Source organism: Loxodonta africana, chromosome 4, assembly GCF_030014295.1.
Source record: "Loxodonta africana isolate mLoxAfr1 chromosome 4, mLoxAfr1.hap2, whole genome shotgun sequence".
NCBI lineage: Eukaryota > Metazoa > Chordata > Mammalia > Proboscidea > Elephantidae > Loxodonta > Loxodonta africana.
Window position 1 is genome coordinate 41590090 of NC_087345.1, and position 72089 is coordinate 41662178.

The window sequence follows — 72089 nt, forward strand, 5'->3', positions numbered from 1 at the left end:
TTGTCCACCCAAAAATCTAGGAAGGTTTTTGGGTGGCGCAAAAGGTTAAGTGCTTGGCTACTAACTGAAAGAGTAGTGGTTTGAACCCACCCAGAGGTATCTTGGAAGTAAGACCTGACAATCTGCTTCCAAAAAGGTCACAGTCTTGAAAATCTTATGGAGCAGTTCTACTCTGCACATATGGGGTCACCATGAGTCAGAATCAACTCAATGGCAACCAACACAGCACTGGCCTAATATCCAAAAAATATGCTTAATATTTCCCCTTTTTTATTGCTACCCCCTATGAAAGACCATCATCTGTCACCTGGGCTATGCAATATTTTGAGTGATTTCCTTTCTTCCACTCTCCCCTCCCTCTACCCTACTTCTTCATCCTGAAGATGGAGTTCCCTTATAAAACATATGTTGGGACATATCACTTCCGGCTTAAACCGTTTAAATATCTCTCATTGTATTTCAAAACAGCACAATCTATAAGGCTGTACATAATCACTCCCTTGCCAGCTCTCTGCACTTAACTCTCGTCACTAATATGCCAACCTTGTCCCATCTCAGGACAATTTTACTTGCTCCTCCCTCTGCCTGGTACACTTTCAGATCTGTGGTCAAATGTCACTTCCCTGGCTGCCATTTATAAAATATATACTCCCATCACTTTTTCTTTCTTTATTCTGTTTTATTTTATTTTTCATAGCACTGTTATTTTCTGAAATGATCTTACTGTTTATTATCTTTCTTTTCCCAAATACATGCATAAGCTCCTTATCTCTCTTGTCATTGTTCTATGCCCAGAACATAGGATTATTCTCAAGACATAGTTGGGCATGTAATATTTATTGAATGGATGAATAATTAAATAAAGGTAGGAATGATTGGATAGAGACTATTTGATTAATCTTTATAGTCACTCTTACCACTAACTACTCAGAAGTTTGAAATTATTGTTAAAACTGAATTTCTTCCTTACTATTTGCTTTCATTTACTTCCTAGTCCTTAGCTGAGGGTGATGAGGAAAAAAATACAGTTAATTGGGATGTTTTGTTACTTGGGTTCTGCCAGAGGAACCTAAGGGAGTAACTTGGAAACTAGAAGGGAAAAAACAAGTTGAAGTGACATAATACTAGGGCATTTGGTATAATTTCATCACTACTTGTAAATATCCACAAATATCCACATTATGAAACAGGCGTATGCTAGTAGTATTTCTGACACAAACAACTCATTTTTTTTTTGTTTGTTTTTTAATACTTTTTTTTTTAATTTTTATAACACTTTAAGTGAAAATTTACAAATCAAGTCAGTCTCTCACACAAAAACTTATAGGCACCTTGCTACATACTCCCAAATACTCTCCCCCTAATAAGACAGCCCACTCCCTCCCTCCACTCTCTTTTTTCCTGTCTGTTCCAACAGCTTCTAACCTCCTCCACCCTCCCATCTCCCCTCCAGGGAGGAAATGACAACATAGTCTCAAGTGTCCACCTAATCCAAGAAGCTCACTCCTCACCAGCATCCCTCTCCAACCCATTGTCCAGTCCAATCCCTGTCTGAAGAGTTGGCTTTGGGAATGGTTCCTGTCCTGGGCCAACAGGAGGTCTGGGGGCCGTGACCAATGGGGTCCTTCTAGTCTCTGTCAGACCATTAAGTCTGGTCTTTTTACGAGAATTTGGGGTCTGCATCCTACTGATCTACTGCTCCCTCAGGGGTTCTCTGTTGTGTTCCCTGTCAGGGCAGTCATTGGTTGCAGCCAGGCACCATCTAGTTCTCCTGGTCTCAGGCTGATGTAGCCTCTGTTTATGCGGCCCTTTCTGTTTCTTGGGCTTGTAACTGCCTTGTGTCCTTGGTGTTCTTCATTCTCCTTTGATCCAGATAGGTTGAGACAAATTGATGCACCTTAGATGACTGCTTGCTAGCGTTTAAGACCCCAGACACCACTCTCCAAAGTGGAATGCGGAATGTTTTCTTAATAGATTTTATTATGCCAATTGACTTAGATGTCCCCTGAAACCATGGTCCCCAGACCCCTGTCCCCGCTATGCTGGCCTTCAAAGCATTCAGTTTATTCAGGAAACATCTTTCTTTTTGGTTTAGTCCAGTTGTGCTGACCTCTCCTGTATTGTGTGTTGCCTTTCCCTTCACCTAAAGTAGTTCTTGTCTACTATGGGGGGATTTAGTGAATATTCCTCTCCCACCCTCCCTCCCCCCTCTCATAACCATCAAAAAATATTTTCTTCTCTGTTTAAACTATTTCTCCAGTTCTTATAATAGTGGTCTTATACAATATTTGTCCTTTTGCAAGTAATTTCACTCAGCATAATGCCTCCCAGATCCCTCCATGTTATGGAATGTTTCACAGATTCATCACTGTTCTTTATCAGTGCGTAGTATTCCATTGTGTGACTATACTATAATTTATTTATCCATTCATCCGTTGATGGGCACCTTGGTTGCTTTCATCTTTTTGCTATTGTAAACAGTGCTGCAATGAACATGGGTGTGCATATATCTGTTTGTGTAAAGGCTCTTATTTCTCTAGGATATATTCCAAGAAGTGGGATTGCTGGATTGTATGGTACTTCTATTTCTAGCTTTTTAAGGAAGCACCAAATCTATTTCCAAAGTGGTTGTACCATTTTACATTCCCACCAGCAGAGTAGAAGTGTTCCAATCTCTCCACAACCTCTCCAACATTTACAACTCATTCTTTTTAACATGATTAGTTCTATTTGGACCTTGAGTGTTCAAAGAATACTCTATTAAAAAGAAGGATAGGGAGGGAAAGAGAGAATGAGAAAGCAGAAGAAGGAGGAGGAGGACAAAGAGGAGAGGAAGGGAGGAAGAAAGGAGAAGAAGAAGAAGAGAGGGAGAGAAACGATTCCACTACAACAGCTGAATGAAATTAGAAAACCAAATAAAATTCTCTGGTTTGGGTTCTGGACCCAAAAAACTACAGTTGTGGTAAAACACCACATAAAAATTCAACAAGCAAAATGAGGGTGAGTCACATCTGCAGTTACTGGGTTCTGCGGATTTTGGTGAGTTTGGCAGATGCCTTAGGGAATGGTCCTCAGGAACTGTGAAGTATCATTACCGGTAAAATGGAAAAAAAAAAAAGATTTAATGAAGTTGGAAAACAATCACCTCAAAGATTTCTTTTTGTAAACAGAGCCAGGACTTGCTTTAAGTTTGCTTGTGTTTACACTAGACATACTGTCTGAAAAGTCTTCTTTGGTCATCAGACCGTACATCTGTTTAAAACCAGTATTTTTCTAGTGTGCGATAATGATTTATGAGTTAACCATATTATTTTCTTAAAATAAACATTAGCATAAAATGAGGGGTGGACTGATTGACAAAATATAGTATTTATCACATTTTATGAAAACATGATAGCATTTGTATAATATATACTTTTAATTTATTATTTTATCTTTTCTCAAATTTGACATTTCATAAAATGGCAATTGTTAAAGTACAAAAGTTAAAAAGTTTTCAAGATTTTACCTACAATGCCCAAATAAGAAGTTTAACAAGCGAATTCTTGAGTAACATGTCTGATAAGGGTATGAAACCCAAAATGTACACAGAACTACTGCAACTTGCAACTCAATCAAAAAATGGCAGAAGACTTGAAAAGATATGTCACCAAAAAGATATACAAATCTCCAACAAGCACATGAAAAAATGTTCAATATCATTACCAAAAACTAAACGCATTGGTGTTGATTCCAACTCACAGTGATCCCATAACCAAAAAACCAAACCTGTTGCAGTCAAGCTGATTTCAACTCAGCGACCTTGTAGGATAGAGTAGAACTGCCCCCAGAGGATTTCCAAGGAGCAGCTGGTGAATTCGAACTGCTGACCTTTTGGTTAGCTGCTGAGGTCTTAACAACTGTGCCACCAGGGCTCCATAGTGACCCCACAGGGAAGAGTAAAACTGCCCCATATGGTTTCCAAGGAGTGGCTGGTGGATTTGAACTGCCAACCTTTTGGTTAGCAGCTGAGCTGTTAATCACTGTGCCAGCAGGGCTTCTCAACATCTTTGGTCGTTAGTGAAAGGCAAATCAAAACCACAATGAGCTATCACTTCATCCCTGCTAAAATGACTATGATAGAAAAAAAAAAAAGGTAAACAATAAGTGCTGTGCTTATAAAAAGTGTTAAAATGGCAATATTTTGTTATATGTATTTACAATAATAAAAATGTGACAGACAAAAGATAATTTATAAATGATGAATTAGATCACAGTTATAAAAAGAACCTATAAAATAATGACTCACACATCTACGTTTATGAATTATTCACTGGCAGGACCCTAGTGAGACAGCGATTTTGATATTGTTTGGCAAAATTATGATGCTAAAATTGAAAGAAATCTTTAGTTCAAGAAAATTATTGCTTGAATAATTTTACTTTATTTCATTTTTATTCATTATTAGGTGTTTATGCCAATCTAAGTGCATGTTTTATATCATTTCAAATATAATATATGAACTTTTTATATTGCACTGTTACAGATTTCCATTTCATGAATAGAAATGTTTCCACTTTAGTATATAATATTGCTATAATTTTGATCTTGTTATATTTCATTATATGAATTTACCATGTAAATTACTTATCCATTCTTTTCTATATGGTTAAATTCCTTCCACGCTTCTATTATAATATTGAAATAAATATAATACTGATCAGAAATCACTTAAGATTTTGAATTACTGGATCAAAGGGCATAGCCATTTTAGTATATATTGCCAATTAAAAAATGCTTCTTTAATTACCATCATTAAAAATAAAGTACATATATTTAAATTTGTTACTTTAACAGGTCTAAAATGGTACCTCAATTTAACTGACGTTTTCTATTTGATTATTTTTGTTGTTGTTTTGAAGCCCTGGTGCTGCAGTGGTTAAGAGCTTGGCTGCTAACCAAAATGTCAGCTGTTCGAATACACCAGCCACTCCTTGGAAACCCTATGGGACAGTTCTACTCTGTTCTATAGGGTTGCTCTGAGTCAGAATTGGACATCATTAAAAATGAAGTACATATACTTAAATTGATTATTTTAACATATTTAAAATGATACCTCAATTTAACTGACATTTTCTGTTTACTATTTTTTTTATTATTATTTTTGTTGTTTACCTTGCTGCACTTTGTTAATTTTTTTATAATGGTAAAAATTACGAAGTCCAAAGATATTAAACGACTGCCCAGAAAAAAAAGCAACTAGTTAGTAATAAAACAAATACTATAACCTCTCCTCTATTCCTGTATTTTTCTCATCATTCACATACAACTTTAGCATTGATAGTATATATTAAGTTCGCAAAGAGAGACTATTAAATCTGTGAGATTCAAAACACGAATATTTTGAAACTCAAACTGGTTGAGAAGTAGAAGTCGTAAGAGGCTACTGCAGTGCCATAGCACCATACTTACCATGCTTGCCGGATATGGCTTAAGAAGTGGGAAATTCTGATATTCCTTTACCTCTCCCAAAATACCTGGCATAACACCTGAACTGTCACAATTATGGTTTAATTTTCATAATATTTTCAAGAAATTCTGAATAAAATTAAAATAAAATTAAAAACTCTCTGGTCTATGAAATATATTGAGTATTACTAGATTAACCATACTCTTTACTATGTGATCATTCATTCCACAAGAATTTGAACTTCTACCCTGTGATGGCTGCTGAACAGTACTATAGTGAAAACAAAATGAAACAAACAAAAAAGCACACACCTACAGACAGTAAGCAAAGGAAAAAATAAAAGGCACATTGTGATAGGTCATACGTCAGTAACCAAAGAGTAATTAGACTAGTAGACAAGACAGCATGTTAACAGCAAAGCCCAAGGGATTATGTTTGTGGTAGGAGAATCTGGGTCGAGTTGGCGACAGTGGAAAGTGTTGGTGAGAGAACAAATACGCAAAGGGATTTGGAAAATATGAGAGACAATAATTCTTATTTCGAGAGAGGTAGAGCAAAAAGCTCATGGGATTTGAAGCCCAAAGTCCTGTTTCTGAGGCCTGATTTTTTTAACCTCCAACACAAGTTTCACAATTTATATATCATTGGATTTTAATAACGACCAGTGAAATAATATACTGAAATACCCCCCCAAAAAGCTTGCTGTCCATTTGATTCTGACTCAGAGCCACCCAATAGGACAGAGTAGAACTGCCCCTACAGGGTTTCCAAAGAGTGGCTGGTGGATTCAAATGGCCAGTCTTTTGGTTAGCAGCCAAGCTCTTAACGGCTGAGCCACCAGGGCTCCATATAATACTGGAAATCACCAAATACATGTTAATGATCCTTATCATCAAGAATGACAAACTGATGAATTTCTCTAGGTATCATTATCACAAAACAATCTTTTAAGAAATAAGCCTAATAAACTACTCTTGGAGCCCTGCATAAACAATGAGTCCTATTTAAAGAGACCAGATTAGGCCCAGTGCTTTGGAGTCACAGTCTTCAAACATCAAGTAATGTCTTGGACATCTTCCATTATCTCATTCAGAAAGATTTGTGCGTTGATGGGAGAAGGAGACCTTTGAAGTTCATTTACATTCAACTCTCCCCCACTTTCCCAGTGTTACTTTTTTTTTTTCCTTCATTTTAATATATTCCTGGGAAGAAAGTGATATTTATAACTGGTGAAGGGAAGAGCAGGGTACAATGTAAACCATATGCTAACTGCATTTAAGGAATACTTTATTTTTTTACGAATCTCCTCTAAAATACACAACAATATTTTTTAGGCCTAAGTGAATGTAAGCAAGAATCATAAAATTGAGTAAGAAAATGATATGTTCTCTGCCTTTATTTACTTCCTTGTTACAGTCGGTCCCCATCTGTGTGGAGATATGTAACATAATGTAATAAACACATGTATATTCACAGAACAATGAGAAGTGTTTGTATCTTTCCCGGGTGATCACAGAACCATTATGGAGGAATACAGCTGGGAAGTAGGGAGGGAAAGGGAGGGCAGTATTAAGAAGGACACTGATAATATTCATGACCAAAATGATAGTTTAGAAATTTCGTTGTGATGAATGATCTAAACCCTTGAAATGTGTTTCTCTGTTTAGATACTTGTCTTTTTCTTTTTTCCAAAGTGGCAAATAGAGATTATGAAATCATTTAAGGATTCCACTCTGAGGCGTGATCACACCTTCCTTTCACTGGTTCCCTAGTCTAGTCTACAACATCACTTCTGGAAAGAAAAATCCACATACCACAGGCAAATTCACACTATACTTTTTTAGGTTATTCTGAAGTCTATTCCCAGAAAGGACATTAACCAGACCCAGGATAAACTAATTATAGTATAATAATTATAATAACTGAATTACTCTACTGAAGATCACATCTAGACTCACCTTCTTAACTTGATATTAAAAACTTTAAAACAGAAAATCAAGTTCTCGAATGTTAGAATATGTCTTAGTCATCTGTTGTTGTTGTTGTTAGGTGCCATCGCATCTGCTTGTACTTCTTCTGCCCAGTCCTGTGCCATCCTCACAATTGTTGTTATGCTCGAGTTCATTGTTGCAGCCACTGTGTCAATCCATCTCATTGAGGGTCTTCCTCTTTTTCGTTGATGTCCTTCTGCAGGGACTGATCCTTCCTGACAACAGGTCCGAAGTATGTGAGACACAGTCTTGCCTTCCTTGCTTCCAAGGAGCATTTTCTTTGTACTTCTTCCAAGACAGATTTGTGTGTTCTTTTGGCAGTCCATGGTATATTCAATATTCTTCTCCAACACCACAATTCAAAGGCGTCAATTCTTCTTCTGTCTTCCTTACTCATTGTCCAGCTTTCACATGCATATGATGTGATTGAAAATACCATGGCTTGGGTCAGGTACACCTTAGTCTTCAAGGTGACATCTTTGCTCTTCAACACCTTAAAGAGGTCTTTTGCAGCAGATTTACCCAATGCAATGCATCTCTTGATTTCTTGACTGCTGCTTCCATAGCTGTTGATTGTGGATCCAAGTAAAATGAAATCCTTGACAACTTCAATCTTTTCTCCATTTATCACGATGTTGCTCATTGGTCCAGTTGTGAGGATTTTTGTTTTCTTTATGTTGAGGTGCAATCCATACTGAAGGATGTGGTCTTTGATCTTCATCAGTAGGTGCTTCAAGTCCTTTTTACTTTCAGCAAGCAAGGATGTGTCATCTGTATAACTCAGGTTGTTAATGAGTCTTCCTCCAATCCTGATGCCCTGTTCTTCTTCATATAGTCCAGCTTCTCGTATTATTTGCTCAGCATACAGATTGAATAGGTATGGTGAAAGAATACAACCCTTATGCACACCTTTCCTGATTTTAAACCAATTAGTCATCTAGTGCTGCTATAACAGAAATACCACAAGTGGATGGCTTGAACAAAGAGAAGTTTATTCTCTCACAGTCCAGTAAGCTAGAAGTCCAAGTTTAGGGCGCCAGCTCCAGGGGAAGGCTTTTTCTCTCTGTCAGCTCTGGAGGAAGGTCCTCGTGATGCATCAGTCTTCCCTTGGTCTGGAGGCAAGGAAGCTCAGGTCCAACAGATACGCTCTGCTCTCTGCACTGCTTTCTTGGTGGTATGTGGTCCCATGTCTCTCTGCTCGTTTCTCTCTTTTATATCTCAAAAGAGATTGGCTTAAGACACTACCTAATCTCGTAGGCCTAATCAGTATAATTTCTGCTAAACCATTTTATTACATCATAGTGATAGGACTTACAGCACATAGAGAAATCACATCAGAAGATAAAATGGTAGACAATAATACAATCATACAAAGGAATCATGACCTAGCCTAGTTGACAGGTAATTTTGGGGGGGACACAATTCAATCCATGACAGAGTATAAATCAGGAGACACTATAAAGTGTGCCTATAACTGGCTTTAAACAAGTTATTAACAAACATATTAGAAGTCATAGATCTAAAGAGCAGAGTATCTTCTAAATCAAACATCTTCAGAGATTTTATTTAAATGAAACTCTAATTCCTCAAAAGGTATGGAGAACTGTTGTAGGTAGAATAAGGACCTTTCAAAGATGTCCACATTCTAACTACCAGAACCTGTGAATATGCTGCCTTACATGGCAAAGGTTGTTGTAGTTGTTAGGTGCCATCGAGTCAGTTCTGACTCATAGCAACCCTATTCACAACAGAACAAAACACTGCCCAGTCCTGTGCCATCCTCACAATTGTTGTTATGCTCGAGTTCATTGTTGCAGCCACTGTGTCAATCCATCTCATTGAGGGTCTTCCTCTTTTTCGTTGATGTCCTTCTGCAGGGACTGATCCTTCCTGACAACAGGTCCGAAGTATGTGAGACACAGTCTTGCCTTCCTTGCTTCCAAGGAGCATTTTCTTTGTACTTCTTCCAAGACAGATTTGTGTGTTCTTTTGGCAGTCCGTGGTATACTGAATATTCTTCACCAACACCACAATTCAAAGGTGTCAATTCCTCTTCGATCTTCCTTATTCACTGCCCAACTTTCTCGTGCATATAAGGCAATTGAAAACACCATGTTTTGGATCAAGTGCACCTTAGTCCTCACGGTGACGTCTTTGCTTTTTAGCACTTTAAAGAGATCTCTTGCAGCCAATTTGCCCAATGCAATGCGTCTTTTGATTTCTTGACTGCTCCTTCCATGGCAAAGGTAGCAGATGAAATTAAGATTGCTACTCAATTGACCTTAAGGTAGTAAGGTTATCCTGGATTATCTAGGTGAGTGCAATATAATTACCAAAACCAAAAATTAGTTGCCATCAAGTCGATTCCAACTCATGGCAACCCAGGTGTTGGAGAGTAGAACTGCACTGCATAGGGTTTTCATGCTGTGAGCTTTCAGAAGCAGATCACCAGGCTTTTATGCCTAGGTAACCTCTGGGTTCGTTCTAACTCCCACTCTGTTGGCAGCCAGGTGCTTAAACATTGGTACCAGCGAGGGACTGCAAATAGAGTTATACCCTCTCCTCACTTATTGACATGGTCAGATTCCAAAGACCAGGACTTTATGCAAAATCGGTATTATGAGAAAATGCAAGATGAACACATCAGATCACAAAATGAAGAATAACATCATTATGTAGCTGCCAAATTACATCATTACATAACTGCCAAGCCACTTAGAACTGTGGCCCAGCTGAGTTGACACATAACCTTAACCATCAAAGCCAGAGTTACACTCACTTCACACCTTGGTGTTTGTTACTATTTGTTATTGCCAGATGTATGTTGTTAATGCAAAAAATAGTTGGTTTGTAGAGTTTTTACTATTACTGTACATGTGAAATGTCAGATACTGAGATAGTCAATAAGGGAGAAGAAGGTGTATAATGGTCTTTAAATATAAAAGAGGGAGGCAGAGGAGTCATTGTCAGAGTGATGCAACGTGAGAATGACTTGATTAGCCACTGCTGGCTTTGAAGATGGAAGGGAGCTATGAGCCAAGAAACCTGGGCATCTTCTAAAAACCAGAAAAATGTAAGGAAATAGTCTCCTGGAGCCTCAGGAAGAAATGAAGCTCTGCTATCACCTGGATTTTAACCCAGTGAGACCCATTTTGTACTTCTGACCTCCAGAAGTATGTTATTCTTAGGTGCCATCGAGTCTGTTCCTAATCATAGCAAACCTACGTACAACAGAATGAAACATGCCCAGTCCTGTGCCATCCTAACAATCATTGTTGTGGTTCAACCCATTGCTGCAGCCACTGTGTCAATCCATCTTGATGTTCTTCCTCCTTTTCTCTCTACTTTACCAAGCATGATGTCTGTCTCCAGGGACTGACCCCTCCTGATAACATGTCCAAAGTATCTGAGACGCACTGTTGCCATCCTTGCTTCCAAGGAATATTCTGGTTGTACTTCTTCCAAGACAGATTTGTGTGTTTTTTTGGCAGTCCATGGTATATTCAATACTCTTCTCCAACAACACAATTCAAAGGCATCAATTCTTCTTAGGTCTTCCTTATTCATTGTCCAGTTTTTGCATGCATATGAGGTGATTGAAAACACCATGGCTTGGGTCAGGCCCACTTTACTCTTCAAGGTGACATCTTCATTTTTCAACACTTCTAAGAGATCTTTCGCAGCTGATTCGCCCAATGCAATGCGTCTTTTGATTTCTTGATCGCTGTTTCCATGGGTGTTGATTACAGATCCAAGTAAAATGAAATCTTTGACAACTTCAATCTCTTCTCCATTTATCATAATGTTGCTTATTGGTCAAGTGGTGAGGATTTTTTTTTTTCTTTATATTGAGGTGCAATCCATACTGAAGGCTGTGGTCTTTGATTTTTATCAGTAAGTGCTTCAAATCCTTTTCACTTTGAGCAAGCGAGATTGTGTCATCTGCATATCTTCGGTTATTAATGAGTCTCTCTCCAGTCTTGATGCCCTGTCCTCCTTCATATAGTCCAGCATATTTGTTCAGCATACAGATTGAATAAGTATGGTGAAATGATACAACCCTGACACACACCTTTCCCGACTTTAAACCACACAGCATTCTCTTGCTCTATTCAAACTGCTGCCTTTTGATCTATGTACAGGTTCTTCATGGGCACAATTAAATATTCTGGGATTCCTATTCTTGTCAATGTTTTCCATAAGTTGTTATGACCCACACAGCAGAATACCTTTACGTAGTCAATAAAACACAGGTAAACGTCTTTCTGGTATTATCTGCTTTCAGCCAGGATCCATCAGACATCAGCAATAATATCCCCAGTTCCACGTCCTTTTCTGAATCTGACTTGAATTTCCGGCAGTTCCCCGTTGATATACTGCTGCTGCAGAGGTTTTTGAATGATTTTCAGCAAAATTTTACTTGCATGAGATTTTAGTGATGTATTTCCATAATTTCTACATTGTCTTGGATCACCTTTTTTGGTAACTAGGCATAAATACGGATTTCTTCCAGTTGGTTGGCCAGGTAGCTGGCTTCCAAATTTCTTGGCATAGACCAATGAGCACTTCTTAGTGCTGGATTCTTTTATTAAAACATCTCAATTGGTATTCCAGCAACTCTTGGAGCCTTGTTTTTCTTCCACCAGTACCATTGGTTCCTGATCATATGCTACCTCCTGAAATGGTTGAACATTGACCAATTCTTTTTAGTATAGTAACTCTGTATTCCTTCCATATTCTTTTAAAGCTTCCTTTGTCATTTTTATTTTCCCTGTAGAATCCTTCAATATTACAACTCGATGCTTGAAATTTTTCTTCAGTTCTTTCAGCTTGAGAAATGCCAAGTGTGTTCTTCACTTTTGGTTTTCTACCTCCCGGTCTTTGCACATGTCATTATAATAGTTTATTTTGTCTCCTCCATCTGCCCTTTGAAATCTGTTTGGCTCTTTTACTTCATCGTTTCTTCCTTTTGCTTTAGCTACTCGACCTTCAAGAGCAAGTTTCAAAGTTTCTTCTGACATCCATTTTGGTCTTTTTTTTCTTTCCTGTCTTTTTAATGACTTTTTGCTTTCTTCATGTATGTTATCCTTGATGTCATTCCACAACTCATCCGGTCTTCAGTCATTAGTGTTCAAATCATCAAATTTATTCTTGAGATGATCTCTAAATTCAGGTGGGGTATGCGCAAGTTTGTACTTTGGCTTTCATGGACTTGTTCTAATTTTCTTCAGTTCGAACTTGAATTTACATATGAGTAATTCATGGTCTGTTCTGCAGTTGGCCCCTGGCCTTGTTCTGACTGATGATATTGGGCTTTTCCATCAACTCTTCGCACAGATTTAGTCAATTTGATTCCTGTGTATTCCATCTGGTGAGGTCCACGTGTATAGTGGCCATTTAAGTTGGTCAGAAAAGGTATTAGCAATGCAGAACTTGTTGGTCTTGCAAAGTTCTATCATGCGATCTCCTGCATCATTTCTATAACCAAGGCCATGCTTTTCAACTCCCAATCCTTCTTCTTTGTCTCCAACTTTCACATTCCAATCACCAGTTATTATCAATGAATCCTGATTAAATGTTTGATCAATTTCAGACTGCAGGAGTTGGTAAAAATCTTCAGTTTCTTCATATTTGGCCTTAGAGGTTGGTAATTTGAATAGTAGTTGTATTAACTGGCATTCCTCATAGGCATATGGGTATTATCCTATCACTGACAGCATCATACTTGAGGCTAGGTCTTGAAATGTTCTTGTTGCAGATGAATGCAATGCTGTTCCTTTTCAATTTGTCACTCCCAGGATAGTAGACCATATGATTGTTTGACTCACAATGGCCAAGCCAGTCTGTTTCTGCTCACTAATGCCTAGGATATCAATGTTTATGCATTCAATTTCATTTTTGATGACTTCTAATTTTCCAAGATTCGTACTTCATACATTCTGTGCTCCAATTATTAATGGATGTTTGCAGCTGTTACTTCTAATTTTGAGTCATGCCATATCAGCAAATGAAGATCCCAAAATTTTCACTCCATCCAAGTCATTAAAGTCTACTTTGAGAAAGCAGCTCTTCCCCAGTGGTCTTTTGAGTTCCTTCTAACCTGGGGGGCTCATCTTCTGGAACTATATCAGATAACATTCCACTGATATTCCTAAGGTTTTCGCTGGCTAATTCTTTTCAGGAGTAGACTGCTGGGCCCTTCTTCCTCGTCTGTCTTAGTCTGGAAGCTCAGCTGAAAACTGCCTGCTAGTGTTTGAATATTGGTGGCATAGCTTCTAGCATCACAGCAACACACAAGCCCCCACAGTATGATAAACTGACAGATGCCCGGGGGTCCAGAAGTACAGGATAATAAATTTTTGTTGTTTTAAGCAACTGAGTTTGTGGCAATTTCTTACACTAATAAACTAATATATGAATTCCAGTAAGTCCGTTTTCTCCTTCCCTCGATATGCTCCAGTCACTCTGACCTCAGATAGGTTGTTGAAGAGTCCACCATCAAAGTGGGCATTTGATTGGGAGTCACAGCAAGACATCAGGGAGTTACTCAAAGCCAGCCAGAGATGGGGTAAGATGACTCATTGTAGGTGACTAATAGGTATATGACTGATCCAAGAGATAAGAGGTCACCGGGCATGAACCACACTCTCCAGTTGCAAGGGGTCAATAAAGTTACTGAGAGGAACAAAAGAACCCAACACAGATCCCTGTTACCACCATTTACCCCAGTTCCCTGCCAGAAGAAGGACATGCTAAGTTTTCCCAACACCCGGCTTCAATTTTGTTGAGGGGAATGAGAGGGAGTTAAACCCTGGAAGACTGAAAGCAACTCTGTAAATTGACAGAAACTATTTTAAAAGGAAGAGACTAACATAAAGTCAATTAGTAAGTTAAAATTTTCTACCAATCAGTGTTGACGAGGTTAAACAAAGAATGAAATATAATTATGCTGATTTTCTTCGTATATCTGAATACAGTGCTTTAATTTTTAATCAATATAAAATGAATAAATACTCTGTGACTAGCTTGGTTCTAGACTTGCTTGAGTCCGTTTGTGTCTGAACAATAGGAATATAACACCTATAGTCTTTTAACGCTTTTTTTCTTTCCTCAAATTTGCATTGTTTGTGGACTGAGTAGGTGGTCGTGGGCAGGCCATGCTTAACTCACTTCTGTGGGGCCTTTCCGTTTTAATGACCCTGAACCTTCCCCTACTGGAGTGACTCAGCCTTCATTGAAAAAAGAAAGAGGCAATGACCAACAGCAGACAAATGCAAATGTGCAAAGATTATTAAAACAAACAAAACAAAAAAACCAAGCCAGTTGCCCTCAAATCAATGCACTCATGGCAACCCCATGTTTGTCAGAGTAGAACTATGTTTTGTACTGTTTTCTGTGACTAGTTTTTTTGGAGGCAGAGCACCAGATATTTCTTCCAAATCACACATTTTCAGTTAGCAGCCAAGCACTTAACTGTTTGTGCCACCCATAAGGTGAAGGGGCTCTTTAATTAGTGCAAGAGAACATACGAAATTAGGGGTTGAGAATATGAGGTCCTTAAGAGAAAATCATTTCATAGGGTTTTCGAGGTTATGACCTTTTCAGAAGCAGATTGCCAGTTCTTTTTTCGTAGGTACCTCTAAGTGGGTCTGAACTATCAGAATTTCATTTAGCAGTCAAATGGCTAGTTATCCATTTGCTCCTGGTATTAGCTTGAGATCTTCAAACTTATGCTGATGAGATCTGCTACCATACAGAAAGGCAAACATAGAGGAGTGAATAGAATAGAATTTACCCATTTTCACTTGATCATCTTCATTACTTTTGGTGTTTGTTAAACTGTAGATTCCTTAATCAGACCTCATACACATTTAATCGGGATCACTCAGGTAAATCTCCTGGGAATCTACTGTTTTAAAAGATTCTTAAATAATTTTGATCTGCAACCAATTTTAGTGATCATTGTCTTATTTCAAAATTTGAGTCATGGCCAACCCTAACTAAACCCCTCAAAAAAACGAGTGCCATTGAGTTGATTCCGACTCATAGCGACCCTATACTGGCGGGGGGGCGGGGGGGGGGGACATCAACCACAAAACATGTCTTCTTTTTTCTTTTTAATATGGAAATATTTAAACCAACAAATTCTTGCCAAGATTAGTATAATGAATCCTCCCAATTTTCTTCTTTGAAATTTTAGAAAGAACTTCTATTGTCATCAGGCTAATTCCATTATTGTGCAAAGGAAGAAACTGGGCCTGGGTTGGAATATAATAAGTTTGTATGTGCATTCAAAAATATAAATTCTGCAAAGGAGAGAAGCTTAGAAGCATACTGGAGTTTTCAATACTGAAATAATTATTATAAAACATCTTTGTGGTTTATGAATAAGTCAACTACAACTTGTATTTTTAAATCTCAGAGCTATTTTCTGAAATTTCCTTCTGAGGCTTAGGGGAAACCATATAACCCTAGAAAATGTGTACCATATAAAAGTATATTAACTACTTAATCTATAGGTCAACGATTTCTTTTTTTTTAATTGCAAATATAAGAGGAGAAGGATATTTGGAATGACAGTTATGTATTAAATTTCCAGACCAAAGTTTCAACGCTAAAATAATGAGTACTTATACCATTTTCTGTTAGAAGTCAGCTTGTTTTTAGTGGAAACTATTTTATAATGAGTCAACATTATGTCATTTTCAAAACATGCCACATGACTTTGTACTAAAATACACACTTCTGAATTATTTAAGTCTTAGAAAATTTATAGTTTTATAAGAATATGCCTACCAAACTCCTAGGAAATTGTTTATTTGTAAGCAGATTAAACCCAAAATATTTTTAATCTTACATGTATTTTCACATAGTAAAATCTTCAGTTAATTTATATCCTTGGAAAACGGTGTGTTCTGAACCATAATAGAAGAAAAAGAATATCTCTATGGACTTATTCATGAATTCAGCCACGTAGAACTGAGCTGATTCCTCAAAGCACCAACTCCCCCATACCTCTGGGCCTTTACAAAGTTTTCCCTGTGCCTGGAATCTTCTCTTGGCTGTTCTTCCCTTGGCTAAATCCAACTCATCCTTCACCCTTAAGCTTCATCTGAATCTTTATTTTCTCACGAAACTTTCTTTGGTAACCCAGGTCTGGGTCTGGTGCTGCTGCTGTATGATCCTGCAGTGTCTTCTTTTTGCTCCATGGTACTATTCTAACTGTTTAATTGCATCTCTTCCACCTAGAATTTGTGCTTCTTGGGACAGGGACCATTCCTGGGTACCCAGCAATGTAGTGCCCAAGTCTTATTAATGTGTGGGCTGAATGAATGAAAGGCTGTATTTTTCTTCAAGAGGTGTCTTAGTCATTATGTGACAGAAATACCACAAGTGGATGGCTTTAACAAAGAGAAATTTATTTTCTCACAGCCTAGTTGGCTAGAAGTCCAAATTCAGGGCGTTAGCTCCAGGAGAATGTTTTCTCTGTCAGCTCTGGACATTCATCTTCCCCTGGATTAGGAGCTTCTCTGTGTAGTAATCCCAGGTCCAAAGGATGCACTCTGCTCCTGGCACTGCTTTCTTGTTGATATGAGGTCCCCCAACTCTGTGCTTGCTCTTGTAAGATAAAAGGTGGTACAGGCCACACTCCAGGGAAACTCCCTTTACCTTGGATCAGGGATGTGACCTCAGTAAGGGTGTTACAATCCCACCCTAATCCTCTTTAACATAACCTAATCTTGTTTCATTAACCATGGGCAGAGATTAGGATTTACAACACACAGGAAAATTACAATCACAAAATGGAGGACAATCACACAATAATTGGAATCACGGCCTAACCAAGTTGAAACATATTTTGGGGGGATGCAATTCAATCCATGACAAGGGACAAATAAAAAAATTAAAAATGTTTTACTTTTATTTTACACGTTAGTATAGATTTTAACTTGAATCGCATGTTGGAGACTAATATCATATTTTTTTTTTTTTTTGGTGCTAAGGTTGTTTAAAGTTCTTAATTAGATCCTAAAGATAGAATGTTAGATTTGAATATTTTGTTGTAGTTTACATTCCCTGATTATATTGCAATCGTACCAAGTTCTATCCACCTCCATTGTTATCTCTCTTACCTAAGCTACCACACTTCATTCCTTGCCTAGACTAATGCTTGTTGTCCCATTTGACCTTTCAGCTTCCTCATACCATTGTCTTTCTTATAGACAATCGATTGCATTCTAAAGCACTTGAATAAAAATCCAAAATGTGTAATATGGCCTATGGGACTTACATAAGATGGTCATTGATACATGCTCAATTACAATTTCATGGTAGTCAGACACCAAGCTTTTATCACTGGGGTCTTCAGCTGAAAATTCTGACACCTCTGTGTTGAGCACCTTTCTTCATTGCCTCACCTTTTTCTACCCAGTTTAAGTATTTGTCCAAGAGACTGTCTCTGCTTTCTTCAGCTCATATTCTTTTTCACTGTGTCCTATTCTTTTCTTTTGTAACTCTTAATGGAAGTCGCATTTTTTTTTACTGGCCTTTCCATTTTGCTTAATGTATGTATTGATATAAAAATTGTTGTTTTTATTGTTAGTTGCTATCAAATCAATTCCAACTCACGGCAACCCCATGTGTTCCAGTGTCACTTTCTCACAGTGAATGGCACTCCATAGGATTTTCAAGGCTGTGACCTTGAAAGAAAAGAATAGGACCTTTCCGAAGCAGGTCACCAGGCCTGTCTTCCAAGGCACCTCTGGGTGGTTTTGACCTGCCACCCTTTCAGCTAGTAATCCAGTACTTAACGATTTGTGCCACACAAGGATCTAATATAAACATTAAACCTTTATCACTGAATATTAAACCTAGTTATTACATGTTTTAGTTTATAAAAATACATCACTTTATGCTTAAATGTTTTAAGTACTTTAATGTATCAGTTCATTTCATTCTATTGATGTACCCATGGTGAACATGACAAATCCTACTTCACAAGTATGGAAAAGGAAACTTAAAGACGATATACATAGAAAGAGATATCCGCTACAGAGAAGACAATAGACGAGATAGAAGAAAAGGTTCCCATCTCAGGAAATTTTTTGCTCCTAATATAAAAAAAAAACTTTTTTTTAATGCTAAGCACCTCCCATATCACTTTCTTGTACACATGGTGAAAGCAGTGGACTTCTATGACAGTAATAAAAGCTAACAGGTAGTTAATGGTGGCACAGTGGTTAATCACTATGGCTCCTAACCAAAAGGTCAGCAGTTCGAGTCCACCGTCCACTTCTTGGAAACTCTATGGGGCAGTTCTACTCTGTCCTACTCTGTCACTATGAGTTGGAATCGACTCGATGGCAGCAGGTTTTTTTTTTTTTTTGTATGCAAAGAACTATTTTAAAAGCTTTACAAGTATTAACTTATTTAAACTCCCAATAAAAAGGCCTTAAGAGAAAAGGACCCCAGCCATTCCCATTTTAAAGATGGTCAAAGTGAGACAAAGCAACTTGCCCAAGATCACACAGTAGATACATTAGAAAGCATTCTTAATCACTAGAGTGTGTTCCCTACACACACACACAAACACATTGATTATTGATTATTTAGGGGCAGAGGAAAGCTGAATGCCTGACATCAGGTTTCCACTTTTAGGTGGCATAGCACCATCTTGGTGTATTTTTTAATTTTGATGTTTAAAATGATATATTATGCTTCTTTGTATATATTACATATTCCAGCATGATTCTGTTGGGGCATGGAATTTTTTAAAGTTAATTAATTTTTTATACAGATTCATTTAAAAGCTTGATATTTACAAAAGAACACTTGGATAAATGTTGAAACTATCTACTCTTAGATATCAAAATGCAAAATTATAAGGATATCAATTTTTTTCAGTTGCTTTATAAAATCAATGTGATCATATTATTTCTAATATAATAAAATTTCTATGAAAATCCACCTAAAAGTAGACAAGTTGAGAATAACAAGCAATATTCTGGACAAAATATTTTCTTCACTTAACAAATATATTCCAAAAAAAACCAAACCTGTTGCCTTCAAGTTAATTCTGGCTCATAGTGACCCTAATAGGACAGAGGAGAACTGCCCCATAGGGTTTCCAAGGACCAGCTGGTGGATTTGAACTGCTGGCATTTTGGTTAACAGCCTGAGCTCTTAACCACTGCACCACCAGGGCTCCAAACAAGCCTAAGGGACAGATAAAGTCTTTATTGACATGGAAATGGCATTCGAGGTGGTCAAAGTCATAAAATAAATGGTTAGAAAATAAACAACCAACATAATTTCAGAGGACATTAAATGGTAAGAAAATATTACACATTACAATGGTAGAGAATGACTGAAGAAGCTCAGGACTAGTTTGGGTAGTTAGACTTTTTGTCTGAGAAAACTGAGACCTAAGTGACAAGAAGCGAGCAATAAAAAAGGTTTAGGGCAACAGTTCTCAAAGTACAGTTATTGAGCTCTTTTCAGGACTCCACAAAATTGAAAATATTTTCATAATAATATTAAGACATTAATTTCATTTTTCACTTTATTTCTCTCACAGTGAACAGTGGCATTATCCAGAGGCTACAGAACATTCATTGATCTCATTGCTCTGATGGCTAATAGAAAACCTGCCTGTGGTCTTGTGTTTTCTAGCATTTTCTACCATAGTAGAGTTGAGTGTTAATAACTCAGTTTGTTCTCAGTAACTTTACTGCGTTCTTATAGCTATCTTCAGCTACACCTGTTATTATTTCTTTAACCTAATTATCATCCCCCAAAAATCATTATTTTGAAATCCTTAAGCTTTTCTTGTACTTACACAGTTTGACAAAAATAAATAAGTACTCTTTAGGGTCTTATTTTGCAAGATAAATTTTAAAATTCTATCTAAAGCTGTTAGAATTTTAAATTTAATAATCTTTTATTCAGTAATAAAGTTATAATTTATTCTTCTTATATTTAGTGGTAGACCATTCTCTTAAGAAAGGAAGACTCGAAGATTTCTTTCTAATCCATAGCTGTAACATATGGGAAGGAGGAATCTTCTCCAAAGAGAGTGGACAAAATGGAAATAATGAGCAAAAATATGATGAAATCTGTCTTTCCCTTGCCTTTATATATATTAATAATTTACCTTATTTTGGCTTATGCAACAGAACATTTCAAACAATTGTACGTTGCCAATGTCGAGTTGTCACACCATTTTAAGACCAATCATTGAGAGTGTAAGTGAACTGAATATTTTAAATGTAGATGTGAAGGACTCTAAAAAACAAAGCCTGTTTGATGCAATGTTTCAAACTAGAAAGAAAAACACATCCAAATCGTTTTACTGGGTAAGGATTATTGCATGGCTGCAACAATGCACACAAAAGCTGAGACACTATGTTGGCATTGCTAAATACCTGCTGGATGAAAAGTCAGTAAAATAAATCACTGTCCAATGACACAGTAATTCACTGAATTTACAGTTTATCTGAAGCATAAAGATGGAATTTATTCTAAAGATATATCACAATAGTGTACAAAGATATAAGTAAAATTTGCTCAATATAGCATTGCATGTCATAAAAACAAAATAATCAGAAAACAAATAAAATACCTTGAAGCTATTGAAACATCCACTACTGGTACCCATTTTAAAGATGAAGAAACTAAGGGTTATCAAGATTAAATAGCTTGTTTACTGTTGATAGATTGAGAAGTTTCTAATCAGTATCTATTTTTCCACAAAGCCTGGGCTTCTTATCACTTTCCTGTTGCAGGACTAACTTTTTAGAGTTGACCAGCTAGCCTGGGACAAGAACGATCTGCCTCCCGAATGGTTATGGCAGAGGAAGCAGTCAAGCTTTTAGAAACCTGGAGGCTTTGGGAAATCTGGGGTTATGTTCACACAAAAGTAGATGAAAGAGTCATAGTGTTATTCATCATCCTTGCTGGTCTCAGGTAACAGAGGGAATCCAATTGGTGGGCTGAGGGGCAGCTCGATCATCTTAGCATGAATTTTGATGAAATACATTCAGCCTTAGGCATTCATTATCACAAATGAATGGTCTGAATCTTCAGTTGCAAGGGTGGAAAGTCCATACCTCATACGGACGTTGTAACGTGTAGGTGTGGGTATGTGCATGCGTGTGCCTGGGTGATATACAAGGATAAAGGAAGAAACTAGCACCTAGTTTTAGCTTCCCCCGCCCTTTTTTTTTAACTATTACCTAGTTAATAAAAAAAAAAAAAAAATAGTTTGGATTAACTTGGAAATTCTGTGAGGCAGTTCTGCTCTGTCCTATAGGGTCACTATGAGCCAGAATTGACTCGATGGCAACGTGTTTGTTTTTTTGATTTTTGTTTACAACAAGGCCAACTTAATTATATTTGGTTGGTTTCTGTTATGGATTGAATCGTGTCCCCCCAAAACTTATGTTGAAGTCCTAACCCTTGTACCTATAAATATGACCCTGATTCAGACTAGGGGTTTTCTTTTGTTACATTAGTGAGGTCATATCTGAGTAGGGTGGGTCCTAAACCTAATCACTTCTGAGTGGTGTCTTATAAAGGACAGTACAGACACAAAGGGAAGAGACTATGTGAGGAACTATCTACAAGTCAAGGAATTTCAAGAAACACTTGGGGCTAGTGACAAGAAGAGACCCTTCCTTAGACAGAAACCCTGACTTAGACTTCCAGTCTCCACAACTGTGAGACAATAAATTCCTTTTCTTTAAAGCCACCCATTTATGGTATTTTTTGTTATGCAACACTAGGAAATTAAGACAGTATCCATCTTTTTTTTTTTTTTCCTTGATTCCTTCTAAGTTTAATCAATCCCTTTAAAAGAAAAAGTATGGCCTCTGTATAATTTTCTTTATTATTTAGAGTAATATAATTTTATGCTTATGAATCACCTTACAATTCCCTGAGTTACTTTCAAGAATACCATCTTTTCTTTTTTAACAGTTTCATGGCAAAATTAAAGCATTGGCTCTAATATTAATTTTTGATTTGAATACATTGGTGGTTTTGAAAATTAAGTAACTTTCAACAGACCTCATAGCTTAGAAAGTTATATATTCAAATAATTTTTAAAAAGAAAAACACTTACCATTTGGTTATCTTAAAATATCTGGTTCTAAGAGTTATCCTATAAACACAAGGAAATGGAAATTTTGGAGGAAAAAGTCCTATAAATACAGCTGATGAGATCATAAAATAAAACAGACAAGGAAATCTAGTAGACCTCTCATTTGCTAAGAACATGCAATAGGAACTGACAATGAATGATTTATCAAACCAGACCTTTGGGAGATTACGACTTTGAATAACTTTCAGCTTTGAAAAACTATTGCTAGCATGCAATGACAGAGTGAAAGATTACTGCCTTGTGATATCTTTAGTATGCATTTATTTTTTTCTTTGTTCTTTTATGTTTTGGGCATTAAGCTATAGAATAATATCCCCAAGTAAGGCTTTGGGTGAATTCCTAAATGAAATCTACAAAATAAGAAACAGGCAAGATATTGTTGATTAGTTCCAGACCTGAATAGCATATAAAGACTTCCCTCAACATGAGACATTAACTGAAAATATTGATATTTATCATCCGTATCGAAGTCCATATGAAACATTTTTTTATGTTTTAGAAACTAAGGTAGGTTATCATTTTGGTCAAAAATTGTCAGTCCAAGTAAATTGGTACAGATTCCAAGAGTGAAGGGTAAAGGAATTCAATGTCTTCGATTCTCTCATTTGCATTTTCCTGAAAGTATTTGTTCTGTGTATGATATATGAGGAAACCCTGGTGGTGTAGTGGTTAAGTGCTATGGCTGCTAACCAAAAGGTCGGCAGTTCAAATCAGCCAGGCACTCCTTGGAAACTCTATGGGGCAGTTCTACTCTGTCCTATAGGGTCTCTATGAGTCAGAATCGACTCGACGGCACTGGGTTTGCTTTTTTTGGTATGATATATGAACCCTTTAAATGAGGTCTGAGAGAATTGTACTTAATTGTTGCCACAACCAGAGAAGTAAAGAGAGTTCGGTTTGTAAAAGAAATGTTCTCACTGTCAATTGCCTCATTTGCAGCAGGACTCAGTTTGTGGTTAAAAGCTATGGTATTTGGGCTAGTTAAGCCCGTCTCTCTCTTCCATTCCATAGGGAATGAGTAGGGCTGTCCTTTCTCTCCACGTCCACCTGCACTTCGTTAGAGAGCTGAGCTTTTACACGCCACACCACGAGATCCCCACAATGAAATAACTCCATTCAGAGACTGGCGTGACTGGGCTGGTTCCCCCCTCCCCTCAGCTCTTGTATCACTAAAAATCTGGCAGCCAGTTCCGTCCCGACAGAGTTTACAGCATATATTGGTGGATTCTTGTCCTTAGTGCATCTGCTTTAAGAATTAAGGAAAGCAGTGTCAAGACAGCAAGGTAAGTGCTGTTTTAACTGTAGCACTGGGGATGCTGACTGTTTGGGACAGTATTTATTGTAACAGGAACAGAAAAAATTCCGGAGCAACTTTGCCAGTGGGTATTCAACAGTAAATCCACAGTTTTTGAACTTTTATTTTCACGTGTTGCTTAATAAGCTTTCCATGTTTTATGAATTTGAGATAAATTGTATACAATGTATGCTGTATTCCTTGGCAAGGGAAGTTATAAAAAAGCTTCAAGGTGGTAATGAGAAAAATATATAGACTCAGTGTGGAAAAAGCATGGAAATTAAAATGCTTGTTTATGTTACTTTGTTATGTATGTTAGTACTGTTAGAACCTCACTGAGCAGTAAAGAAAGGAAGTTTTAATTAGTCTTCAGAGTATTTTGCAATAGATATTGTTACAATTTACAATGAGAATTTGTCTGTTGGTATAAAAGCTAAAGGCTTAGACACATGGCTTGCTTATTTCTCGTCTGTTAAGATTTTAAAGATTTGGTTTTTGAATTATGCCTTAAAAGTGTTGTAAAGACATTCTGGGAAATAGGATTTCCTTTTTGAAAATAGCATTTTCTATAGCCACAGGTATTGGAAAACACTTGGGAGAAAGGACATTGTGCTTTTGCTTCATGGTGAAGTCATTATATGGTTACAAACTCTTTGAATTCAGAGCTCTTGTTTTTACTCTGACCAAAAGTATGGATGTATTTTTTCATTACTATTCAATAATCAAATTTTAGTTACCATGACTATTTTGGTGAAAATCCAATTTAAAATAAGATGGGAACTTATTAATGAAGCAAAACAAATCTGCACAGTGCTGACGTCCTGTAACTTATAAAGAATTCTAAGAACATGTCATCCTAGTCTTTCTGGAGCTATTCAGTTGTTGTCATGGCCAAGTCTTGTCGACTAAGTAAATGACCTCCGTCATCATCTTAAGGAATAACTTCCTAAGGACCTGGCTACATATGGTATATTGTGTCAGCAGTATGAGTGTCTCTAACAACTTTTCTGAGTATTTAATCTGCTGAAATCAAGTACTTTATAATGCCAAGTGAAAACACAGAAAAGATGCTTAAAATTTCTGAAAACAAAAATCCTACTTAACTAAAGCTACCTAGACCCAAAAGAATGTATCATACTTCTTACAGGAAGGTATAATATTCTATGATGTCTGTTGGAATATGGATTCTTCTTCACATGAATTTATGAATTACTTCCCTCCCAGAGTTACCAATTTATCCTCAGCCATAACTCTTCATTCTACAAAAGTTCAACTTTTATGCCCTGGTTTCTTTTCATCTAAATTGCTGATCTTTTACGTCCCCCAAGGAACTGGAAAATATTCTATTGATCCTCATGTCAGAAAAATGTTCATTTGAAAAGATGACTATTACACATGGTTTTACATTTATAGTCTCAGTTTTATCTTTCCACACAAAGGCAGATCGACCAGTAAACAAGGTACACATGGGATTAATTGTGTTGTTTTTACTAATCTGTAGTACATGATTTCACATGGATTTCACCACGTCAAAGATGTGGTGAAGAACATGTGAAATCAATTAGTAAGTAAGCACAAGTAAGCCTGTGCGTACATTGCTTATTGGGAAATCTGTCCTTGCTTCCAGACCTGGTTCTTAGTGTCAGTGTTAGTACAGACTTTGTTCAATTCCCACCTCCCCCTCTGCTTCTATGATGTGGTGCCACCAAAACCCAAAAATAAATTAACGGTTATCTTCTTAAGTTTTGACATGAAGAAAGTAGGGAACTTAGAAGTTATTAAGAATGAAGCAAAATTTAATTAAAAAATTAGAAACAAAACAAAGCAAAAAAAAAAAACAAAAAAAAACCCCTCTTTACCAGTTATCTCTCTTGCTAGGTTTAGAAATTCTTAGAATTTGTGACCTTTTCCTAATTCATAATTTACCTTTACTAAATGTTTTTTGAATGTTAGTTTCAGAACACAGTTTTTCAATGTACCTGAAAGTATGGAATATATAACAGAAGTTGGAAATGTATGCTAACAAACACCCACACCAAAAATTTCTGTTCCCCTCCCTCAGAACCAACAATAACCAGATACTTTAAAAGAATGTACTTCTCCTAACTCCTCAAATGAGAACAACTTTCCCCCCAGGCAAAACCTCAGATTGTCCATATTCCCAGTGAAGGCCTTCTTAATGAGATATTTTAATTGACATTGAATGGTAGGGTAGAGTGTGCAGTTTACAATTGTACTTCTCATCGCATTTTTCTGGTTTGAGGGGTGTTCTGAAGTAGTGGCTCGTTGGAATGGTGGCCAGTGAACACTGTCCAGAGGCCTCTTGCTGGAAGGCATTTAAATAAAGAAGGAGCTAGAGAAGTTGACTGGAACAATTAGACCTGACTCACCCCAGAAGGGGGCGCACATGTCTGCAATCTAACCTGAAACCTGTCCTCCACTGGACAGGCTATAACTGAGCACCCTCATCCTCACTCATAAGTAAAAATGAAAAAGACATCATTTGATGACCAAATAAGCACTATAAACTAGCAAAATGCACATTCATGAATGAATTTAGCATTGCAAAATTAAATTTCCCTTTCTCGAAAACATATTATTTTATAATTATATATGTTTTCACCTTATTTAGGAGTCAAAGCACTTGCGAAAATGAACCTGAGTACATTCACTCTCTTGTTGGCATTAATCGGTGGTGCCAGTGGGCAGTACTATGAAGATTATGAATACTACCCCATAGGAGTCTATGGGCCCTCATCACCAAACTGTGCACCAGAATGTAACTGTCCTCCAAGCTATCCAACTGCCATGTACTGCGATGACCTGAAACTGAAAAGTGTGCCAATGGTGCCTCCTGGAATCAGGTACCTTTACCTTAGAAACAATCAGATTGACCACATTGATGAAAAGGCCTTTGAAAACGTGACTGATCTGCAGTGGCTCATTCTAGACCATAACCTTCTAGAAAATTCCAAGATAAAAGGAAGAGTTTTCTCAAAACTGAAACAACTGAAGAAGCTGCATATAAACTACAACAACTTGACAGAGTCTGTGAGCCCACTTCCCAAATCTCTGGAGGACCTGCAACTTACTCACAACAAGATTAGGAAGCTCGGCTCCTTTGAAGGACTGGTAAACCTGACCCTCGTCCAACTTCAGCACAATCAGTTGAAAGAGGAAGCCATTTCAGCTGCTTTTAGAGGCCTTAAATCGCTGGAGTACCTTGACTTGAGCTTCAATCAGATAGCCAAACTGCCTTCTGGGCTTCCTGTTTCTCTCCTGACTCTCTACTTAGACAACAACAAGATCAGCAACATTCCTGATGAGTATTTCAAGCGTTTTAGTGGACTGCAGTATCTGCGTTTATCTCATAATGAACTGGCTGATAGTGGAATACCTGGAAATTCCTTTAATGTGTCATCCCTTTTGGAGCTGGATCTCTCCTATAATAAGCTTAAAAACATACCAACTGTCAATGAAAACCTTGAAAACTATTACCTGGAGGTCAATGAACTTGAAAGTAAGTAGAAAGCTGTGCTCGCTTTTGAATGATGCATCCTTAAGTTTATAGAAAAAAAAAAAAAAAAGCTGGGCAATACAAATATTGTGTCTGGGCCTGTTTATAAATAAAAAATTGAAAAATGCTGGGAAAATATCTTCCTAACTGAAACATAGGAGAATTCTAGCACAGTAAATATATTTAATGTCTGACTTTTCTTTGGAGTATCCAGATAAGGAAAGGTTAAGATCATGGAATTTAAACTAATTTCTTTAAAAATAACATTCTGTGTTTTCTCTTGATATTTACCCATTATTATTTGCCTCCTTTATGACTTAGATTTGTGTCCTACATTTATTTCTTAGCAGTGTCTTGCTGAGGAAGGAACAAACAAGTCCAGAAGAGGCACTGCTAGCAGAGGTTTTGACACCACACTCTGGCTTATCCCCAGAGCAGAGCCTATATTCTTATGGTCTTCCCTGATGTCTTTACTTGGTACCCGACATATTACTCTCTCCACGTTACTCTGACCACCACCTATCTCTGCTATCCAGGTGGCTATGGCTTGTGTAACCTTTACAGTTCTCTGATGAGGAAGATTAAGAAGGAAAGGAATCTGATGGTGGGAAACAACAGCGCATTTTTAAATCAGTATTACATAGCCCTTTTTCTCAATTGTTTTTTTTTCACAGTTTCTCCTTCCCTTCTTTTGCTACAATAGTTCATTTCTTTTTTATCTTCTATGATGGGATTTGACCTGGTCTGCTCAGACAGTTTATGTGCTTTTCCAGAACCTTTTTCAATTTAAGCAATACAGATTATGGTGGGAAATTGAAATTGTCTACTCCCACCATACTCTTTAAAAAAGTTTGGTAGAAGAGAAAAGCCTTGATTCATGGATAATTTTTGAATTTCATTTTTGAAATTAAAAACAGTTGAGAAACTGATTCACACATAAAATAATTATACATGCTAAATAATTTATTAAAATTGAATCTTTATCTGACAAAAGTTGGGTCCCTTGTACTGTATAATGATATTGACATTGTTATGAGAAAAAATATAGTGTACCTTATGAACATGATACTTCATAATACTGCGACAGTTTCGTGTAACTCCTAGTTGTGTTAGGGTGTTCTAATGAAAGAAACCATGATTGCAAACTCTGAAAGTCACACATTCTTTGTTATATCTGGACATCAGCCAAAGTAAGGGCTGGTGCTACTTGACTGTAACACAATATATAGTCAAGCTCTCATAGCTGAACCCCTATGGTTGTTTCCAGAGAAACATTCATTATGTGACAATATATGATCCCACACTGTAAACATTTGTGGTTAGGAGGAAGGACATTCTAACAGGCCAAAATGCTAAAGGGATTTGGGATGGTTGACAGCTGAAGAAGTTCTCTAGATATGGTAGGTAAGCCACAGGATCTGGGCTACTTCCTTTTCTGAGCTAGAAAAGAGAGGGATACAGATACAGGCACATTCAGAAGTATAAAGACCAGGCCTCTTATGAGTAAAGGATGGAACAATTAGTGTGGGAAATGGTTAGCACGGCCTGTGGGAAAAATGCCAACTACCACTCTGTGCCAAGCTGAGAATGAAAACACAGTGTAGCCATTTCAAAATGTGTAGTTATCTTTCTTCCTTCTCCTTGACATTTGGTCAGGCATTCTTGTTGTCTTTCTTTGTATTCATCTCCTTAATATAGGTTATTTTTCCAGATAGTTATCATGCATATCAATTACCCACATTCTCTTAAAATAAAAAGAGCCCACTGATGATTCTGTAATATTAGGAAATATATGTTGTTGTTGTTAGGTGCCATCGAGTCAGTTCCAACTCATAGTGACCCTATAGAACAGAGTAGTAACTGCCCCATTGGGTTTCCAAAGAGCAGCTGGTAGATTTGAACTGCCAACTTTTTGGTTAGCAGCCGAACTCTTAACCACTATGGCCAAAAAACAATTTCTCATATTTCAAAATTGTGACTCTAAGCATTGATGTAATCACAACTCTTCCACATACAAATTAACATGGAAAAGAGAACAAATGAATACACCAATTTAGGGTGGCACAGATGGTTAAGCAGTTAACTACTAGCTGAAAGTTTGGCGGTTCAAATGCACCCAGTGGTGTCTCTGAAGACAGACCTGGCGATCTGCTTCAAAAAGGTCACAGCCTTGAAAACCTTGTAGAGCATTTCTACTCTGTACTCATGAGGTCCCCTTGAGTTGGAATCAACTCGACAGCAACTAACAACAACAACATATGGTAAAAAAAAAAAAAAGCCAAACCCGTTGCCTTCAAGTTGATTCCCACTCATAGTGACCAACACTGTGAAATGCTTTACATACTTTAAATTATTTAATTTTCATGCAACACCCTGAGGTTAATGAGAACCTCAAATAAATGCTCCAACTTCACCCAGCTGGTAAGTGGCAGAGATGGAGTTCCAATATTTGTCTAAGCCATGTTTGTTTGTTTGTTTGTTTTTTCCATTTTTCCATAATTTCTCAGAGATTGGTTTCATAAGAAAGATCACTAGAATTATACTGATGAGTTATTAAAGATAGCATCTTAAAGGAAAGAACTACAGTGTGTATGTTTGGGTTTCCATTGAGATCTTCGTTAACTAGTCTGAGAATGAAAGATAACAAGCTAAAGGGCCAAGCAAAGTTAATTCAAAATAGACTTGAGCAAACAGCAACAATTTTTATGTGCACATAGACAAGGAAATCCGGTAACAGTCTTAGTTTTTCATTTGTGGCAGCTTGGTCACAGAAAGAACATGGCTCAGATAGTGGTCATACCATGAATTGGTTTTTGTCTTCGAGTTATCATTGTCTTGGTGGGTTGGTGATGGAAGACTCTTCAGAGATCATCTAGCTAACATTTCTTAATTTAAGGAGCAAAAATCAAGATTAATTGATGAGATTGTCCATACAATAGCATCAATCCTACATTTCTTTAAGCTACAGTAAATATCTCAAAAGTGTTCTTAGATAATACCATATATTTATTGCCTTCTAAAATTAATTTCTAATAATACAATAAAGAAGTTATGTTTCTTTGAAAAATTTCACTGAAAATCCTGATCTGCAATGGTTGCTCTGTAGTAAGTGTTGTTACGTCATTTTATCAGCTGAAAATATGCCTTGAATAGTCTACAATTCAAAGATACATAGTACAAGTGACTTCTGAATGGGAATGAGTCCTATTAAACGGTGTTATTGACTTGAGGAGTATTTTGTCTTACTGATAATTTTGAGTCAGTTGATTAAAATTCCTCATTCTCTATTTTTCAGAGTTTGACGTGAAGAGTTTCTGTAAGATCCTAGGACCATTAACCTACTCCAAGATCAAACATCTGCGTTTGGATGGCAATCGCCTCACCCATACTAGCCTGCCGCCTGATATGTATGAATGTTTACGTGTAGCAAATGAAATTACCGTGAATTGATATCTTCTAATTTCAGATATATTGAGGTGTATCCTGGAACAACACTTTATGGCTATGATTTCTTGTGTCACTTTTCATAGTATCATATTTTAATGTTTCTTACTTCTGTGAATTTTAAATTTTGAGGGAAAGTGTTTTGTAAACATTTTACCACTCATTTTACTAGAGAAAAGATGAAAGGCAGGCCTATTTCATCACAAGCATACACACATACACACATAGACTCCACACTTACCACTTTATTTGTAAATTTAGTATTTTCTAGATGATTCCTATCAAATGAGATATATAGCCTTATACTGGTTGCATGGAAGTCAGCCAAGTTTTCTAATCTCTAAATCTTAACTTAATGTAGCAAAAAGCATGGATGACATACGGATATTTTCTATTTTGAACTAAATCTTCGCAATATATTCAAATTTGTTTCATTAAAAAATAGATGGTATATCTTGAGACCAATAATTTTGCAAAATATTAGACAAAATTCATGAAACCAGATACATTTAAAGAAGTATTTTTAGTATTAAAAATGTACATGCTTACCAAGTGAAACTTTTCTAGAATTATTTTTCACTCTAAGTCATGTGTATGTTTCTTTTTTGGTTATTTGCATGTTATGTTTAACAAGCTAATAGCAAAATAAAACATAGCAAAAGGCATCACTGTGTTCACTTTTTTTGTGTGAAATGCATTTCTCTGGTATATAAAAACATAAAAGAATAGATTAGAGGTCAAAAGGTATCTCTAACCTACAGTGTGTTACCAAGGTTAACATAGAATTTTCTACTAAATAGTTTATTTACTTGCACCATCCATTCAGAAGGAGTTTTTAAATATATCATACAATATGTATTTCTATTTCACAACTTGTTTGATTATTTTCAATTATTCCCATTCCTGTTGTTTTTACAAAGGAGCCCTAGTGGTGCAGCTGTTAAGTGTCTGACTGCTAATCAAAAAGTCAGTGGTTTGAACCCACCAGCTGCTCAGCAAGAGAAAGATATTGCAGTCAGCTTTCAGAAAGATTATAGCTTTGGAAATCCAATGGGGCAGTACTACCCTATCCTATAGAGTCGCTATGAGTTGGAATCAACTCTATGGCAACGGGTTTGGCTTTTTGTTGTTGTTGTTGTTTTTACTGACTCATATGCCATTGCATAAATTAAATAAGAAACTGGTATAAGAACTCAGCAACCACCACTTGGTCATTAAGTAAAAAGTGGCAGAGAAGTTTGAAACTGTTGAATGACTGTAAGTTTTTTGAAAATAAGACTTTACAAATCAGTTTGTCTTGAAGCCAATGTGTTTGGATCATAGAGTTTGATTTTATAACCTAGTAATAACAGCTCTCAGTTTTCTATACATAGGTATCAACTATTCAATACAATGGCAAATAGTAGGATATGTAATTTATAAAAATAACTTTCATTTTGCCTAGTTAACAAGAAATTCTGTATTTGGAGGAAAATGTCCAGTCAAAAATGTATTCATCACATATGAATGTTTAGATAGTGATATATGTGTCCAAAACAATGACTATAACTCTCTAAAGATAATACATTTTAAGAGAATATGTTTAGTGGCTTTATCTTATAGTAAAATGGCCTATCATCCAAGGACTATCATCAAGACTGAGTTGACTGGTAGATGTTTGAGAATGGTATTATATTAACTGGGAATTTTCGGTTTTCTTGTCTTTTGTACATAAAGGTAGGTTTCTTGAGCTATGAAGCACTTAAAGTCTCTTAGAGTCTATTTTTTCATCAATAAAACTATACTATAAAAGAAATTAAAATAAATTCCCTTTCCCTATCTATGAGAATTCACCATCTATCCTTTGAAACCTACTCTCAAGTAAGCAGTAGAGAATGTGCCATAAAATCTCTTTCACAAAGCATTTGATGGACTTAAAAGAGCTTTGTCTCTTTATGTTTAGGAAAAACATACCCTCTTTCTTAGCTGATGATCTAGATCCTAATAAGCCTGTGATTTATCTTTATCCAAAGCATTATACCATTCAGAAGCCTAAAAGGCAAATCTGTATTAAAACAGTAATTCCCTTTATAATTAAGGTCAGTTGAGAAGAACCAAATAAAGCAGACGTACACTCTCTTATCTCTTTAGATTCTTTTTTCTCAAATAGGCTAAAATGGCTGATTTTAGAAGCATCTGAGAAAGGCACTTGCTGGATTCTATTCTGAAATAGTCCCACTTTCTACATGCCGGACCTCATTTCTCTGTGCTAATCTGGAGACCAGCAGCTTCCTGGGCCAGATGATTTAGGATTCACATTGATTAAATTTTCAAATGGTCAACAACAGCATGAATTTAAAATAGGAAGTTCTCTTGACCACCTCGCTAACAAGAAAGATTTTGATATTGTCCGTTTCTGAATAAAGTGGCCCATGGATGGAGTAAAGCAAAGGTACAAATAGGTTCTTTGTTTCTGAAAACTGACTCACTGGAGACTTAAGGGTATACCCTGATTTGGGGAGGGGAGATGGGGAAAAATAAGGGAAAATCCCTCTTTGTTTCAGACATCTGCACTTGAAAACCAGGGCTGGGCCTTTTATGGTGAAGGAGACCTATAACGTAGTCAGGTTTTGAGGTTGGCGAGGAATTATCATGCTCTAATAAGTACAGAAAATACAGATGAATAATAGACCACTAAATGAGCCAGAAGAATGCTGATTTCTTAGTGAAAAGTTCTCTAACTGGTAATAGCTATGTTTTTGGAAATACTGGAGAGTTTAAAAGGTTGGTTTTACAAAGAACTATTAATTTTTTCCTTGTGATCTTTTCAGTTTTGGATTCCAGCTTTTCCTACAACTGTAATTTTATCATAATGATGGCCTTAGATTTTTGTTTGGTTGGATTTTGCAACCATCAGAAATTCTTACTTACTAGTAGAAGAAAACGCTCATTCTTATCTAAAGTGAACTCCTAAAGGAACTTTACTGCCGAGTCTAAAAATTTATATAAAGTAAAAATGTTATAAAATTTAAAATGGACATGGCAGAAGTATATGGAATAAGTACAAAAACATTTTTATAATATCTAGCAAGTTATATTTATTCACTCATTTAATAGATTTTGTTTTCAGATAAGGCCTGAGAAGTTGAACTATAGCACGTGTAGGGAGAAGTAGAAATTTAAACAGCGTAAAATGAGTGAGGTCCTATGCATATTAAATTTTCTTTGATGTCCCAAGACTTCACTTTTACTGAGCAATAGATTCTTTTGACCCAAAGATTATCATATACATATGTGTCTTGCCACCTGAAAATACACCTATAGTTCTGTGAAAGAGAAAACTTTCTATGTTTTAAAAATGTTCAAGAGTCTTAACTATCTGATCCTGTGGATTCTCTTTATTATCTGTTAAATAAATTCCTTCCCACCCCCACTCCCACTGCTTTTTTCAAGACTTGTTCAATTTTCATCTCAATTTCTGAAGATTCTCGCCTTTTAACTAACTTAACCATCCACAGTGTTATCAGAGTGGTTTTCTAATATTAAATGAGGTCTTTTACTATTTACCTGATTATTCAATAACGTGCCAGTGGAAATTGCCTTCAAGATGTAATCTAGGTTTGTCGCGCTGCAGCATAAACAGCGTCCCAGAATATCAAAGGCCCTTTGTGATATGATCCTGGTTTACCTCTTGAACCTCTTCTCTGGCCAGGACTTGCCAGGCCCCCGCTCCCCCGCCCCACATCATCTTAAGTTGCTCGAATTGCTTCAACTATATTGACTAGTTTGTAGCTGATTATGTTCCCATTCCTGTCAAAACTGCACTTTGTTCCTAGGATTCCCTACACCTCTTCGACTTGGCAACAGCAACGTATCTTCCAAGATTCACCTTAAACTACTTGTCCTTTTATCATAAACCCCTTCTGAATCCTCAGGTAAGATTAATATAAATCCTGCATCTAAGTTTTGAGCTAGAATTAATAACTCCAGCTTGCTTCCATCTGCATTTTTCCATTTATTTATTCAACAAATATTTGCTAAATTCCTACTGTATTTCAGAACTGGCTTTATGCCCCCGTGATACAACCATCAACCAGATCAAAGAATCTTTGTCTGAACAAAATTGACATTCATAAAGGATTCAAACAATAAGCAAATAAACACATATTCTGTGACATGCCCTCAGGTAATGGTAAGTACTACGAAGAAAAAAAAAAAATTCCTGAAGGGACCTGAGAACATAGAGGGGAGAGGAGGCTATAGCAATTTTTGATTTTTGAAGGCCTATCTGGAGAAAAGACTTAATTGTAATAACATTTATTTAATGTTTATCACATGTCAGATACCTCAGGGGATGTTCTTCATGTATTCTTTTAGTTCAGATAATATCTATAAGGTACATTCCTACTTAGGGGAGAAAAACCAGGACTTAATGTCAGACATATTTTAAGTGTCGGAACCCTTCTTTGAGCCCAGATCTCTATTCTCAGAGTGTGTTCTAAGTCTGTAAGCTCCCATGGCTTCACAGGGAGCTTAGATATGTTTACATGTGCGTCTTCGTAAATTTTCTCTTCTAAACCCTGATAAAACACAGTGCCTGGCAGTAAGCGCTTAAGACATGGCTGTTGCATAGAGTTACTGGAACAAACTGTGGGGGTAGGAATGAGTAAGGAAGTTAGTTGTGAGACAGGCCTTTCCTGGCAAGCCTCAGTACAATTGCTTCTGTTTTGCTTTCTTTAACTTTACACACATCATTTCAGTTTACTTGAATTCATGGGATCATCGACTTCACTTTACTAAATCCGTTTTTAATGGCATGTTATTTATCCTAAAACTAGGGATGTAGGATATAAAAAAAAGAATATTAATTTATTTCCTCATATCTCATTGACAATTTTTTTTAATGAAACTTCAAAATACATCATAAATATAAATTTACCACCACTAGTCCAATCCCCTGTCATCTCTTTTCTCTATTAAGACAATAGCTTCCAATCTTGCATGCTACAATCTATCATTAAACAATGGCCAGAGTAAGCCTTGAAACACATAAATCATATCATGTTCTACTCTAACTTAATTGCCTGCAATAGCTTCTCATCACACTTAAAATTTGAAGCTCTTATCATGACCTTAAAGGGTATGTTCCTTTATTATTCTTCTTGCCCACTTTCTAAACACACTGGTATCCTTGTTCCTTGAACATGCCAAATATATATTTCCCATAGATTTCTTTGCATTCGTCTCTGCCTGTACCCCAGATATAGATACAGCTCATTTACTCACTTAATCTTGATCTCTGCTCAATATTAATTGCTTGGAGAGGTCTTCCTAATCACTCCATCTGTACTGGTTTCATAAGACTGCCATAATAAAGTACCCCACGTTAGGTAGTTTATAAGAACAGAAATTTATTTCCACATAGTTCCGAGGGTGTGTAGTCTGAATTCAGTCAGCAGAGTCATTTTCCCTCCAAAGCCTCTAGGGGAAGATCCTTCCTTGTCTCTCTCAGCTTCTGGTAGCCTCAAGCATTCCTTGGCTTACAGCTGCCGCATAATTTCATTGCCATGTGGCCATTTTCACTCTGTCTATCTCTCTGTGTCACTTCTCTCTTATAAGGATGCCACTCAGATGGGATTATTGTTGTTGTTAGGTGCCGTCGAGTCACTTCTGACTTACAGCGATCCCTATGCACAACAGAACGAAACAGTGCATGGTCCTGAGCCATCCTCACAATAGTTGTTAAGCTTGAGCCCCTTGTTGCAGCAACTGTGTCAATCCATCTTGTTGAGGGTCTTCCTCTTTTTCACTTCTAAGGAGCATTCTTGCACTTCTTCCAAAACAGATTTGTTCATTCTTTTGGCAGTCCATGGTATATTCAATTTTCTTCACCAATGCCACAATTCATTCCTTTTTAGTCTTCCTCGTTCATTATCCAGCTTTTGCATGCATATGAGGCTGTTGAAAACACCACAGCTTGGGTCAGGCGCACCTTAATTTTCAAGGCGGCATCTTTCAGATGGGATTAGGGCCAGCTTTACTCTGGTAGGATCTCATGCTAATTTGATTGATCTTAACATCTTCAAAGATCCTGTTTCCAAACAAAGTTACATTCATAGGTACAGGAGTTAGCACTTCAACATATCTTTGTGGGGGATACAACTCAATTCATAACACTACCTAAAAGAGCACATAATGTCATTCTCTGTTTATTACCTTGTTTTAGTTTTTTCATAGCAGTATCAGTACCTGACATTGTATTATGCACCATGTATATGTACAATCTGTTTCCCCACAATTAAAATAAATTCCACAAAGGCAAAGTGCTTGCTTCCCCCCTCCATCAAGGCTATTTCTAGTTTCCAGAAGAAGGCCTGCGTAAAGTATATTCTAAATAAATCTGTGCTGAATAAGCTACATTACATTTATGTGTCACTTTAGAGTTCCTGGAACGCTATCTCCTATATGCTTTCATTGAATTTTTCTCACAAGCCAGTATGTTAGGTGTCAGAGTGAGGAGATGAGAGAAGCCATTAATATGGTGTAGATATTAAGATGCACAGATGGGCTCAATCATAAGTGTTTTGTTGTTTTTCTTAAGTGCTCTTGCTACCAATACTCTGTGATATAAAAATATTAAAAATAGGTTGAATACTGATATGCTTGAGTGTTGGACAACTTTACTCAAGATGCTGAGCAATCAATCAATGTAGAAAAAAGCCTCTTAAAGCATTCCAGAAGCTTTTGTTCTTAATCCTGTTAATTCTTTTCATTTTGGTTGTTTTGTTTTGGGAATTTTTCTTTTTAATTTTATTGTGTTTTAGGTGAAAGTTTACAATGCAAATTAATTTTTCATTCAAAAATGTATACACAAATTGTTTCATAACATTGGTTGCAATCCCCACCAATGTGTCAGCACTCTCCCCATTTCCCTCTCTACCTTGGGTTCTCCATGTCCACTTGTCCACTTTTCCTGTCCCCTCCTGCCTTCTCCTCTTTGCTTTACAGCAGGTGTTGCCCATTTGGTCTCATATACTTGATTGAACTAAGAAGCACATTCCTCAGACATGTTATTGCTTATTTTATAGGCCTGTCTAGTCTTTGGCTCAAAGGTGAATTTTGGGAGTGGCTTCAGTTCTGAATTAGCAGTGTGTCCGGGGGTCATAGTCTCAGGGGTTCCTCCAGTCTCTGTCAAACTAGTAAGTCTGGTCTTTGTAAATGAATTTGAATTTTATTCTACATTTTTCTCCTGCTCTGTCCAGAACCGTCTGTTGTGATCCCTGTCAGAGCAGTTGGTGGTGGTAGTCGGGCACCATTGTTTTTAAATATATGATGATAGATGCTGTTTTTTTTTTAATTAATAACTCAAGTGTCCCAACTATCATAGTTTGAGTATAATAGAGCTATGAAATATCCAGAAATAAAGATGCAGTTAAGAGAGATGGGCTTATAGCAAGAGATAATCGTGAAAATAATGAAATTTGGTCCCTGCCTTATATCATATACCAAAATGGAGCATATACTTTAATGTAATAGCTCTAACTATAAAACTTTTAGAAGAAAACATATGAATAAATCTTCATGACCTTGGGTTAGGAAACTGTTAACTATGATACCTAAAGCACAAGCAAAAAAATAATGAATACGTTTTACTTCATTAAAATTAAAAATGTTTGTGCTTCAAAGGACACCATCAATAGAGTGAAAACAAACCTTACAGAATACAATAGTTGGAAATCATGTATCTGAAAAGGGGCTTGTATCCAGAATACATAAAGTACCCTGATAACAAAGAAAAAAAGACCCAATTAAAAAATGCAAGAGGATTTGAATAGACATTTCTTCAAAGAAGGTATACAAATGATCAATAAGCACATTAAAAGATAGTCAACATCGTATGTCATTAGGAAAACGAAAACCAAAATCACGATGAGCTAGTAGTTCATACCCACCATCCTGGTTCTAATAAAAAAGTTGAAAACTAACAACAGTTTGTGAGGATATGGAGAGATTGGAAAATTTAACATTGCTGGTGGGATTGTAAAACAGAACAGCCACTTTGTAAAGCACTTTTGAAATACCTCATCTCTTACTTTGGGTACTTTAGAGGAGCGCAACCAGCGAAACATATATATATATATATATATATATATATATATATATATATATATTTGTTGTTGTTTTTAGATGCCTTCAAGTCAGTTCCGACTCATAGCTACCCTATATAAAAAAATTTTTTTTTTTTAACCGTATATACAACAGAACTAAACACTGCCTGGTCCTGTGCCAGTGTCACAATTGTTGTTATGTTTGAGGCAGTTGTTGCAGCCACTGTGTCAATCCATCTCCTCTAGGGCCTTCCCCTTTTTCTCTGATTCTCTACCTTGCCAAATAAGATGTCCTTCTCCAGGGACTGGTCCCTCCTGATAAGGCAAAGTTTCGGGGTCATGCTTCCAAGTAGCACTCTGACTCTACTTCTTCTAAGACAGACTTCTTGTACATTCTTTTGTTAGTCCACGATATAATCAATATTCTTTGTTGACACTGTAATTCAGAGGCATCAATTCTTCTTCCATCTTCCTTATTTATTGTCCAGCTTTCCCAGGCATATGAGGTGATTGAAAATTCCATGGCTTGGGTCAGGTTCACCTTAGTTCTCAAGGTGACATCTTTGCTTTTGAACAATTTAAAGAGGTCTTTGCAGTGGATTTGCCCAACAAATATGTCATTTGATTTCTTGACTGCTGCTTCCATGGGCATTGATTGTGGATCCAAGTAAAATGATATACTTACAACTTCAATTTTTCACCATCTATCAGAATGTTGTTTATCAGTCCTGTTGTGATAATTTTTTGTATTCTTTATGGTAAGGTGTGATCCGTACTTGAAGCTGCAGTCTTTGATTTTCATCAATAATTGCTTCATGTCTTCTTCACTTTCAGCAAGCAAGGTTGTGTCATTTACATATCACAGGTTGTTAATGACTTTTCCTCCAATCCTGATGCCACTTTCTTCTTCATACAGTCCAGCTTCTTGGATAATTTGCTCAGCATACAGATTGAATAAATATTGTGAATGGATACAACCCTGATGCACAGTTTTCCTGGTTTTAAACCATCCAGTATCCCCTTGTTCTGTTCAAACGACTTCCTCTTGGCCTATGTATAGGTTCTCCATGAGTATCATTAAGTTTTTGGGAAATTCCCATCCATCACAATATCATCCATAATTTGTTATGATCCACACAGTCGAATGCCTTTGCATAGTCAATAAAACACATGTAAACATCTTTCTGGTATTCTCTGCTTTCAGCCAAGATACATCTGACATCAGCAGTGATATCCCTGGTTCTATGTCCTCTTCTGAATCTGGCCTGATGTACTAGTAGTTCCTTGTTAAAAATGTTTTTGAATGATCTTCTCAGTAAAATTTTACTAGTGTTTGATATTAATGGTATTGTTCAATAATTTCTACTTTCTGTTGAACCATCTTTCTTAGGAATAGGCACAAATATTGATCATTCCAATCTGTTGGACAGGAAGCTGTCTTCTAAATTTCTTGGCATAGACCAGTGGGCACTTCCAGTGCTGCAACCATTTGTTGAAACATCTCAATTAGTATTCTGTCAACTCCTGGAGTCTTGTTTATCGCCAGTGCCTTCAGTGCACCTTGGACTTCTTCTTTCAATACCGTAGATTCTTGATCATATTCTACCTCCCGACATGGTTGAACACTGACCAATCCTTTTTGGTACAATGTCTGCATGTTCCTTCCACCTTCTTTTGATTCCTCCAGCATTGTTCAATATTTTGTCCACAGAATTCTTCAAAATTGCAACTCGAGGCTTGAATTTTTTCTTTCAGCTTGAGAAATGCTGATCCCTTTCTACTATTTTGGATTTCTAACTGCAGGTGTTGGCGCATTTCATTATAACATTTTGCTCTGTCTTTTCAAGCCAACTTTTGAAATCTTCTGTTCAGCTCTTTTACCTCATCATTTCTTCCATTGTCATTAGCTACTCTACATTCAAGGGCAAGTTTCACAGTCTATTCTGACATCCATTTAAGTCTTTCCTTTGTTTCCTGTCTTTTTAATAACTTTTTCCTTTCTTCGTGTATGATATCCTTGATGTCATCCCACAACTCATCTGGTCTTTGCTCATTAGTGTTCAATGTTTCAGACATATTTTTGAGATGGTCTCCAAATTCACATGTGGGATATACTTGAGGTCGTATTTTGGCTCTTGCAGACTTGTTTTAATTTTTCTCAGCTTCGATTTGAACTTGCATGTGAGCAATTGATGGTCTGTTTTGCAGTCGGCACTGGCTGATGATATTGAGATTTTTTCATCCTCTTTTTCCACAGATGTAGATGATTTGAATCCTGTGTTTTCTTTCTGGTAAGGTCCACGTGTATAGTCACCGTTTATGTTATTGAAAAAGACATTTGCAATGAAAAAGCCATTGCTCTTGCAAAATGTTATCATGTATTCTCCAGTGTTGTTTCTATTACTAAGGCTATGTTTCCCACCTACTGATCCTCCTTTGTTTCCAACTTTTGCATTCCGATCACCAGTAATTATCAGTGCATCCTGATTGCATGTTTGATCAATTTCAGACTGTAGAAGTTGGTAAAAATCCTCAATTTCTTCATCTTTAGCCTTAGTGGTTGGTGCATAAACTTCAATAATTATGTTAATAATGAATACTAATATGAATAAATTGTATTAATTGGTCTTTCTCGTAGGTGTGTGGATATTATCCTATCACTGTGTTGTACTTTGGGATAGATTTTGAAATGTTCTTTTAGACAAAGAATGAAATCCCATTCCTCTTCAATTTGTCTCTCCTGGCATAAGAAACCGTATGATTGTCTGATTCAAAATGGCCAATACTAGTCCATTTCAGCTCACTAATGCATTTTTTTTTTTAATGCATAGGATATTGATCTTTACTAGTTCCATTTCATTTTTGATGATTTTGAATTTTCCTAGATTCATACTTCATACATTCCATGTTCCAATTATTAATGGATGCTTGCAGCTGTTCTCATTTTGGGTCATGTCACATCAGCAAATGAAGGTCCTGAAAACTTGATTCCATCCGTGTCATTAAGGTCGACTCTACTTTGAGGAGGCAATTCTTCCCAGGTTGTATTTTGAGTGCCTTCCAGGCTGAGTGTCTCATCTTCTAACATTGTATCAGACAATATTCCACTGCTATTTATGAGGTTTTCAATGGCAATTTTTTTTTCCAGAAGTGGACTACCAGGTCTTTCTTCCTATTCTGTCTTAGTCTGGAAGATTCTCTGAAACCCATCCACCATGGGTGACCCTGCTGGTGTGTGAAATACTGGTGGCATAGCTTCCAGTGTCACAGCAATATCCACGCCACCATAGTATGACAAACTGATAGATGCATAGTGTAAATACAGAGAGATTTCAAAAGACATGGCTCATGCAATTGTGGAGACTGGCAAGTCCCATATCCATGGGTCATGCAGCAGGCTGGAGACCTCTTCTGGGTTATAGGGTTTTCAGGGGCTGGTGAACTCAAAATCTGCAAGTCAGGTAGCAGGCTGGAGACTTCTGCAGGCTTACATGCCAAGAACCTGAGTTCAGGCAAGGAAAAGGGAGCAGGATTGAGAAAGAAAACAAGCTTTGCCAGAATATCCATTTATATACTGTGGACAAGTCACACCCTCAAGGAAACTCCACTTTCAACTGATTGGTTGATTATATCAGGCCACATCCTGAAAGGTAATTAATTGCATTATATTACATTTTAAAAGAGTAGTCAGTGCAAAAGACTACGTATTGTATTATTGTATTAGAAGTAACATATTGTATGTTTCCACTTATGTGAAATGTCTAAATAGGCAAACCCACAGAGACAGAAAGTAGTTTAGTGGTTGCTAAGGGCTGAGAGGAAGGGTATTATGGGGTGTACGAGATTTCTTTTTTGGGTAATAAAAATATTCTAAAATTAGTTGTAATGATTTCACAATTCTGAATGTAACTAATAATTGTACATTTTAAAGATGTGAATTTTATGGTGTATATCATACCTCAATAAAGCTGTTATAAAAAATGAAACTATCAGAATTGAACAGAAAATAATTGAAAAAGGAAACAAATGGTAACTTTAGAAAACAAAACAAAACAAATATGTTGAAATAACACACGGAGATTTAGCAATAAAAAATATACCAAATCCATTGCCATTGAGTCGATTCCAAGCCACAGTAAACCTATAGGACAGAGTAGAACTGCCCTATAAGGTTTTCAAGAAGTAGCTGATGGATTCAAACTGCCCACTTTTTGGTTGCAGCCAAGCTCTTAACCACTGTACCACTAGGACAGCTGTCATGGATTGACTTGTATCCCCCCAAAATATTTGTCAATTTGGCTAGGTCATGATTCCCTTGTATGATTGTCTACCATTTTATCTTCCGATGTAATTTGCGTAAGTATTGTAAATCCTAACAGTGTAATGTAATAATATGGATTAGCGGCAGTTATACTGACGAGGTCTAAAAGATTAGTGTCTTAAGCCAATCTCTTTTGAGATATAAAAGATAAAAGCAAACGGAGAGACCTCTGAACCTCATACCACCAAGAAAGTAGTACAGGGAGCAGAGTGCGTCCTTTGGACCTGAGGTTCCTGCGCTGAGATGCTCCCGGATGAAGGGAAGACTGATGCATTGTAAGGACATCCCTCCAGAGCCAACAAAGAGTGAAAGCTTTCTCTTGGAGCTGGTGCCCTGAATTCAGACTTCTAGCCTACTGGACTGTGAGAGAATAAGCTTCTCTTTGTTAAAGCCATCTGCTTGTGGTATTTCTGTTACAGCAGCACTAGATGACTAAGACAGCACCAATAAAAAATAGACTTGATTTAAAAAAGAAAAAAAATTTCACAGAACAGGTACATTAGATTAAGTACAGTTAAAAAGAGAATTAGTGACCTGTAAGACAGTTAAATTAAAAAGTTATGCAGAGTGCCATCAAGGGAGGTAAGGAGATAAAAAAAAAAAAAATAGAAACCAAAAAAAGTGATCTTAAGTAATAAGGAGGCTGGCATAGAAATTTTAATATAGGTCTTAATGGAATCCTAAAAAGAAAGAACTGAGAAAATGTGGAACAGGGAATATTTAAGGAAATACCATATTCTTTTCTGCAAATAATGCATGGCTTCTATGTTTATTTGTCAACAATACCCTCCCCCCGGCAGGTATTTTCATAGCTTACACTATGCCAATTTTTTTTTTTAAATGTTGCTGTAAAAAAAATTAGCATAGTGCGCTTACAAAAATATCTTGTGAGGTGAGGGCACAGTTGGTAAACAAAGGCAGAAGCCGCACACGTTATTTCTGTAAAAGTATGATAATAGCTGAGATTTTTTTCAGCGAGGCAAAGTAAATATGAATCCATTGATCCAGTAAGAAAAAAAATTATCTATAAAGAAACATTAGTTAGAATGACAGATTTTTCTTCAAAATCAATGGAATCGAGAACACAGTAGTATATTTAAAGCACTCAGAGTAAACAATCTCTGATAACACAGATCTGTGAAAACTATCTTTCATAAAGAAGGTCAGAATAAAAGTATGTACAATTTACCAATAGAACATTCTGAAAAAATGCTCTTCAAGGAATAAAATGATTTCAGAAGAACTATATAAGAAGAAAATTAAATAAATTGCCAAATAATACATAAATCAAAATAAATATTTTAGGTATCAAATTATAATAATTGTATTTAATTTGTGTGATTTAAAAAAAGGGTAGAATAGAAATATTTTATGTAATGGATACATTGTTATTGTTATTGGGTGCCATCAAGTCAATTTCAACTCATGGTAACCCCATGCCTCATGAGATTATCTGGGCTATAAGCTTTCTGGTGACACAGCAGTTAAGCATTTGGCTGCTTACCAAAAGGTCTGCAGTTAGAATTCACCAATGCTTCTTGGAAACCCCAAGGGCAGTTCTACTCTGTTCTATTGGGTTGCTATGAGTCAGAATTGACGGGATGGCAATGGTTTTAATCTTTCTGGTGGTGCAGTGGTTAAGAGCTTGCCTGCTAACCAAAAGACAGGCAGTTTGAAACCACCAGCCACTCTTTGGAAATCCAAAGGGGTAGTTATACTCTGTCCCACAGGGTCACTATAAGTCAAAATCAACTGGATGTAAATGGATTTTTTTGGGGGGGTAATCTTTATGGGAACAGGTTGCCGGGTCTTTCTCCTGTGGAGCTGCTGGGTAGGTTTGAACTGCCAACTTTTTGGTAAGGAGCAGAATACTTAACTGTTGTGCCTATGTACATAAGTGTATGTAAATTAGGAGAAGTAAAATAAAAGAGCATGTTTTAAACTCTTAAATCATTGAAGAGAGAGCTCAAGATATTGTTTGATTTTATTCTTTCTTAGTTAATTCTATATGATAAAATTTTAAAGGTAAGAAAAAGTAGTAGGTTATATAAATTGAAAATGAGTAGAGATTTAAAAGTGTACTAAGGAAAACAAAAAACATTCAATCATTCACTAATGAAGACAACAAAAGAGAAAGGAAAAATATAAACAAATCGTATAAGTAAAATAAAAAGTAAGATGGTAGAATCAAGTCAAAATATGTCAGCTTTCATAATAAGACCTTATTCATCAGTTAGAAGATAGATCTTTTCATAAGAACAAGGAAACGAAATGTAAATGTAAAAAATATATACATTTATAAATATTAGCCCAAAGTTCTAATGTAGTTCTAATCATATTAAAAGCAACATAGTTTAAGACAAATTACATCTTTAGAAATGGAAAAGGTCACAATGTAAATTTTAATATGCCATAGTAATATAATAATTTAAAATATATTTTCAACTAATAAAATAGTGTCAAAATATTTAAAGAAAAATTGATGAGTATAGGAAGAAACTGAAAAAATCTAATAGTATAATTGTAAATTTTAACACACTTCTTTAAATTATTAACATTTCATCATATATTTGGAAATTACACACACACACTTTTAATGTATTATGAGCCAAAGAAGAAATCTGAATAGAGATTTAAAAATATAAAAAAAGATATTGTGAAAATACAGTACATCAAAATTAGTTTGATTCTGTAAAAGTAGTAATTCAAGTGTAATTATACTTTTAAATCCTGTTAATGGACAGGAATTAAAATTGAAAATGTGGGAAATGCTTAGTTTAAGAATTTAAATAGAATATAAATTAAAAATTTAGAATAAAAATAATTGAAATAACCAAAAGAATATCGATTAAGGGGAAAAATAACAATAAGATGCAAAACAATAAATACAACAATAGTAATAATAAGCAAACCATAAGTTGTTTTAAGAAAAGTGTAACAACATAGATAAATCTCTGCCGTGTGTAATAAAGTATAAAGTTAATTTTATACATTTTAAAAGGCACCGAAATGCATTCAGAACAAAAAGAGAAAATACTATTTAAAAACTGCATGCCAAATACATAAAACAGGTGAAATAAATAGGTTCTTTGAAAAATATAACTTGCCAGAAATAATTCAAGAAGAAATAGAAGCTGAAAAGGCCTATAACTATGAAAGTAATCAAAGTAGTTGTAAAAAAATTCCCGTAAAATATGTATGTCGCCCCAGCAAATTCTTCCTAACATTTTACTTTTTCATAAAAAATCTTATATATAAAATTCCAGAGAATAGAGAAAAAGGACATCTGAGCTAATTGATTCTTTAGGGTACTATAATCTTAATAACAAAACCAGACAAGAATAGATTGCAAAAGGAAAATTGCAGGTCTACACCACTCAAGAATTCAGTTACAAAAATTCGAAGAAAATAGTAGGCCACTGAATCCAATGTTATATATAGAATTTCCAACATGACTCATCTTGGCTAATCCTAGAAATGCAAGTACAGCTTAATATTAGAAAATGTAAACATGTATTTAAAAAAATGTATTTACTACATTATTAATTAAATATGAAAATAACATAATCTCTAAATATATATATTTGATAAATTTCAAGTAAATTTATGACCAAAAAAAAAAAAAACTTTTTGGTAAACCATGCAAGAAAGTAAAATCTTTAACTTAATTTAAAAAATGCTTTATAAACCTAGAGCAGATACAATTTTAATGAAAATAAATAAATGAATAAAAAGCATTTCTTTTAAAATCTGGAATAAGAAAAATATATTCACTATAACTATTTCTATTTGATAATTTATTGGTGGAATTTGTTAACACAATAAGAAAATAAATGCAAGTTAAATGCATTAAAAATTAAAAGGATATAAAACTACATAGAAAACAAAAATACTACACAGATAAATAAGAAATAATAAGATAAAATGCCAGTTATTTACATATTGTATCTCAGATCCAAAGCCAAAGTTTTATATTATGTGATGCTGGGGGTTAAACTCTACAAAGTAGAGTTTCTAGATGCTTTTGCCAGCTGGTTTTCTGTCAGGGTCCGTCAGTGGAAGACATTAGGTGCAATTGAAAGGTGGAATAAGAAAAGGGACTTCTAGTGCAGTTATTTCTGAGCTTGGCAGATGATTCTAAAATTTATGTGGAAAAAAATGGGCCAAGAGTAGCAAAGATATACCTGATAAAAAATGATGGAGGGGCAGAGCCAAGATGGCAGCTTAGTCACATGCACCGTAATGTCCCCCTGCACCAAAGACCAAGAAAGACAAGAGAAACAGAAGCAGTTAACAATCCAGGAACACTGAACATCAAAAAAGAAAGTCTAATTAGTGCTGAACCCAACACTAATTGGAAGAAATAAGAAAAGCAATGAAAGAGGAGTAACCTAGAATGTTGGAGCTCAGCCAGCCATCCCAGCCTGCTTGGTTAACTTAGGACAAAGCCAGCTGAAGAAAACAGCAAGGCAACTTCACAACTTTCCTAAAATGGATAGAGAATCTCTTTAAACACACACAGAAAGAGGTAGAGACAGGAAGGGTGACAGGTTCAGAACTGGAGATATTTAGGAATGGTGGCCCTTGACTTCAGGGACAGATGGAGCAAGACTGAGTGAACATCTGCCTGTCGTTCCTTCTTCCCTCGCCCTGCCCAGGAGGAGGTGGAGGTAGGGTGACTGTGTAAAGGTACTCCCACTTCTCCTCCACAACCACCCATACCACACCCCCACAACCAATGAGAGGAGATGAGCTTGCCCCCACTCACCCACCACACCCACCACATCATCACTCCACTTTCATGGAAAGCATCTTTCCCCACTCCTGAGCCACGAAACTGAAGATAGGCAGAGGCCAAAACCAAACCAACCCACCCTCAGCTGCTCCTCAAGATCAGTAAACAGAGACCTGAGCTTTTACACGTACCTGCCACTCCACTGGCCCAAAGATAAGTAGGGAGGAATGCAGCACAGCCAGTCCAGTGACCAGTGCACCACTCCAGCCACACCTGCCAGGAATCACCAAAACAAAACAAACAAGGAAATAAGATCCAGCGAACAATTGCACAAATAAAAAATAAATACAATAAACCCTTAATGTCCCAGAGACAATAGACATTAGCAAACCACCTAAAGAAGCAGGGTAAGATGGCCCCAGCAAGTGATCATAATAAAGAACCAGAAATCCTCCATGAGGAAGAAAAGGTCATAGAGCTTCCTCATAAGGAATTCAGAAGGCTTATATATAGGATCTTCAAAGGAATCAAGGAAAACACAGACAAAACTATGGAAAAAACCAAGGAAAGCATGACAAAACACTAGACAAATTCAGGAAGACAATACAAGAACAAAATGACAAAATAAATAGACAACTGGAAATGATACAGAAGTAGTAACTAGAAATCCAGAAGCTTAAAAATAAAATTGCAGAAATTGACAACTCAATGGAAAGTCATAGGAGTAAAATTGAAACAACGCAAGGCAGGATCAGCAGAATAGAAGACCAGTCCCTTGACACTAATCTGTCCAAGGAACAATCAAAAAAAGAATGAAGAAAAATAAAGAATTTTTAAGAGTTATGTGGGACACCATTAAGAGGAATAACTTACAAGTGATCAGAATCTAGAAGGGGAGGAGTCAACAAAAAGCACAGAGAGAGTTGTTGAAGATAGGCAGACAGAAAATTTCCCTAATGTCATGAAAAACAAGAAGATAACCATACAAGAAGGACAACAAACCCCACACAGGATAGATCTCAATAGAAGAACACTGAGATGTGATAACCAAACTTTCCAAAACCGAAGACAAAAAAAGAATTGTGAAAGCAGCTTAGGAAAAATGAAAGATCATCTATTCTACAAAGGGGTATTGATAAGACTTACTTCTGATTCCTCAGCAGAAACCTGGCAGGCAAGAAGGCAATAAGATAAATATATATATAAAACCTTGAAAAAAAAAAAAAAACTGCCAACCAAGAATTATATATCCAGTAAAGTTATCCCTCAAATATGATGAAATAGAACATTTTCAGATAAACAGAAATTAAAGGAATTTTTAAAAACCAGAACAACTTTAGAAGAAATAATATAAGGAGTCCTCCAGACAGAGAACTAATAACACACTAGGCCACAACTTGAGATTAAAATCGGGCAGATATCAATCCAGATAAAGAACTGTCAAAATTAAAATAAAGTTAAAAAATGGAAAATAGAGAACCAGAGACATCAATCTGTAACAGTGGACCACTTCAAAACACTAAGGGGGAATAAAGAGTATAACTTTAGAGCCTCCTATAACTTTAGAGCCTCCATATGTAGAGGAATTCAAGGAGATAGCAAGAAACAAATTACTGCTTTAAACTTAGGAAGATAAAGGTAAATTTCAGGGCAAACACAAAGAAAATCAATAAACCTACTCATCAAAATATAAAAGAAGAAAATCATAAAGACTCAGCATACACAAAACCAAAAATGATGAAGGAAATGAAAAGACAAGCCACAATAATAAAAAAAAAAACTTAAAATGGAAAATTAAGTGAAATGAAGAAATAGCAAACACTATTAAATAAAATCATAAGAAAATGGGAGCGATAAAATCTATCAACAATCACATTGAATGTTAGTAGCTTAAAGACATCAGTAAAGAGATGGAGAGTGAAAGAATGGATTTTAAAAAATGACCCATCAATATGCTGTCTGCAAGGGACACACCTTAGACACAAAGATATAAATAAACTAAATCTTAAAGGATGGAAAAAGATATATCAAGCAAACAATAACCAAAAAAGAACAGGAGTGTCAATATTAATGTGTGATAAAATAGATTTTAAAGCAAAATCCACTAGGAAAGACAAGGAAGGATATTATGTAATGATTAAAGGGCCAATCCACCAAGAGGACATAACCATAATAAATAAGTGCGCACCCAATGACAGAGCTCCAAAATACATAAAAGGAACTTTAATGGCACTAAAAAGAGAAATAGACACTTCTACAATAATACTAGAAGACTTTAACACACCACTCTTGGTGAAGGACAGAACAACTAGAAAGAAACTCAACAAAGACACAGAGGATCTAAACACCACAATCAATCAGCTTCACCTCATAGACATACACAGAGCACATCACCCAACAGTGTCAAAATACACATTCTTCACCAGTGCTCATGGATAATTCTCCAAAGTTGACCACATTTTAGGCCACAAAGCAGGTCTCAACAAATTTAAAAACATTGAAATAATACAAAGCATCTTCTCTGACCACAGTGCTATAAAAGTAGAAATCAATATCAGGAAGGGCAAGGAAAAAAAATTTAATAAATGGAAAGTAAATAAGACCTGGAAATCCTGGTGGCATAGTGGTTAAAAGCTAGGGCTGCTAACCAAAAGATCAGCAGTTTGAATCCACCAGGCACTCCTTGGAAGCCCTATGGGGTAGTTCTACTCTGCCTTATAGGCTCTCTATGAGTCGGAATCGACTCGAGGGCAACGGGTTTTTGGTTTGGCTTTTTTAAATAAGACTCTGCTTAAAAATTACTGGGTAAAAGAAGAAATCAAAGATGAAATTAAAAAAATTCCTAGAATGAAATAAGAACAAAAACACCAAAGAGTGAAACCTTAGGGACCCAACAAAAGCAGTGCTCAGAGGTCAATTTATAATAATAAATGCACACATCAAAAAAAAGAAGCGAGAACAAAAATTGAAACATTAGCCCTACAACTCAAACAATTAGAAAGTGAGCAGCAAAAGAAGCCCACAGTCGCCAGAAGAAACAAAATAATAAAAATTGGAGCAGAAATAAATGAAACAAAGAACAGAAAGAACCAAGGCTAAAAGCTGGTTTTCTGAAAGGATTAATAAAATTGACAAACCCCTGGTCAAATGGACAAAAGTAAAACAGGAGAAGATCCAAATAGCCCAAATAAGAAATGAGATAGGTGACATTACAACAGAACCAACTGAAATAAAAAGAATTATAACACAGTACTACTCCAAAAAAATTGAAAACATAGAGGAAATAGAAAAAATTCTAGAAACACTCCACCTACCTTAATTAACACAAGCTGAGGTAGAAAATTTGAACAGACCCATAACAAAAGAAGAAATTAAAGGGACCGTAAAAAAAACTACCAACAATGACAACGACAACAACAAAAAAACCCTGGTCCAGATGGCTTCGCTGGAGAAGTTTACCAAACATTCAGAGAAGAGTTGACACCAATTCTACTCAAACTATTCCAGGACATAGAAAAGAAAAGAATACTCCCAAACTCATTCTGTGAAGCCAGCATAATCCTAATACCAAAGCCAGAAACAGACACTACTAAAAAAGAAAACTATAGACCAATATCCCCCGTGAATATGGATGCAAAAATTCTTAACAAAATCCTAGCCAATAGGATACAACAGCATATCAAAAAAAAAAAAAAAAACCCATCACAACCAAGTGGAATTCATACCAGGCATGCATGGTTGGTTTGACATTAGAAAATCAATCAGTGGAATCCACCACATAAATAAAACAAAGAAAAAAATCCCATGATCATATCAATCAATGCAGAAAAGGTATCTGATAAAGTTCAACACCCAAATGATAAAAGGTCTCAGCAAAATAGGATTAGAAGGGGATTTCCTCAACATAATAAAAGAAATTTATACAAAACTAACAGCCAACGTTTCCCTCAGTGGAGAGAATCTGAAAGCATTCCCTTGAGAATGGGAACCAGACAAGAATGCCCTTTATCACCACTGTTATTCATCATTGAATTGAAATTCCTAGTAAGAACAATAAAGGAAGAAAAAGAAATAAACAGCATCCAAATTGGTAAGGAAGAAGTAAAACTATCCCTATCTGCGGATGATATGATACTATACACAGAGAACCCAAAGGATTTCAGAAGAAAACTACTGGAACTAATAGAAACATTCAGCAGAGTAGCAGGATACAAAATAAATGTACAAAAATCAGTTGGGTTCCTATACACCAATAAAGAGAATGACTAAAAAGAAATCAGGAAAGTAATATAATTTATAATAGCCCCTAAAAAATAAAATACTTAGTAATAAATCTGACTAGGGACATAAAAATACCTATAAAAAGAAAACTACAAAACACTACTGCAAGAAACCAAAAGAGACCTACATAAATGGAAAAACTTGCAATATTTATGGATAGGTAGGCTCAACATTGTGAAAATGTCAATTCTACCCAAAACAATCTACGAATACAATGCAGTCCAGAATAACAAGATGGGAAAACTAACCATTAACTTTATATGAAAGGAAAGTTACCCCAAATAAGTAAACCAGTATTGAAGAAAAAGAATAAAATTAAAGTAGGAGGACTTGCACTATCTTATTTCACAACCTATTACAGTAGTCAAAACAGCCTGGTACTGGTACAAGGACAGACACATCAACCAATGGAACAGAATTGAGAACCCAGACATAAATCCATCCACCTTTGGGCAGCTGATCTTCAACAAAGGACCAAAGTTGTTGAATGGAGAAGAGACAGACTCTTCAACAAATGGTGCTGGCAAAATTGGATATTTACCTGTACAAAAATGAAACAGGATCCATACCTCACACCATACACAAAAACTAACTCAAAGTAGATCAAAGAATTAAAATATAAAACCTAAAACTATAAAAATCATGGAGGAAAATTTAAGGACATCACTAGGGGTCCGAATATATGCCATAAATAGATTACCAAGCATAAATAAAGATGCACTCACTCAAAATGCACACGAAGAAGAAAATGAACTAGATAAATGGGGTCTCCTAAAAACTAAACAGTTATGCTCAACAAAAAAAACTTCTCCAAAATAGTAAAAAGAGAACCTAAAGAATGGGAAATTTTTTTTTTCTACAACATATCTGACAAGGGTTTAATCTATAAAATTTATAGAAAACTTCAACACCTCAACAAAAAAAGACAAATAATCTATTTAAAAAATGGGCAAAGGAAATTAACAGACACTTCACCAAAGAAGGCATTCAGGTTGCTAACAAACATTATGAAGAAATGCTCATGAACTTTAGCAATTAGAGAGACGCAAATCAAAACTACAGTGAGATACCATTTCATCCTGACATTACTGGCACTAATCACACACACACACACACACAAAATAACAAATGTGAGTAGCTGAGGATATGAGGAGATTGAACTCTTAAACACTGCTGGTGGGAATGTAAAATGGTACCACCACTATGAAAAATGATACGGTGCTTCCACAAAAAACTAGAAATAGAAATACTATATTATCCAGCAATCCCACTCCTAGGTACACACCCTAAACAAATGAGCTGTGACCCGAATAGACATATGCACACCCATGTTCATTGCAGCGTTATTCACAATAGCAAAAAGGTGGAAGCAACCAAAGTACCCACTAAAGGAGGAATGGATTAACAAACTCTAGTGCATACACACAATGGGATACTGTTATTGTTAGGTGCCATCGAGTCATTCTGACTCATGGTGACCCTATGCACAACAGAAGGAAACACTGCCTGGTCCTGCGCTATCTTTAGAATCATTATTACGCTTGAGCTCATCATTGCAGCCACTGTGTCAATCCACCTTGTTAAGGGTCTTCCTCTTTTATGCTGACCCTGTACTCTGCCAAGCATGAAGTCCTTCTCCAGGGACTGATCCCTCCTGACAACTTGTCCAAAGTGTGTAAGACGCAGTCTCGCCACCCTTGCTTCTAAGGAGCTTTCTGGTTGTACTTCTTCTAAGACAGATTTATTCGTTCTTTTGGCAGTCCACGGTATATTCAATATTCTTCCCCAACACCACAATTCAAAGGCATCAACTCTTCTATGATCTTCCTTATTCATTGTCCAGCTTTCACATGCATATGATGTGATTGAAAATACATGGCTTGGTTCAGGCGCACCTTAGTGTTCAAGGTGACATCTTTGCTCTTCAACACTTTGAAGAGGTCATTTGCAGCAGATTTACTCAATGCAATGCGTCTTTTGATTTCCTGACTGCTGCTTCCATGGCTGTTGATTGTGGATCCAAGTAAAACGAAATCCTTGACAACTTCAATCTTTTCTCTGTTTATCATGATGTTGCTCATTGGTCCAGTTGTGAGGATTTTTGTTTTCTTTACGTTGAAGTGCAATCCATACAGAAGGTTGTGGTCTTTGATCTTCATTAGTAAGTGCTTCAAGTCCTCTTCACTTTCAGCAAGCAAGGTTGTCTCATCTGCATAACAAATAATGATGAATCTGGGAAACATCTCACAACATGGATGAATCTGGAGGGCATTATGCTGAGTGAAATAAGTCAGTCACAAAAAGACATATTGCTAAACCGCTTTTGTAAAGTAACAATAAAAGGTTTACACAGAGGGGAAAAAAAAGACTTTTTGGTGGTTAACAGGGATAGGACAGGAAGTGAGGAAAAATTATCAAAGAGACAGTAGACATTAGGTTAATACTGCTCAAGGAAAAGGCAATACACAATATAGAAGTCAGTTCAAGATGACCAAGGCAAGAGAGGACACTGAGTGGAATGCAGGAATAAAGGACAACTATGGTAACTATGGAAAATCTGGTGGTTGGCAGTTTGAATCCACCAGGCACTCCTTGGAAACTCTATGGGGCAGCTCTATGCTTTCCTATAGGGTCGCTATGAGTTGGAATCGACTCGACGGCAACAGGTACAGGTATGGTAACTATGGGGACCTTGGTGGCACAGTGGTTAAGAGTTCAGGCTGCTATCCAAAAGGTCAGTAGTTCAAATACACCAGATGCTCCTTGAAAATCCTATGGGGCACTTCTACTCTGTCCTACAGGGTAGCTATAAGTTGGAATCAACTTGATAACAACTTTTTTTTTTACAGTAACTATTTTTATTATATAAAAAAATATAGCATAGATAATTCTTCAACAATAGAATCAACAAACCATAATCTATGAGTTGATAGATATGCCAAGATGTAAGGAAGAAGGTAAGGGAGTACACCCACCAGCAGATACAGGTTCAGAGGTAGAAATTTCTAAAAATATGACTGTAGGTGCTCTCATATATTAATATAGATAATAGGACACACAAGTGGCACAGTCCGGGAAATCTCTCAGGCATAACTAAACACCTTATAAAATGAAGTACCCAAACTCAAAGGCAGTGGACCATAGACTTGGGGGACATCTACATGAATTGGCACAACATAATTCTTAAAGACAATGTTCTTCATCTCACTTTGGAAAGTAACATCTGGGGTCTTAAAAGTTTGCTAGCAACCATCTAAGATACAACTAGTCTGGAGCAAAGGAGAGGGAAAAAATATAAAGACCCAAGGGAGCAATTAATCTAAAGGACTAATGGACCACAGCCTACATGGCCGCAAGACCAGAAGAACTAGATGGTGCCCAGCTAACACTACCAACCGCTCTGACTGGGATTACAACAGAGCATCCTTGACAGAGGGGTCAGAGAAAAATGTAGATCAAATTCACAAAGAAGACCAGACTTACTTGTCTGAAAGAGACTGGAGGAACCCTCGAGACTATGACCCCCATACTCCATTCTAATCCACACTTGAAATCACTTCCACAGTTGACCTTTCAGCCAAAGATTAGGAAGGCCTATAAGACCAATGATAACACAAATGAGGAATGTGCTTCTTAACTCAATCAAGTATACGAGATTAAATGGTCAACACCTGCCCAGGAAGAAAGAGAAGAAGGCAGGAGGGGACAGGAGAACTGGACAGATAGACACCATGAACCTGTGTTGGAAAAGGAAAGGGAGAGAATGCTGACACAATGCAGGATTGAAGACAATGTCATGAACTGTGTATAAATTTTTGAATGAGAAACTAATTTGCTTTGTAAACTTTCAGCTAAACCACAATAAAATAAAAATAATGGAGGACTTGTCCTAGTACAAGATTTATTATAATGCTATAATAATTCAAATAGCTTGATAGCAGCAGAAGAATAGAAAAATTAACCAGTAGGATAGAATAGAAATCTCATAACTAGACTCACACTTACATGGAATTTTGACATATAAGAGACACACCATTGTGTTATCAATGGGCAGAGTAAAAGGACTGAAAAAAAAAATGGCAGTCTACAAGGAAAAAAGAACTTGGATTACCATCTTATTTCACACATAAAAATCAATTCCAAATGGTTTAAGGGTTTAAATGCCAAGCACAATACTTAAAAATGTCTAGAAGAAATATATTTCTGACATGGAGTCAGAATTGGTTTCTTAACCAAGACAGACCATCACATAAGAGATTGATGTATTTTTCTAACATTATTATTTAGAGCTTCTATTCATCAAAATATATTGTAAAAAGAAGTGACTGGAAAAGAACAAACTAAGAGATTATATTTGCAAAATATATAACTTCCAAAGATTTAATATTCAAATACATAAAGAATCCCAACAAATTAGTAAGAAAAAGACAAACATGCCAACTTTAAAATGAGCAAAACTTGAACAGTCATTTGACAGAAAACACATATGACTGAAAAAAAATGGAGATGTCCAACTCATCAGAAATCAGGGAAATGCAAATTAAAATCAAAGAGATACCATTGTGTCCACTGAGTTGACAAAAATTAAGAAGTCTAATATTTAAAAAGTTGGAGGGGATAGAACTATTGTTATTCGACAATGGTACTTAAACAGATGCAACACCGGAAGTGCTTATTCTCCTATATTAAGATATTTGAAAGATAGCTACATGGCCAACATGCTGAGAGAGATTCATATTTTTCCCTATACCAAAGAAAGGCAATCAATTGAATATGAAAATTATTGAACCATATCATTAATATCACAGGCTAGAAAAATTTTGTTCAAGATAATTCAAAAATGGCTGCAGCAATAAATTGACAGGAAACTGCCAGAAATTCATGGCGGATTTGAAAGAGGGCTCGGAGCAAGAGATATCATTGCTGATGTAAGATGGCTTTTGCCTAAAAGCAGAGAATACCAGAAAAATATTTACCTGTGTTTTATGTACTATGCAAAGGCATTCCATTGTGTGGATCATAACAAAGTATGGATAACAGTACAGAGCATATCTAACAAGTTCCCAGTAAGTTATACGTAAGAATCATCTAGGGATCTTGTTAAAATATAGGTACTAATTCCATATATCTTTGGTGGAAATGCAAATTCTCCCCAGGGGTTCAAATCCAAACTAACCAGTTCGAAGCCCTGGGAAAATAATACACAGAATGGGAATTCTGAACAATTAATTATGCTCATGCAGAGCCTGTACACAGATCAAGAGGCAGTTGTTCAAACAGAACTAGGAGACACTCCATGGCATAAAATTGAAAAAGGTGTGGCACAGGGTTGTATCCTTTCACCTTACTTAATCCATATGCCTAGCAAATAATCTGAAAGTTGGACTATATAAAGAACAAGGCATCAGGATAGGAGGAAGGCTCATTAACAACCTGCAATAAGCAGATGACTCAACTTTGCTTGCCAAAAATAAAGACGACTTGAAACATTTATGAAGGTGAGAGACTACAGCCTTCACTATGGATTAAACCTAAAAGTGAAGAAAATGAAAATTCTCATAACTGGGCCCATAAACAATATCATAATGTATGGTGAAGAAACAAAGGTTCTTAATGAGAATTCATCTAATTCTGATGCCACATTCATCTTTATGTAGTCCAGTTCCTCAGACTATTTGCTCAGTATACAGATTGAATACTTATGGTGAAAGGATACAATCCTGAGGCACACCTTTCCTGACCTTAAACCACACACTATCCCCTTGTTCTGTTTGAACGACTACCTCTTGATTTAGTATAGGCTCCTCATGAGCACAATTAAGTGCTCTGGAATTCCCAGTCTTCACAATTTTATCCATACTTTGTTATGATCCACAAGTCGAATGCCTTGGCATAGTCAATAAAACACAGGTAAACATCCTTCTGGTATTCTCTGCTTTCAGCCAGGATCCATCTGACATTAACAATGATATCACTCATTCCACATTCTCTTCTGTATCCAGTTTAAATTTCTGGCAGTTCCTTGTCTAGGTACTACTGCAACCACTTTAGACTGATCTTCAGCAATGTTTTACTTGTGTGTAATATTAATCATATTGTTTGATAGTTTCCACATTCTGTTGGATCACCTTTCTTTTGAATAGGCACAAACATGGATCTCTGCCAGTCAGTTGGCTAGGTAGCTATCTACCAAATTTCTTGGCATAGATTAATGAGCACGTCTAGGGCTGTATCCATTTGCTGAAACTCCTCAGTTGGTATTCTCTCAATTCCTGGAGGCTTGTTTTTCACTAATGTCTTCAGTTCAGCTTGGACTTCTTCCTTCAGTACCATTGATTTTTGATCATATACTACCTCCTAAAATGGCTGAATGTAGACCTATTATTTTTGGTACAGTGGAGGGATCAATTGCCTGAAAAGTAATTCCTTGTTAGTAAAATAGAGGGTCAGAGAAAAAGAGGGACACCCTCAATGAGATGGATTGACATAGTGGCTGCAACAATGGGCTCAAACATAGCAAGGATTTTGAGGATGGTGCAGGACCAGGCAAGCTTTCATTCTGTTGTACCTAGGGTTGCTATGATTTAGGGCTGATTCAAGTGCACCCCCCTGCCCATGTGTCTGTCAGTTTGTCGTACTGTGGGGGCTTGCGTGTTGCTGTGATGCTGGAAGCTATGCCACCGGTATACAGATACCAGCAGGGTTGCCCATGGAGGACAGGTTTCAGCTGAGCTTCCAGACTAAGACAGACTAGGAAGAAGGACCCGGCAGTCTACTTCTGAAAAGCATTAGCCAGTGAAAACCTTATGAATAGCAGCAGAACATTATCTGATATAGTGCTGGAAGATGAGTCCTCCAGGTTGGAAGGCACTCAAAAGATGACCGGGGAAGAGCTGCCTCCTCAAAGTAGAGTTGACCTTAATGACGTGAACGAAGTAAAGCTTTCAGGACCTTCATTTGCTGATGTGGCACGACTCAAAATGAGAAGAAACAGCTGCAAACATCCATTAATAATCAGAACCTGGAATGTATGAAGTATGGATCTAGGAAAACTAGAAATCATCAAAAATGAAATGGAACACATAAACATTTATATCCTAGGCATTAATGAACTGAAATGGACTGGTATTGGCCATTTTGAATTGGGCAATCTTAAAGTCTACATTGTGGGGAATGACAACTTGAAGACGAATGGTGGTGCATTCATCGTCAAAAAGAACATTTCAAGATCTATCCTGAAATACAATGTTGTCAGTGATGGGATAATATCCATGTGCCTACAAGGAAGACCAGTTAATACGACTATTATTCAAGCATATGCACCAACCACTAGGGCCAAAGATGAAGAAATAGAAGATTTTTATCAGCTGCTGCAGTCTGAAACTGATCAAACGTGCGATCAGTATGCATTGATAATCACTGGTGATTTTAACGTGAAAGTTGGAAACAAAGAAGGATAGTAGTTGGAAAATATGGCTTTGGTGACAGCAAAAATGCTGGAGATCAAATGATAGAATTTTGCAAGTCCAACGACTTCTTCATTGCAAATACCTTCTTTCACCAACATAAATGGCAACTATACACATGGACCTTGCCAGATGGAACACACAGAAATCAAATTGACTGTATCTGTGGAAAGAGATGATGGAAAAGCTCAATATCATCAGTCAGAACAAGGCCATGGGCTGACTGTGGCACAGACCATCAACTGCTCATATGCAAGTTCAAGCTGAAACTGAAGAAAATCAGAGACAGTCCACGACCTTGAGTATATCCCACCTGAATTTGGAGAATATCTGAAGCATAGATTTGACGCATTGAACACTAGTGACTGAAGACCGGACGAGTTGTGGAATGACATCAAGGACATCATCCATGAAGAAAGCAAGAGGTCATTGAAAAGACAGAAAAGAAAAAAAAGACCAAGATGGATGTCAGAGGAGACTCTGAAACTTGCTCTTGGACATCAAGCAGCTAAAGCAAAAGGAAGAATTGATGAAAGAAAAGAACTGGACAGAAGATTTCAAAGGGCCTCTCGAGAAGACAAAGTAAAGTATTATAATGACGTGCAAAGAGCTGGAGATGGAAAACCAAAAGGGAAGAACATGCTCGGCGTTTCTCAAGCTGAAAGAACTGAAGAAAAAATTCAAGCCTCGAGTTGCAATAGTGAAAGATTCTATGGGGAAAATATTAAATGATGCAGGAAGCATGAAAAGAAGATGAAGGGAATGCACAGAGTCATTATACCAAAAAGAATTAGTCGATGTTTAACCATTTCAAGAGGTAGCATATGATCAGGAACCAATGGTACTGTAGGAAGAAGTCCAAGCTGCTCTGAAGGCATTGGCGAAAAACAAGGCTCCAGGAATTGATGAAATATCAATTGAGATGTTTCAACAAATGGATGCAGCACTGGAGGTGCTCACTCATCTATGCCAAGAAATATGGAAGACAGCTTCCTGGCCAAATGACTGGAAGAGATCCATATTTATGCCTATTCCCAAGAAAGGTGATACAACTGAAAGTGGAAATTATAGAACAATATCATTAATATCACATGCAAGCAAAATTTTGCTGAAGATCATTCAAAAATGGCTGCAGCAGCATGTTGACAGGGAACTCAGAAATTCAGGTCGGTTTCAGAAGAGGATGTGGAATCAGGGATATCATTGCTGATGTCAGATGGATCCTGGCTGAAAGCAGAGAACACCAGAAGGATGTTTATCTGTGTTTTATTGACTATGCAAAGACATTCAACTGTGTGGATCATAACAAACTATGGATAACACTGTGAAGAATGGGAATTTCCGAGGAATTTTTACATACATCAAGAGGCAGTTATTTGGACAGAACAGGGGGATGCTGATTGGTTTAAGTCAGGGAAGGGGTGCGCCAGGGTTGTATTCTTTCACCATACCTATTCAATCTGTATGCTGAGCAAATAATCCGAGAAGCTGGACTATATGAAGAAGAACAGGGCATCGGGATTGGAGGAAGACTCATTAACAACCTGTGTTATGCAGATGAGACAACTTTGCTTGCTGAAAGTGAAGAGGACTTGAAGCACTTATTAATGAAGATCAAAGACCACAGCCTTCTGTATGGATTGCATCTCAACATAAAGAAAACAAAAATCTTCACAACTGGACCACTGAGCAACATCATGATAAACGGAGAAAAGATTGAAGTTGTCAAGGATTTCATTTTACTTGGATCCACAATCAACAGCCATGGAAGCAGCAGTCAGGAAATCAAAAGACGCATTGCATTGGGTAAATCTGTTGCAAAGGACCTCTTTAAAGTGTTGAAGAGCAAAGATGTCACCTTGAACACTAATGTGCGCCTGACTCAAGCCATGGGATTTTCAATCGCGTCGTATGCATGTGAAAGCTGGACAATGAGTAAGGAAGACCGAAGAAGAATTGACGCCTTTGAATTGTGGTGTTGGTGAAGAATATTGAATATACCATGGACTGCCAGAAGAATGAATAAATCTGTCTTAGAAGAAATACAGCCAGAATGCTCCTTAGAAGCAAGGATGGTGAGGCTGTGTCTTACATACTTTGGACATGTTGTCAGGAGGGATCAGTCTCTGGAGGAGGACATCATGTTTGGCAAGGTACATGGTCGGCAGAAAAGAGGAACACCTTCAGTGAGGTAGATTGACACAGTGGCTGCAGCAGTGGGCTCAAACATAGCAACAATTGTGAGGATGGCGCAGGACCAGGCAGTGTTTCATTCTGTTGTGCATAGGTTCGCTATGAGTTGGAATCAACTCGACAGCACCTAACAACAGCAACAGCAACAACAAGTGCACCCAACAACACCAATGATAATCCATTACTGGTACGAATGTAAGTCAGTACAATTGCTAAAACAACTTGGCATTATCTTGTAAAGTGGAAAGCGCGGATCCTTTAACCCAGCAATCCCCTTTTTGCAGTCCTTCTCATATCTTACTGTGTATAAATCAACCAAGGATCTTATTCAATCTCAAGTATTACCTGAGGTTCCACATTTTTAATAAGCTCCCAGGTTTTGCTAGTGTTGCCAGTTGGCCCACACTTTGAATAGCAATATAAACCTAACACTATAAACTTGTGAACATGTGCAAAAGGGGATATATATAAAATAATCCATACAACCCTTTAAGAAATGGTAAAAGACTGTTAATAATCTAAATGCCCATCAACAGAAAAAAGCAATAAATTATGGTGCTCAGTGTAATACTGTTCTTGGTAGGTGCCATCGAGTCAGTTCTGACTCATAGCCACCCTATGTACAACACAACGAAACACTGCCTGGTCTTGTGCCATCCTCACAATCATTGTTATGCTTGAGCTCATCGTTGCAACTTTTTTGTCAATCCATTTTGTCGAGGGTCTTCCTCTTTTATGCTGACCCTCTATTTTACCAAGCATGATGTCCTTCTCCATGGACTGATCCTGCCTGATAACATGTCCAAAGTACGTGACACCTAGTCTCTCCATCCTTGCTTCTAAGGGGCATTCTGGCCATACTTCTTCCAAGACAGATCTGCTCCTTCTTTTGGCAGTCCACGGTATATTGAATATTCTTTGCCAACACCACAATTCAAAGACATCGATTCTTCTTCAATCTTTCCCATTCATCATCCAGCTTTTGCATGCATATGAAGCGATTGAAAACACCATGGCTTGGGTCAGGCACATCTTAGTCTTCAAGGTGATATCTTTGCTTTTCAACACTTTAAACAGGTCTTTTGCAGCAGATTTGCCCAATACAGTGCATCTTTTGATTTATTGACTCCTGCTTCCATGGGTGTTGATTGTGGATCCAAGTAAAATGAAATCCTTGACAACTTCAATCTTTTCTCCGTTTATCATGATGTTGCTCAGTGGTCCAGTTGTGAAGATTTTTGTTTTCTTTATGTTGCAATGTAATCCATACTGCAGGCTGTGGTCTTTGATCTTCATCAGTAAGTGCTTCAAGTCCTGTTCACTTTCACCAAGCAAGGCTGTGTCATCTGCATATTGCAGGTTATTAATGACTCTTCCTCCAATCCTGATGCCCTGTTCTTCTTCATATAGTCCAGCTTCTCAGATTATTTGCTCACCATACAGATTGAATAGGTATGGAGAAAGGATACAACCCTGACACACAACTTTCTTGACCTTAAACCACAAAATATCCTCTTGTTCTATTTGAACAACTGCCTATTGTTCTATGTACGGAGCACAAAATGAGTGAACTACATACAGCTAAACACAATAACACGGATGAATCTGGGTAATAGAATATCAAGGGAAAAAAGCAATTCAGAGAAGATAGTCTATAGTATGATACATTTTTATAAAGCTCAATATCAAGCAAAATAAAATAGTATATTGCTATGCATACATATCTATGATGCTATTAAGGAAACAAAACCAAATAATAATGAACAAAACAATTCAAGATAATTGTTTTCATAGTGTGGGTGTCCAGCAGGACAGTGTAGGGATAAGCAAACCGGCAGAAGCAAGTTATTGATAATGTTCTGCTTCTGGGATTGGGTATTGGACCCATGGATTTCATCATGTTATACATAAAAAAAATTAATCCAAATTTGCAGAAAAAATTATCAGACTACTATCTAAGAATGCTCAGGGGCAGAATAAATATTTTGACAGAGTGAAAAAATACTCTAAAATCAACACGATGATAACCAACAGAAAAATCTATTTCCTTTGAAAAATTTAATCTGATCAGTACAGGATGGTTTAACAGCAATTTAAGGTCTGTGAGTTTAGCATAATTTTTTGACACAAAAGCCCATTCAGTCTTCTGTTTGTTGTTGTTTGGTTTTGTTTAGCTCAGTATAGTTTTCAACATAAATTTAATCCTATGGTTCCTTCTTTGTCTTCACTGTAGGTAACATTTCTTATAGTGGTTTACTCCCCCTTTCTTGAAACTCTCTTTATCTTTGCTTCTGTGATATTAGACTCTGCTGGTTTTCTACTTATTTCTCTCATTATTTCTTCTCATTCTTCTTTGATGTATCCTTCTCCTATGATTCTTAACTTAGTACTGCTGTACTTCAGGATTTCCTCTTTTTCTTTTTCTACTCCATTCTCTCCCTACCCAAACTCATTGCTCTGGAGTAAATTCCAACTCTCAGAAACCCTATAGGACAGAGTAGAACTGCTCCATAGAGTTGCCTGTGCTGTAAATCTTTACCAAAGCAGACTTCCATATCTTTCTCCCATGAAATGGCTGGTGGGTTCGAACAGCCAACCTTTTGGTTAGTAGCTGAGCACTTAATCACTATGTCACCAATCCCTTTCCTCCCACACCTCCAGGCTTAAAAAACTCCCCATAGACAGCAAAGTGAGTGGTCAGATCACAGGCTGTGGAACCATATTGCCAAAATCAAAATCCTGCCTCTGCTACTTCCTGCCACTCTGTGCCTCATTGTCCATCTATAAAATAGAATCATGCCCAATTCCTTCAAAGATTAAATTTCAAGTAAAGCACATAAAATAGTACTTAGTCTATTTTAGGAGTCCCTATTGTTGTTAGGTGCCCTTGAATCGATTCCAACTCATAGCGACCCTATGTAAAACAGAACGAAACACCGCCCAGTTCTGTGCCATCCTCACAATTGTTGCTATGTTTGAGCCCATTTTTGCAGCCACTGCGTTAATCCACAGTCCCTGGGTGATGAAAAAGGTTAATGGTACTTGGTTGCTAAAAGAAACGTTGAAGGTTCAGAGGTTCAAACTCACTCAGAGTCACCTCAGAAGTAAGACTTGGTGATCTACCTCTGAAGAAATCAGCCACTGAAGACTGTGGAGCACATGTTTACTTTGACACACACAGGGTTGCCACAAGCTGGGATAGACTCGAGGGGAACTGTTTTTTGCCCATTTTTCTTTTGAAAGTGTCTATGTTAAATGCTCAGTAAGTGTTGGCTATTACAATGGCTCCCAGTATTCATGACCTGTATAAACCCTCTAGGATTTTGCTTTGTGTATCCAGTTGCCTACTTCCAGTTGTTTCCTAAGCACCTTAATCATGGCATGTACAAATCGGAATTTTTTTATTTCTACCCTACTCCCCCACAGCACCTCTTCCCTGAGACTTCCTCATTTTAGTAAATGACATTTAGAGAAAGATTGCCCAAGACAAAAGCCTGGAGGACATCATTCCAATGTTCTCTTTCTGGCATTTCTCTCATCCAGTTTCTCAGCAATTCCAAATGAATTTGCCACCAAAATGTATTCCACATTTTTTCATTTCTCTCCATCTACACCACTCCCTTGCTAGTGCAATCTTCAGTCACTTGTTCCCTAAATAAGTTCAACATTTCCTTTTTTTTTTTTTACCCCTTAAGAGTATCCTCCATACAGCCACCTGAGTAATCTATCACTTTCCTTTTGGGATACTTTGAATATTAAATGTGTATATGCATATATATCAATAAATACATTTACAAGATTATTTATAGGTCAAATAGCATTACTAGGATTTTAGCAAATGATAGCAGTCTTCCGCTCGTATTTCTCTCTTCCTAATTCCCTCTTTCCAGAGGCAACCATTTCAAAATATTTTGGCTCTTTCTTTTTTCATTTAATTCTGCATTTTAAATAAGGTACCTACAATATTATTTCTTGATTTTTCGGTTTTATATATTACCTATTGAATTTGTACCACAAATAATGTAATTTAAGCTCTTCCTACTTTCTATACCTTCCTGTTTTTGTTGTGTGCTGTCAAGTTAATTCCAACTCATAGCTACCTTATACCTTCCTACACACCTACAAATATTCTCCTTTCCTATTCTCTAAATATAGTTATATCACTCTTGCTGGATAAATCATACTCAGTGCTTATACTAATGACTATACAAATATTCATAACTGGAACATATATGACATTTTAATTTCTTATATAAATTTTATTTTTTCTGGGAATGTTGGTGATTTTTTTTACCTATCTTTTATAAATCTGTCCAAATTATCCCCTAATAATATGAATTTGCTCTTAAAGGGTCAAGTATATTAGAGATTCTAACAGTTTCATTTTCTTCTTGGAGTTACCCCTCTTGGACATCACACTTCTCCTGTTCCAACTTAACTGGTTATTCTCCAGGCCAACTGCATAGCTATTGTCCCAAGACTTCCTTGCGCTGGCATCCTGGGAATTCACTTCCCTATCCTCTTTGACACTCTAGTTTACATGGTACCCTCTTTCTTAGCTCATTTGATTATTTTCGTAGAATAGTCTTCCAAGAACTTTTTTTCCCTAGAAACAGTACTTGGGAAGAAACAATTTTGAGACTCTATGGATTTGAAAGTATTTATTTCATTTTTACACTGGCCTGTATGTGTGGATGTTTATAGAAGGTTTCCCATTTTTTGCTCAGCATTTTTAAGGTATATATCTACTGCCTTCTACAATACTGGTTTTTGCAAATCCGTGATTATTTGGATGTGAACTGGTTTGAATTTCCTTTCTTTCTTACTTTTTTTTTTTTGATGTACGCAATAATCTCAGGAGATTCTGAAAATTGTTTTCTTATCAATAACATTCTGAAATTTCATCATGACATAACTTATACACTTCGCATACATTGATATGGTTCCTTTTTCATTCATTGGGCTTGTCACTCAAAAGGTCCATGAAATCTGAATAGTCATGTGCTTAAGTTCTAAAAATAGAAGTTTTAGAAATAGAGAAAAATAAATTTTAAATGTAAAAAAAAATAAAAAGTTGGATAATACAAATACTAATATTAGAATGGCCCATGGAATATTAGAAATAGTGAATGAAAAAAAGTGCACATTTAGGTATATCATTATGAAATTTCAATCCTCATTGAACAATGGTAAAATTCTAAATTCCCAGAGGGGGTATAAATGGGTTAAGACGAAATTAATGATAATTAGAATGTCATACAATTTGCCAATAGTAAATCAGGATACTTGAAAATATTTTCCAGGTTCTGAAAGAAAAATTATTTTCAAGCAAGATCATTGTTTTTGTTGTTAGTTTCTGACTCATAGCGACTCAATGCACAACAGAATGAAACATTGCTCAGTCCTGTGCCATCCTCACAATCATTGCTATGTTTGAGCCCATTGTTGCAGCCACTGTGTCAATCCATTTTGTTAAGGAGTTTCCTCTTTTTTGCTGACCTTCTACTTTACCAAGCATAACGTCCTTCACCAGGGACTCATCCCTAATGATAACGTGTCCAAAGTATGGAAGATGAAGTCTTGCCATCCTCGCTTCCAAGAAGCACTCTGGCTGTACTTTTTCCAAGACAGACTTACTCGTTTTTCTGGCAGTCCATGGTATATTCAACATTCTTCTCCAAAAACCATAGTTCAGATGCATCAGTTCTTCTTTCCTCTTCCTTATTCTTACTCAGCTTTCACATGCATATGAGATAGTTGAAAATATCATGGCTTGGATCAGGTGTCTTAGTCCTCAAAGCGACATGCTTCCTTTTCAGTGCTTCAGAAAGGTCTTTTGCAGTAGATTTGCCCAATGCAATATATTTTTTGATTTCTTAACTGCAGCTTCAATGGGTGTTGATTGTGGATCCAACTAAAATGAAATTCTTGACAACTTCAGTCTTTTCTCTGCTTATTATCATGTTGCATATTGGTCCAGTCGGGAGGATTTTTGTTTTCTTTATGTTGAGGAGTATTCCATATTGAGGGCTGCAGTCTTTAATCTTCATCAGTAAGTTCTTCAAGTCCTCTTTGCTTTCAGAAAGCAAAGTGTGTCATCTGCATATGGCAGATTGTTGACAAGTCTTTCTCTAATCCTGATGATTGAACTTTTCAGTTCTTATGTTCTTCTGAGACCAGTAGAGCCTCTGGATTGAAATAACCTAATTCAGAGACTGTCTCATTTCCATTCTCCTCTGGGTGTCACATAGATTACTACTCAACCTCAGTTTGTTTTTAAACATTATTCTGTGAAAAGATGAGGGAGAAGACTGGGAGGATTATTTTTTCTGCTGATTACAATTGACCATTGTTAATTCTGAGTAGTTGTAGTCCCCAGACAAATATACAGACTAAAAACTTGGCCTGTTCTAATGGACCTAAGCATTTTGTTAATAGGAACATGGCTTTTCTTCTCTTTGTTTAGTTAGATTGAAGCTTTCCAAGATTTTGAAGTCACTTTTTGGATTTATCAACTCACTGGCAAAAAAAAAATCTCCATCTGGCTTCTCATTTCTATTCCTTGGCATTCTCCCAGAAAAAATTAGGGATAAAGCTTTTCTTTCTTTCTTTTTTTTATGGACTTGAGTCCTGAGTACAATCCTCTTAATTCTGGGTTTATTATTAAACTTTTACTGGCTGAAGAAAATAATGACCTTTATTTGTCTAAAATGGATATCATAAAAATCTATAACTTCATGACTATTAGGATATGTAAAGAGGTGCTCAGATGCCTTAGTATCAAAAATGTCAAAGTGTTGTCCTAATTTTTAGCCAAGACTTGTTCAAAGGATATATATATATATATATATATATACATAAAATTAAAGTAACAGAAAGTTGAATGTCATTTACTGAACTTTCTGGTCATAGTTTAGGAATCAAAATTTAGATCACTTCAGAAAGTGGCATTGCCCAGATATAGACATTTAAAATTTTAACAGGGAAGACTGTCATCCCTGGAAATAAATCACCACACTCTCAGAAGTTGATATACCTTTTCTTTTCCAGAAATATATTTTAAAAGGCTCTTGGAAAGAGTTTCTTAGGGATTATAATCTTGAGAACTGCTTCTGACTCCCAATCCAAGACCATTCTCAGAGAATGATGTCTTAGCTATTACTAAGGTTGGACTTTTCTCAGCGATTGCTAGCGTTGTCTTAGCTTTTGCTAGACTGGCACTTTCCTACCCTTATCTCCCTGCCTGCTGCCAGCAAAAAAGAAAAAAAAAAAGAAAAATATTTTTACCGTACTCTTTCCATTTTACCTCATTTCACTATTTGATTTTTTAATCTAGAAAGGTAATCGCATAAAAAAATACCTCAGAGTGAAGCCTAACAAATGCCAGAAAACAACTTTAGAGCAATTTTAGCTTACCTCATGTTAGAGATATATTTTTACATATTCTCAATTTCAAACATTCTGAGTTTGTCTTTATCATAGCCTCTCTTTATCCTGCCAAATGCATAAGAAACAAGTGAGATTAGGTTTCACTCAGTCCTTCCACAAGCAATTGGAGATACACTTCAGGGCTGTGTGTAACCATGATAGATGCCTCTACACTCAGCACCAGAAAAGCCTTTCATTTTTGTGCTTTTTTTTCTGAACTATATCTAGTTCTCTCTTCAGAAGTAAGCATCAGGGAGCAGTCTGGCAATTTCCAAATCATTCTTTTACTGTGGAAGTAAAATGCTTCCTTTGTTTCTTAAGTAAACCCATCCAGCACCTGCTGCGTTGAATCATTAGATACACAAATTCCAATAGCATGAATCCAGATATCCCTCTCTGAGAGGAAAGAATGTTTAATTTAAGATAAATGTACCCTTCTCTTCTCAAGTTTAAAGTGAGCGCAAAGCTCGAAGCTTTGATTAGTCATCTGGAGTGTGAGTTTTGGTGATGGTGGGGTTGCTGCTTCCCCTCCTCTTCCTCCTTCTCCTTCTTCTTCTTCTCCAAAGACCACATGCACCATCACCACCAGTTGTCTTGAGTCTGCTCAGATTCATGGTGACTCCATGTGTGTCAGAGTAGAACTGTGTTCCAAGGGGTTTTCAATGGCTGATTTTGGGGAAATAGATAGCCAGGATTTTCTTCTGAAGTGCCCCTGAGTGGACTTGAAGCTCCAACATTTTGGCTAGCAGTGGAGTATATCATTTGTACCACGTAAGGACTCCAAAGACCACATAAGCTGTGATAATAAGCATAAACACTACTGATAAAATAAATAATCCAATTTATACCACACAACCCACAAAGGATATTTTAAAAACCATCATCGTTTTGCTCAAAACCCTCATGTGATTTTCTCCTTTAAAGATCACAAGTGTTCCTTAAGTTAAATCCCATTCTCATTTTACAAACCAGGAATTTGGAGTTCAGAAAAGTTAAAATAGCCAGTCTAATTACACACAAATGTTAAATTCTGTAGGTAGCCCTTAAACCTAGATGTGTCTCATGCAAAAGATGATGTGCTTAATCACTGAACTATTCTGTAGACATAAATATCTATTTTGGAAAAGAAGAAAACGAAGCAGGGTGTCCTGGCCTGACAGGACAGAGGAAAGAGCATTAATGGGAGTCTAAAGAGGCCTGGATTATAGCCATGGTTCTGCTACTTAATATGTGGCCGAGTGATTGATTATATCTCCAAATTTTGGTTTTCTCATACATAATTCAGAAAGACTGCATTAGATCAGCCAAGGTCCCTTGGGCTCTAAGATTCTGTACTTTCTAGCTGATCCAAGGCCACAGAGCTAAATATCAGGATCACTAGATCTCAACTAGAATGTTTCTTAAAAGCAAGGATGGGAAGACGGCATTTTACAGGCTTTGGACATGTTATCAGGAGGGATCAGTCCCTGGAGAAGGACATCATGCTTGGTAAGTACCAGGTCAGTGGAAAAGAGAAAGACCCACAATGAGGTATATTGACACAGTGGCTGCAACTATGGACTCAAGCATAAAAACGATTGTAAGGATGGCGCAGGACCACACAGTATTTCATTCTGTTGTGCATAGGATCTCTATGAGTCGGAACCAACTTGTTGGCAACTAACAACAAGATGTCTTGGCTGCCAGACTCAGTATTCTTTCTATTGGGCCTCATTGATTAGTAAGAAAGTCACAGGTAAACCAGACAATTGCAAGGAGCAGGGTCAGATTCACATCATACTGCAAGGGAAAAAAATTGGTTTTGGTCCATTCTGATTGGTCTCCCTTTTACCATCTCATTTCAGTCTATGGCTTCCAGACTGTTTTTCAATCTCCAGTAGCCTTATCCTACATCAAGGTTGCTCAAAATGCCTAAGAGAGACACCACAGGCCAAAAGTAATCCCACAGCCTCCTCTCATTTCTTCTACCCTTAAAAAGTTACTTGGTGATGTGGTGCAAAATGGTTCCGCTCCTTCCTTACCTCAGTGGTAAGTCCATGCTACTGATGCTCTTCCAATAACCCTCACCCTACAAAACTGCCCCTTTTCCATATAACACCTCCTTCCTCCTCTGCTTTCCCTGAGCACACACACACACACACACACACACACACACAATCAAACCTGTTGCCATTGAGTTAATTCTGACGCATAGTGACCCTATAGAACAGAGTAGAACTGCCCCATAGGGTTTCCAAGGAGGAGCTGGTAGATTCGAACTGCCGACCTTTTGGTTAGCAGCAGAGCTCTTAACCATGGTGCCACCAGGGCTCCTCCCTAGTCTTAGTTTGTCTTATTATGACCGGAGATGAGTCAATCAGTTTATCTCCCCTGGGGAAATGAAAACTCGGTGGGGACACAGAGATGAATAAGATCACCCTGAGACAGCAAACAAAAGAGGAAGTCCAAGAACCCCTGGTGCTTAGGTTCATAAGAATTCTTTGGGGTTTTCCTTTCAAAAATGTGAAGTTTTTGTTTGTTTTATTTCTTTGTTTCTTTTTTCTTCCTTAGTCCTGCAAGTAGTCCAGTGTCATTTTAATAAATGCCCCTCTGCCTTTAAGTTTAGGAGCCTGGTTGCACAATGGTTAAAGTGCTCTGCCGTTAACCCAAAGGTCAGTAGATCAAACCAACGAGCCATTATGCAGAAGAAAATGTGGCAGTATGCTTTCATAAAGATTACAGCC

At 36.7% G+C, this 72089-nt stretch overlaps 1 protein-coding gene across 1 annotated transcript; it reads left to right on the forward strand.

Moving 5' to 3' along the window:
- Positions 1-23567: 23567 nt before the first annotated feature.
- LUM (lumican) lies at positions 23568-32595 on the forward strand. The gene is made up of 3 exons (XM_003405251.4): positions 23568-23883; positions 26527-27414; positions 30707-32595. The coding sequence occupies exons 2-3, from the start codon at positions 26547-26549 to the stop codon at positions 30859-30861; spliced, it is 1023 nt and encodes a 340-aa protein (XP_003405299.2). The 5' UTR covers positions 23568-23883; positions 26527-26546; the 3' UTR covers positions 30862-32595.
- Positions 32596-72089: the final 39494 nt, after the last annotated feature.

What these genes read in the sequence shown, in the direction of transcription:
- LUM (XM_003405251.4), top strand. Translation starts at nt 26,547, where the DNA reads ATGAACCTGAGTACATTCACTCTCTTGTTGGCATTAATCGGTGGTGCC. An exon ending in GGAGGTCAATGAACTTGAAA is followed by an intron (nt 27,415 to 30,706) that starts GTAAGTAGAAAG and finishes TCTATTTTTCAG; the next exon opens with AGTTTGACGTGAAGAGTTTC.